This window comes from Haemaphysalis longicornis, unplaced genomic scaffold (assembly GCF_048455015.1).
Source record: "Haemaphysalis longicornis isolate Haplotype H1 unplaced genomic scaffold, Haemaphysalis longicornis Haplotype H1 scaffold_5, whole genome shotgun sequence".
NCBI lineage: Eukaryota > Metazoa > Arthropoda > Arachnida > Ixodida > Ixodidae > Haemaphysalis > Haemaphysalis longicornis.
The window spans coordinates 37,891,483-37,963,571 of record NW_027526385.1 but is presented as its reverse complement, the minus strand read 5'-3'; the positions used below and the strand labels follow the sequence as shown (position 1 = coordinate 37,963,571).

General features: G+C 46.1%; 1 protein-coding gene across 3 annotated transcripts; it reads right to left on the bottom strand.

The window, feature by feature from the left end:
* Positions 1-24,112: 24,112 nt before the first annotated feature.
* Positions 24,113-44,788, bottom strand: LOC144138064 (uncharacterized). 3 transcript variants are annotated; one of them, XM_077670139.1, is made up of 5 exons: positions 44,572-44,786; positions 30,303-31,017; positions 28,431-30,221; positions 26,957-27,432; positions 24,113-24,251 (listed from the first exon to the last, which is right to left on the bottom strand). In XM_077670139.1, the coding sequence occupies exons 1-4, from the start codon at positions 44,653-44,655 to the stop codon at positions 26,960-26,962; spliced, it is 3,063 nt and encodes a 1,020-aa protein (XP_077526265.1). In that variant the 5' UTR covers positions 44,656-44,786; the 3' UTR covers positions 24,113-24,251; positions 26,957-26,959. The 3 variants fall into 3 exon arrangements, with proteins under 3 accessions (XP_077526265.1, XP_077526266.1, XP_077526264.1); XM_077670140.1 differs by having other exon boundaries at positions 26,957-27,153; positions 28,431-31,017; positions 44,572-44,788; XM_077670138.1 differs by having other exon boundaries at positions 28,431-31,017; positions 44,572-44,787.
* Positions 44,789-72,089: the final 27,301 nt, after the last annotated feature.

Sequence of the window (72,089 nt, the reverse complement as noted above, 5' to 3'; positions counted from 1 at the left end):
CGTGCGACCACAGCAACGACATCTAGTTACAATTAACACAACCAAGCGCCCACAGTGAGCGGGCGCTCCACTAGAGGGCGCCACTACACCACAGTTTGTGTGGCAAAGGTCAAGGCTGAGTTTAAAATGGTCCAAGCGCAGAGAGCCATACAAAACCTAATTGCTTCTTATAGAGGTCGAATCTACGCAGAAGTGAAGGACCACCGACAAGATATGTAATAATACGTAGCAAAAAAGAATACTTCAGACGCGAATCAGGGTAACGCAGCAGTGAAAGACACGAACGAAAGGGGAGTTGCAAGGTGTAACGCTAACCGAAACCGGCCATTTTGTGTCTATTCGTGAAGAGACTGAATACGACGAGGAGGCAACTAATAATAAAGTATCAAATCAAACGGCACTAATGCCTACCATGGTTGTACTAGCGCAAGCAAACAAGATAATTCATGACTCGACGATAGACAGCCTGACATCCCATGTAGCACCCAAGAAACCATGTATTCCTAGAGCACCTGAAGTGACCAACGAAGAAAACTGCAAGAGTGGAGAGCCTGAGATGTTTTTGAAAGATTCTTTGGTCGAAGACGAAAAAAGATGTTTGTTACGGCGCGCCATACTTCGTCCTCCAGAGTTGATACGTATGGTCCAAGGGAAGAAGCAGTGCAATCGAAGCAAAGTGACAACTGCTGATAGGGAACGTACAAAGACGGAGGAGCTTCTCTACGCAAGCAGGAGCTTCTCTACGCAATCTTCTCTACGCAAGCAGATGAATGCGTATCGGTGGGCTCGATCGTAATTTACTACCACTCCCAAAGAATCGGCGACGCAAGCTAAAGGTTGTGGAAAGGAAAATTTGTTGCACCGGCAGTTTTCAGCGAAATGGCATACAGTCCACTGCGAGCCAAGGCACAGAGCTGATTTAGCCCCCAGGGTACGTATGATGTGCTGTTAAAACAAGCCTCGACTAAGAAAAATAACTAGAGGCGCAAACAGTAGGTAAAACATGCAACCAAGACAGGGAAAGGCGCTCAACTAGTCCCCTCACAAGGCTGCTCTAGAAGCCGAAGCAGCTCGTTTCATGAGTCCACCAACGCCAAGACATCTTTACAATCGGTGGAGGTTGAAGGTGCATGGTGCCAAACGCTTTTGCCTCACATGGACATCAAAGGAACTCTTCATGGACTCAACAATTATTTCACCACGGACCATGCTCGTTCATTGTCTCGCGGGAGAGGACGTCGTAAAAGAAGTAGCTCTGACCCTTTCGTGCCCCACAATTGTTATCACGAGTTCATTGGATTAAAGGAAGCATCGGGAGGGGTCTCGGCGGCCCGTCCCTTGTCAACAGTCATTTTCGTCGTCATTGTCATCACTATCATCTACCGTTATATCATTATCATCATCAGATTCACTATTGCGAAAAATATCCCAAAACCCTCTAGCGCCCGCCCACAAATCCGCCCCGCTTGTGTACCAACTGCTTCATTAGTTCAGAGCATGAAACGAAGTTCTGTCCCGCCTTGCCATTCAGACCGCAGTCGAACGTCACGTGCGGTTTGACAGAAAGGCAAAAAAGAGGTGCGTACCTTAATAAAAATCAAGACAACAACGAACAAGGTATCTTATTTTAAATACAGGTCAAGGTCGTCCAATTGGCCGAAGATGCCGCCCGTGCCCAAGGGCTGCAGGCTGCCATCTGAGAGGGAGGAATTCAGGAAGGCTCCCACTTCCCGTTCCTCCTTTCACCCAGTTTTAGGCGAAATAAAGTCATGATCATCATCGTCATCACATCCCGAAATTCAGGGAAGCTTGTACTCACGCGGAAGACTTGAAAGGCGAAGCTTTTGTAAGGGAACATCCCCGGACACATAGTTAAGTTTCAGTATCATTGTTCATTTCCATAATTGCGGGGCTAATAATCGTAGCCATATGCATCGAATGGGTCGTCGTCTTTGTGACGAGTGGTGGATGCAAAATCATCTTCAGCATTATATACTCCACCAACTGGCGAGGCTTGCAGCTCAACTGGCAAGGCTTGCACTAAGTCACGCAAGGCTCGAACCATAGCGAAGCTGCAGGCGTTTTTTTATGCATGAACACTGTAGGACCCATCATCACGCATTTTTCCAAGTTTTAAATTGTGGATTTACATGTTCCGTCGTTGCTTTCCACTGTGCTAGTAGTAGTCATCGTCATATCAATTGATATTGCCGTGGTCCTCATGACAAGCATTAGATACGCGGTACTGCTTGACGACAGCGCTGGTGTTTTTTTTTTTTTTTTTGCTAAAACCACAGTGTGATCCGGGGAATCAGCCCTCGCCGCGAGGCATGCGCTCACGAGCGCTGGGCATTTTTAGATGCGACGCATCTCTTTCACTCGCCTTGTCCCTGCGGCGTCGTCCGGCGTAGTCCGCATCCCTCCCCCATTCTCCTCGCCGCGCCAGCTGTGCGTGGGTGCGCGTTAGCGCGCAGCTTGCGTTCGGTTAACACATGCGCATGCGCTGCTATGCGCTGCTCTCTCTCATTCCGCTGCAAGTAAACGCGGTAACTGCGCCGCTCCGCTCAGTCGTTCCGCCGCCGCTCCGCCGATGACATCCTCCGATGACCACCGTTGATTTGAATGGAGACTAACAGGCCTGCTATCGCGATGGTCGGCGCAACCGTAACAAGCACCGGCCACCCCGATAAAAATTTACACCATCTTCCCGCGAGGGGAACCATGGGGTAGATGCGACGCATCGGGGGTGAACATGATGCGTAAAATATGGACACACAACAACAATGGACATGCTAACATAACGGAAACGCAAGGGAAACCCCCGATGCGTCGCATCTACCCCATATTTCCCCTCGCGGAAGATGGTGTACATTTTTCGCTCCTCGTGGTTTGTCCCCGTTTTTTTCTTGTTGCTAAAGCCACGGCGCGTGCCGGGAATGTTCGGCCGTCACGGCGAGGCACGCGGTCACTAGCGCTCTGGCAACAAGGAACTTACGGCTTGGCCAACAGCTCCGCGGTTAAAAACTTCCGGCTACGTTCCAATCACCGGCTTTCCATATGCTGGCACCTTCTATTTAACTGCACAAATCAGCACGATCAATTTAACTCCTAAGAGCCTATTGCACATCCCCAATCTTCTCTACGCAAGCAGATGAATGCGTATCGGTGGTCAGGAGCCGGCTGTCGACGACCCCAGGAAGCAGAGTACCTATCAGAAGTCACAGACCAGGTCTGTGGCCGCATGGTTGGCTAAGACCATAGATCCAAAGCCCCAGCGAGCGGATGAAACGTAACACGTCTTAACAGTTCTGCGGCGACCATCAAATCCCTGGGTAAAAACCTGCATTGCCATATCGCAGCTCTTCAATGTACTTTGGTAATGGCTTTCTAGCTGGAAGAACTTGGTTGGCACATGATATCAATCTATAACAAAACCACATTAATCGGACTCGCTTTAGGGTGTAAAATGATTTCGACTCTTCCGCCAAACGAAGAACAATAAGACCTAGGCAGGAAGATAGCGTGAAATTACTACTTCGTTCTTGGGAAACTTTTAAAGTCTAAAATATCAAGTAAGGCAGCGATATGCAACAAAACTGAATCATTTTTTTGTATTAATTCACCAGCTAAGGGATCGTTCGCATATTGCACGGTAACGAATAAAATCTTTGAGAAAACCGCCCAATACCGTCACGGTCCTCTGCTCTTACAAGGCGCTGTTGTCGCTGCGCTTTTTTGTCGCGTGCTGTTCAGACGTTTCGCTATTTTTACGTTCTGCTCTGTATTCGCTGTAAGTTTTTGTCATGTGCTGTGTTGTCGCATGTTCTTTTGCCGCCATGCTGTATTATCAGACGCTTTTGTCGCGTTTTCTTCCATCGCGTGCTGGTTGGTTACGGTACCCGGCCGTAGAACGCGCTTCGTCCCGTTTTTCAACAACTGAACAAGCTTCGGGGGGACTCGCGTAGTCGCCTTCGGTGTAGCTGGCACAATTGCCTTGCCTGTAACGAAACTTATCTCCAGAGCGAATCCCCCCTCCAAGAGCGTAAAAGAGAAATAAGAGTTTAGTCAATGCGCATATACAGATACGGCGTTCGTGTGTATAATACGAATAGTGGCGACACCAGAGGCCGGAATGTCTACGCGAACCTTTCCGACGACAAAGTGGCGGCAACCTGAACTCGCAACGGTTGATCCACATTCACCTGTTTCTTCTTGCCTTGTTGCGTTTTCCTTTCGCGGCTCTTGTGCTTTCCTCCGGTGCTGGAGGTTTACCGAGGACCGAGCGATAGCTGGCGGAGACAAGCTACCTTCCCCCAAGCCGCGTCTCCGCTGGCTGTGACCTCGCCACGTTCGGGTCGCGCAATCAGCGCAAACGACGCCGCCGCCGAAAGCAATCGTCTTGCCTGCTTACCTCGGTGTGCGGATGCGACACTGCATGAATAAGGGCAGCGGTTCGGTACGGGGCATCTACGGAGTGCCCGCCATTGTTATGTTGCCGCAGACCTAGCTAAAAAAAATAATTTGATAACTGATGATGTCATGCCCACAGGCACACAAAAAACAAACGTAGGTCGTCACTATCATCGTCATCATCATCACTAGCCTGTTAATGTCCAACACAAGATGAAGGAATCTTGCATTGACTCCCAACTGCTCATATCCTTCGATGTTCGAATTCATTTTTGCCATGAAACTTCTTTATCGCATCCCTATATCCCTACATAACCAAGAAGGCCTATGCCTGGGATTACGAGAAAAATGACAAAGTTCCTGTCCAGAAAATCAAAAACGCAGAGCCAAACCGCCCAAAGACGCGAAGCCAAGGGCAACTTCAGAGGTAATTGAAAGACATGTCAATGACTCAACTGTAGGCTCCGCCGGTTCACTCACTGCGAGGATCACACCGTCTTGCTCAAACATAAAAACTGTATTAATGAAAAACAGCTAAGGCTACTGAACGTAAGTGCATGCAGTGTCATTAATAAGATAGATTCACGGGAAATTCAATTATTGCAACATGATCCGCACATAGCCGTAATAACTGAAACTTTGTCACGAGGTGAAATTGGGGAAGATGAAGTTTTCTAGGCCCATTACGACGTGTTTCGCAAAGACAGGGCCTTTCCGGGGGGGTGGGGGGGGGGGGGTATAACCGTTCGAGCAAGCCCTCCATTAGACACTAAGATTCGAGCCAATATAAGGAAGCTTGAATGCTTATGCCTACAGATTACGTGTTGGGGCCATAGCTTTCTTTTGTACGCGTGCTACAGGCCTCCGGATTCGGCTCCAGATTATCTAATCACGTTGCAAGAACATATGTTCTTGTTTCTTAATGAAGAAAATATTTTTATAGGTGATTTAAATTTGCCCAGGATCGACTGGGAACGGTTGCAAACTTGTACGCAGCCAGCAAAAATGAGAATACTATTTTCAACGTCATGCTCACACACGGCCTAATTCAACTAGTTAAACAGCCTACCCGTGTACAAAGACAGTCGAGCTCTATTTTAGACTTGGTGTTTCTGAATCGCGACTTCCCTGCGCATAGTGTATTGGTAGACTAAATGTTATCTGATCACAGTCTTGTTAGCCTTTCTATTCCGCTCGTGAAATCCGTTTGTTTTAAACAACCATCCGTTCACACTTTTGAAGATTATTTTGAGCAAACGATGCTGCCTGGATTTAACATATAGAACGGCCTTAGTTCATTTCAGCGATGATGTTAATGACGCATGCGCTCTTTGGGTTCGTTTTTTTTTTTCGAAATATGCCGCTACTTTATCACCAACTTTGTACCGAACAAACGTTAAAAAAACGAACAAACGCACACCTTGGATGACGCGCACTATCGTTCATCTAAAGCGGAAAATTCAACCATTGAAAATGAGGCGCGCCCAGCGAAATGTTATCGAAAGCTAAAAAAAGCTTTTCAAGTTAAGTGCAACAATACGAATTGATTGATTTGATTGATTGTAGGGTTTAACGCGCCGACGCAACGCAGGCGATGAGGTGCGCTGTAGTGGAGGGCTCCGGATTAATTTTGACCACCTGTTGATCTTTAACGTGCGCCGAAATCTCGTACACACGGGCGTTTTTGCTTTTCGCCTCCATCAGAAAAGCGGCCGCCGCGGCCTGGAATCGAACCCGCGACCTCGTGCTCAGCAGCGCAACGCCTTAGCCACTGAGCCACCGCGGCGGGTCCAACAATACGAAGACTATTACTTGGAAACATTAATGCCAAACTTTATTAAAAGGGACCCAACAAAGTTCTGGAGTTATCTATCCGATAACAAAAAGCCAGTGGTGTCAATTTCTGCCAAAGGACACACGGTTACAAATCGCAGTGACATCGCAAATCACTTCAACATTTATTTTCAGAGCGTGTTTGCAAATTCAACAATATGTGTGCCTGGAACTTTTTTGTTTTAACCGTGTGAAGCACATCTCATTTCTTATTCTGGTTTTGTCTCAATGCTTTTAAACGTGAAAGGAAAAAAATGCTGCGGCCCTGATGACCTTCTCAATGTGTTTCTTCGTCGTTATGCCGAATGCATTGCCAAATTTCTTGTCGTATTCCAAGCGTCTTTGTTAACTGCAACAACCACGTGATTGGAGGATAGGTGGAGTCATTTCAATCGTCAAAAAAGGGGATCGATTTAATTCCGCATAACTACCGTCCTATATCATTAACTTCAACATGCTGCAAATAATTGAACATATTATAGCCAACAGTACTATAGAATTCCTTGAAAGATACTCGATCCTAAGAAGCTTTCAACATGGTTTTAGGAAAGTCTATTCAACTGTGACTCCACTGGTCACTGTCACACACGCGTTTGCGGAGGTACTTGACAATAATTCAGGTAGACACATTTTTTCTTGATCTTAGCAAAGCATTTGATAAATTTCCTTATGAAAATTAATTCAAAAATTGTGTGTCTGTGTTAAGTTGTCAATATTCCCCTCTCTGCCCTGTCTCCTATAAATATGTCACCTCTATCTTCTGTCTTTCCTCTCTATGAATCGTCATCCTCTGCCCCAACCCCCACACCAGCAGGCGTTCCGGTGTCCACCCCTAGGTGTGACAATTTACGCCTGCTGGTAGACTTTCATTTCCTTTTTTTTTTTGACAATAAATTCATTCATTCATTAAAAATATAAATCTTTTATAACGATTAGTAGCATGGGTGTCTCGGTACTTGATGAATAGAGAGCAGTATCTTTTCATTTATAATCATGCCTCGAGCTGTCCTCCCGTCACATCCGGAGTGCCCAAGGTAGTGTTCTCAGGCCGTTGCTATTTATTGTACGCATCCATGATACCGTCACTGTAGTTACACCAACCACTCATATGAGGCCCCTTGCAGATGACTGTATTTTATTCCGTGAAATCTCAAGCATCTAAGATTAAATAGAACTTAACACAAACCTGGACAATATATACAGTTGGTGCAAGGAATGCGGCATTGTTGTCAACGCAGGGAAAACGGTTTCCCTCCGAATAACGCGTAAAAAATCTCCATTCGAATTTCAGTACCCACTGGAATCGTGTGCTGTGAACTAGATCAACAGATTCAAATATATAGGTGTAACGTTTACTAATATTCTGTCCTTGAACTTACGCATTAACAACATCTGCTCCTCCGATTTTCGAAAACTGTGCTTCTTGATACACAAACTTCTTAACTCGCCTACAAGTGTTAAACGTCTTTGCTACCATTCATACGTTAGACCAGAACTTGAGTATGGTGCTGTAGTACGGGACCCGTACACCAAAAATAACTTAGATCAATCGGAAAAGATTCAGAGGAAAGCTGCAAGGTTCATTTTATCCAATTTCGTCGCACGGACTCCCCCTCTGAATTAATGATTGTCAATAACATTCCCAAGCTTCAGTTAGGAAGACAGAAACTTCGTCTCGGATTCTTCTGCTCAATTACTAACCATGAATTGGCTATCAACCCCCCCCCCCCCTCCATATATTCGCCCTGACTACAAGGCACACGCCGCGCCACCACCTTCGATCGCTAACACCATACCATGCGCATACTGATACAAGTTTTCATTTTCCCCACGTACCGTGGCTTACTGGGATTCCATTCCTGAGCCATACTCGTTAGATTCTGTGTAACTGTGTTTTTTGTTTTTGTTGTTACTGTTTGTGTCTTGGTATTGGCAATTTCAATGCAATTTCCGCCGTTTCATTTTTTGCCACTTTTGCTTTTTTGCCATATTGTGATATTCAAGTGCTCGTCCTGCCTGGACCACAACTATGCTCAGAAGTATGTATTAAATCAACAAATAAAAATTATCGGACTTTGTTCATGACCGATAATTCGTCTTTCGGTTGCCACTACGTTTTACTGGCGACCCACCGCTTCTCAGCTCTACCAGAGTCCTTCAATGCTTTTGAAGGACTCGGGTTCTACATACGACATGCACTGCGCAACTCACCCTCTTTCATATTAAGCTGGGCTGCTTTCAACATGAGTTTGCTCCCCTAATCTAAGAAGCTTGATTCCTATCCATACATGCTACTCTGATAATTCCTCGCGTGGATCGTTGGTCCGACTGAAGTTTTCTTTCCTGGTTGTTGGTAAGTCCTCAAGTTTTGCGGTATATTTCATCACCGGAATTGCGCATCGGATGCATGCTTTTTTTTTAACACACCGCTAGCCTGCGGCTGAATTTTGTGTATGTTTTTGCCACTGTTACATCCAGCCTGTTCTCATTCCCGCCTTATTTTGTTCTCGGAATTTGAATCAGCAGTCACAACTTCCCGGAATAGTTACATTGATGGGCCTCTTCTATTGTTTCGTCTGATTTCAATTTACTTGAATTTATTTTCATCATTGCAATATAGTAGGGCCGGGCAAGAAAGTGAGCTACGTGACTTGAGAAAATCACATACAGCCTTGTACACGGTATGTAATGTTGCCAAACAGTACTTCCTAAATACACAGCCAACAAAATTTGCAGGAGCTTACGGTGTTCTACGTATCCATCATATATCAGAGGAAATGCATCAGCAACTATTTGGAGCTAACCTCTGAGGACACGGTAGAATATTGATAATAATAACTCAGTTAAATGTGGTTAAGCGAACAAACGCCTCTCATTTGGTCGGTTTTGTATTTAGGCAATGCAAAAATGAAGTCTAGTTCGTGGGAACCAAAATTTTGGACCATTGCTTAAACGGAACCGATAACGCACTTGAAGCTTTAGGTATACTGTAGGAAAACAGTCGTGAGACTGGGGTGATATTTTACTGAATCTTAAACAGAACCGATAATGCGCGCGAAACTTTGCTATGTAAGAAAATTTTCCTTAGCTGGAATTGAAACGTAAGGTCACCGCTTCCAATCAGAGCTTATAATGCATTCGAAACTTAAGGAAATGTAAGAAAAGTTTCGTTTGTCGCTACTAACCTGCTCGACCACCGCTGAACGGCACTACAAGCGCACTCAAAACCACCACTACGGTCGACACACAGACAGAAAGACAGAGTAATCACTTCATTGTTGAGACACTGCGTTCAGATTGCGAGGCGGAGTGGCCTCAACCCATATGCCCCGACTGATCTGCAGAGCCGGTGGCGTCAGGCACAGGCTTAACGAAGCAGTGTGAGCGGTAACCAGATACCACGGTGACTGGTCGTTTCCAGTTTACTCTCGCAATCCGAGCACTGCACAGACGTGCTTGCAGATGTGTTCACACAGGCCTACACCATGGAGGCTTCGTTAGGTGTTGCATGCGAACTTTCGCCGCGATTCCAGCATCCGATGGTAGCGCAGAAATAACCGCACAGAGCCTTGAGTTGCAAAAGAAGCTCGATATCATCAAGCAGTTCAGTGTGGTCGCTATACAAAACGGCGCTTGTGATGAAGTAGTCCGTCCCCCCAAAAAATCGTGATGGTTTCAGCGCAACCTGTCCAGTTAGGGCGGCCCCTATTAAAAGACGGCAGCGAGAGGTAAAAAACGCAAGCATAAAGTCACTTTCGATTTGTCAGTAAATACCGGTTCCCACTGCATCGTACAATCAAAACAGTAGAATGTTGATATTGTTTTCAAAATTCCAGTAGCCCATAAAAACCATTTACTCCTTGCTTGTGTTGTACAGATTCGGCCCTTAGTGTAAGGTTCTCCTTCTCTAGAGAAAAAGAACCTCACAATAATGAGAACCTCGCTCGATGCAGAACCTTGATAAGTTTTGCAGCGCGCCATGCTGAACAAAATCTCTCGATAGTCGAAATTCCTGATGAACGGAACATATCTTTTCGCTCTCTTGAGGTTCCAATTAACCAGACTGTATTGCATTTAAAACCCATTACGTCATATTATACGTAAGTTTGTGTACAGATTACAGCAGTTGTATATACCAGTCAGTAAACCCATTTTATCAGATACTTGAACTACAAAACAAACGTATGCACGTATGGGAATTACAACTTTGCAGCAAAATGCACAATGTATTACTGTCACGTATACCCACACCATGTAGGTACAGCTATACCAAAAAGTAAACGGAGCATTGGTTGGAGATTTTCAGGGGATTTCTTCGCATTGTGCCCAGGCAGCAACCTGTAAGTGACGTTTCAAGAAAGTAATTTTAAAATTCAATCGGGCAGCACATATTCTATTTATGCTGGCAGCCGCATCAAATAGACATTATTCTAATTTCACGAAGGTGTGCTCCGTTTACTTTTTGGGGCACCTCTACATCCTTCGGTCAGTTTATTCAGGCTTATACATAATCTTCCGCGTTGTTCGCAGTAACGTAGAAACATCTATAAATATGACATCAGATAGTTGAAAAAACATTGGCGGGATGTGTGTATTGAGTAAAAATGTCGGTCTCTCAACACCGAAATAACTCGTTTCTATGGCTGTTTGTAATCTTAACATACTTAGGATATGCGGGTCAGAAAACCTAGCATTTGCGACGATACCTGGTTTGCTGCTGTTGTTGTCGTGAGTAAACAGGTCGACCTAGCCTTGAAGGGTATGCTCGTCGTTTCTATATGCGTGGGAAATTTCTGTTTCACACGGGGTTGTGTGCTCGAAAAGTGGGAGGACTAGGCACTGAATGTCTCTACTTGTTAGGGAATATGACGACGGCCAAAGACGGAAGCACGGCGGCTCTTTCGAAAAATTCAAGACGATAATAGCCTTCCTCGCGCTACTTGAACCCGCAAATTTTAATGTGTTTATTTGTTTGTCTCTTGATTCAGCTGCACGGCCATTTGGTAAAAGAACTCCTGGACAAGTTGTTTGTATAGAAAAAACATTTTCAAACTACAATATCTGCTGGCAATGTTCATACTTGTAAAAAATTTTGCGTTTATTTTATTTGCCGACTCTCAAGGCGATTAAGGCGTTACAGAGAGGACGGAGTACACAAGTAGAAAAAGAAACAATATTAAGCAAGTAATGGGAGAAAATGGCGAACAGACTCAATAATGCCAATAAGGGCGGTTCGGAATGTAGAATGATCTCGGATTGAAGAAACAGGGGCAGGAAGGTGGTTCCTGTTCCTGCTAGTTCTGGGCAAAAAGGAATCATTAAAAACGTTGATTCTGCGTTGGGATGTGCCCGCTTTCAAATCACTATCCACGAGAGATGACAGGAAGCTTGGACGAAAGAAAACAGTTTCCATTAGGCTTAGATTTCTATAAAAAATTTATGAAAGAGCGATAGACGAGAGTTTTGTCGACGGGCCAAGAGATTGGCCACTTGTGTGAGACTAATAAAACGTTAATAACTTGAAAGTACAAGTCGTGCTGCGCGATTCTTGAGGGATTAGACAGTGGAAATGAGGGTTTTAATTGGTGTATCCCAAGCGATGAGGTGTATTCAAGTTTTGACCGCACAAGCGTTTTTTAAATCTAGTGACGTAGGCGCAAGACAAACGTTTTCGCTAAGGAAGCTATGCATCCGGTTAGGATCGTTCCTTATTTGCATAATGGCAGTAAGCCAATCAAGTTTATTAGTATTGTAGACGCAAAGGTATTTATAACTTTCGACGGGAAATAATGGTAAGTCATTCAGAAAATACGCAGGGTCTTGGGGATTAGTCCTCCGTAAAATTTTCATTGGTTTACACTTGTAATCAGTTTTGAGCGGTCGATCAAACTCTGGCTAAAATAAAACGTCGGTTCCGCACGTGGTCCAGACGACGTGTCTGGAGGGAATGTAGCTAACAAGCCAGCTAAGATTCTGGTCATTGCAACGCAGAAGACGCCGCGGCAAATGCCGTCACAACCATCCACTTATTTAGTAAACCTCCATTCTGAAAGGAAATTCTGCCGGTACAACAGTCCGCGTTTGTTCCACAATCCCGGAGAAAATCAGTGCCGATGATGACTTTATGTGTCGTTATCGCAAGCACAGTTTAATCGTTCCGAAATATTTTTCCCCTAAATTAAACTGTCACTTCGCTAAGTTCAAAGATAGGAGACCAAAAGAAGAGACAGGCACGAAGATACGACAAGGCCTGTGCTCAACTTCAAACTAGTTAACTTGTGATTGAAGCACAATGTATACGTGCCGTCCAGACAGAGGCACTCTTTGACGCATGCGTAGAAACCACAGTTCTTTTTCTGAGACTTTTTCTTACACACGCGCCCCCAATTGGGGATGTGTGCGTAATAAATTTTGCGAAATAAATTTGGACTTTTGACTCACAAGTTAGACGTGTTTTGCATGAAGTACTTTCCAAGCCCGGCAACAGTCTTTGCAGTTCAAACAATGGCTCACCAAGAAACCTCCTATATGATTTCCCTCCAGCATATTTTTCACGTTTTTGACGTGCTCCATCAAGCTCTCGTTAACGCATGTCCCAGTTTCGCCTATGTACACTTTTCCACAACTTTGGGAAATTTGACGAGCCACTTTTTCTCGCAATCAGCAAAACATCGCCGATGCTTTAAGCCGTAGCCCCTTTGCTTGGTTGCCTCCGTGACGGTCATTCTAAAGACCTTACAAAGCTTGTGTGGGCAAAGAGCACAACTTCAACATCATACCCCGGGCCACTTTCACAACTATCACCACCGTTTCTGCCTATACTCGGTGTGCAGGCTTCACACGTGCGCACCAATCTCAAGCGTCTAACGCACTCCCATAGCGTAGGCACAAGGCAGCAATGACGTCGAAACATTAACCTCAGTTTTTACAGTGAACCTGTATATGTGTCGGTTTCTCCATACAGCGCGGGCAAATCTACTTTCAACGAACATTTTCGTGTACGGAGTATGGTGCACAAAACAGCTGCAACTCTCTTTTTATGTATTTATTCAAACTATCATGAAATAAATACAGTGAAATCTTGTTAATTCGAACTTTAATCATTCTTTTTTTATGGGTAATTCGAATTGTACGGCTTGGTCCGGCGATGTCTCCATAGAGGTGTATGTATACAGAAGCTCGTTAATTCGAACACGAGTAGGTCCCGATGCGGACAATTCGAACTACACACCACCGCGACTGCCAGTTTGCTCCTGACGAATAGACAGAGAAACGCTCTGGCTGCCCACACACGAGCCTTCGGCGCCTCCTAAACGGAGAAAGAAGGTGGTCAAATTGTGTTTAAAGCCACCGTCAATCCCCTTGCGTATGTTCTGAATGAGGTACTCTTTGCGGGTTACGTCAGTAGGGACGCGGGTGCAGTGGTGTAAGGTGCATTGACAGATTAGGACATAATTTCTCAGGATTCCGTGAAGAACTTGTCGCTGCCAGGGAGGACGACGGGGAGAATCACGAAGCACCGGTGTGGTCGTCGTCTGGCAAATGAAGGGTGGGTTGAATGCCACCCGTTTGCTCCTCATATTTGCAGAAGAGAAGGCGGAGGCGTTCCGCTCCATTCGCTCGTAGACTGAACAGTGCCGGCTGACGTCTTCACCCTGCAATTGCAGACGTCTTCAAGCACGAAACTGTTTCCCTAATGCACCCCAATCGCAGTGCGCGGTTGGTACCCTGCGCTTTCGTTATTTCGAAGTTTTATTCATTCGAACTGAGACGACGTCCGCTTGCGGTTCGAATTAACGAAATTTTACTCGATATGAAAATCGCCCGCTAAGACAATGTCGTTACACGGAGCTTCATATACTTGTAATAATTAAGTGGACACAGTAAAGATTTAAATATTCCTGAACTATGTTTGTTATTAATACATGGGCAGGACGCAAGCGGACAGGCCCATGTTCCTCCGCAAGAATAAAACTATAGCCTTTATGAGTTTCATCCCGCTTATTATCTGTTTGTATGCTCAGCAGTAAGTTACTAACAAACGCGTAATATTTTGTCTACTCATTTAAACAGCGGCCAGCTTCACTGATCACCCATCCTGACATAATGAACGAGCAGTGAATTTTTCATGGATAATAGTAATCTGGAAATTTTGCAACGGATGTTTTTATTGGACGCGGTTTCCTAGACACTTTTCACCTCCATTTGAAAGAACTGTAGTGGGGCTGTAAAACTCCGTAAAGCATTCTTAGCATTTCTAAGTCCCTTTCTTAAGACCAGAAAAGATTAAATAAAGCTGTCTCCCGTTAAAAACATCCTATCAGCGATGTTTTCGTTCCCGTAATCTTCAAAAGGACGTAGAATTGGGCTAGTTGGTGGGTCTTCATGTTTAATTGCGCTAATTATACAGACGAAAGGACACTAAAGGCATGGGACGAGGCGCAAACTTGCAACTGTATATTTAAAAATTTTTATTTTATTTAGCCTTCGGTTCGTATTTCCGGCGTCCGCTTACAACAATCGCCTGTTTTGAAAACATCACGTACGGGAGGCACTGCTATGGTTGCCTCACCAACCACGGAGCGTCAGGGAGCCGTGCTAGGCACAAGGAGGCTTCACTCAATCTGCGGACAGTCAAACAAAGCATCTCGACGACGGAAAAGGAGCAGAATTGACGTTTTCAGTTTGAACTTCCATGTTGCAGCGTTTAAATTTATCGATTTGGCAAAACCCTCAACTATGTTATAGAATTTTGACATTACCTGTGATATTATATGATTATATCTGCTATTATAAGGTTTGGCGAAGCTCTGAAAACCGGCCACCGCATTCCGTGTTTCTGTGCCGTTTACCGCCTTTTTGTTTCAACGCGCAAGCCGCGAAATTATCGCGCGCATTTCGCATGCCAGTCACGCGCGCGTCCCGCTAACTTTAATACCTTGTTGATCCGGAACTTTATTGTCACCTCCTTTCTCTTTTGTTTTGCAGTCGTTCGTTAGTTTGATTGCGATAACGCTTTTCCATGTCGTGTAGTCGAGGCATCTTTGTCCCTCGACGATAAGGCGGTGGTCCTTATCCGGGGTTCCTCTCTTCTAACGCGGGCACGTCCCGAAAATAAGAGGGAAAGTGAGAAGCCCAGAGCGTCTGTCGTGGCCTTTATAAGACGCCGCACCGTGGAGTCCGCTTTTCAGCCCAGGTAACTTCGCTGTCAGAGACCGGCAGTGCACACTGCTTAGCAACTTGTGGTTAACACTGCAGGTCTGGCTTAGCGACTTCGGTTTAACTTTGCACGACGAAGTGCGTAACACGTAGAATGCACGTAGCATATACGTTTTTGTGCTAATAGTCTAACAAAGTACCTGTGTAAGCACGACGTTTTTTTTTTTTTCATTCAAGTGAGGTGTCAAGATTAGATGAAACTACTTTGAAAGCGAAGCTTTATGGTCCTCACTGATGCCGCTATGCGATAATACGCCCTGTAGGAAAGCCAACTTTCTCTGACGACCATGATGAATGATAGTGGGTGAAGTGAAAGCAAAAAACGCTTTAGAGTAGCTGGAACCAAACCTGAGTTATCCGCGTTATGAAGCCGGCGTATATCAGATTGCTACATTTCTACAAGGTCGAAGCGAACGCCAAGCAGCAGGCACCGATTCGTGCCGTACAATCCAAACCCAAACGTTGGGCCTACGGAGTGCGCACCCGGGAGTTGCTGTGGGTGTTCTACAAAAGTGGTGCGTACCTCCGGAGTTGCACATACTCGAAGTGTGGGATTGGCCAACCAAAGAATCCGTCAGGAGATAGCTTCGCGTTCAACCTTCGTCGTCGTTAGACGGAGGAGTGGAGGAGGAGGAAAAAAACGTTTATTGCCCCTATTTAACGGGAAGAAAGGAGCGCGGGATGGTTGTCGGTCATCCATGGTGGGTGGCGTCCCAATTCCGGGATGCCATGGCCAGCTGCAGCTCGAATGGCCCTGGTCACCAGGTCACGCTGGTGTTCCAGGACATCGCTACTCAGCAGGACCTCCCACTGCTCCTGTGTCGGTGCGATGACCTCAGGTAGTTCGGTGACGCCTTTACACTCCCACACCATGTGGTACAGGGTGTTGGGCGTCCCAGAGCAGAAGTTTCAGTCGTAGCTGAAGAGCGTGGGGTCTATTTTGGACAGCTGTGTGGCGTGCGGAAATGAATTTGTCTGCAGTCTCCGGAATTGTGTGGCTTCTTTGGTTAGCTTCGGGTGGGGTGGCGGGTATCGTCTTCTTGATAACCTGTAGTGCTCTAATATGCCTCTGCTGCGCTTGGGGATGGACGGGTGGTTGTCGGCAGAGTGGTGAGTGCCTATGAGGGTTGAAGCCCGGTGTGAGTGGCCTCGGGCTGCGGAATCTGCCGCTTCATACCCACGCTTTTGATGCCTTGAGACGTTTCTGCGTTGTAAGTTTTCCTTAACAGTGTAGCACTTTGTCAGAGATTTAGGTTTTCATTACTTGAGGAAGGGCATAACGTACAGAGCACACGAAGCATATATAGTCCTCTGCGAGTAATTTAACGTCTGCACTAGAGGAGTGAGTGAAAGTCTTTTATTCACACAAGGAGGGCCCAGGGGCCGGAAGGGGGAGAAGGGGGGTAGCGGAGGGGAGAGGTGGTCACGAGGTGAGGTTCATTTGAAGATCCTGGAGAGGAACAGTCAGTTCCTGAATACGCACATAGGGGTGGTAGACCCCGGCTAAACTACTTTTGCGAGGCCACTCTCGAGGGCGAAGCGCCCAAGGGCAGCATAGAAATCGGGGTCACTGAGTGTCGTGGGGGGGTATCTCGTTTGGATTGGGTAGGGCATTCAACAGGATCGGGCGGAAGGATTGGTACGCAGAGCAGTGCCAAATAAGCTGGGTCAGGTTTGCTATTGTAGCTGTGTTGCAATATGGGCAGTACGGCGGAGGATCGCCGGTCGGGTGATGACATTTGCGTGGGATAGAGGAGAGACTATTTTTGGTGGTGTAAGTTTGATGGTGTAAGTGCTGGCTGACTCTGGCATTGTTAAAGCTATGGATGAGTGCGTATTTCCTATATCAACAGACAACGTACAAATTAAAAATCGTATCCTTCTTTCAAAATGAAACTTCACTAACCTAAAAAGAAAGGAGTACGTGTTCTCTACTAAACGTTTACAGGTTGGATGAGAAGTTTGTCTGTTTCAACATTTGGGGGTTGCCTACAACACTTTTACCCTGATGACAATGCAGATGTTACCCAGTAGAAGTAATGGTTCTGCGAGGAGTGCCGTACTAGCCTGTTTTATTTCGCGCGTTCCACTCGCGCGTTCCAGGCGGAATTTAATCACATGAAAAGTAGCCGCAGATTATTTTAAGAAAGCCATTGCAGGGTTATGCACATTTCTGTTTGTTCCTTGTTTTATATTTTCCTTTAGAGCAATTCGCGATAGCTTAAGACCTTAACTATATTAAACAGTAAGAACGGGTTAGCATTCCAAATTGTCGACTGTAAGTTACCATGTTACAGCCGTGTCACGTTTGAGTCGAGACTTCTGCACTTGCAAGAAATTGGCCACGTATCTGCTCCTTTCCTTCCAAATGTCGTCAAAAGACGATAGCCTTTGTAGAAATTTGCCAACGAAATGCCCGTCTTTGATTTCCCGCTCACCTCTCATGCTGTTCCTGTACCGTCACGCTCATCCCAAGGTAAACACACTAAAGGTTTGCTCAAGGCGATTTAAATTTACCGGGTTCCACTGCTACAGGCCTGGTTCCTCGATGGCAGCGCTGCAGTACGGCGGAGACGCGCGTGAGTCAAGGCGGCCGGCTTGAAGGTTTATGGAACTGCGTGGCCGTTGCTCCACTTGCGTTCGAAGCAGAACGTGAGCCTTGCTAGTGAAACCTTTCGTTGCTGTTGCCCCGTGATTTTTCATATGCCGCCAGGAGGCGGCGCGGGCAACAGCAGGCGGCGGTTTTCTGCAGTTGATGTAGAATATCATTTGCTATCGAAAACCCCAGCATCCATGATTTTTTTAATAAGGGAACACTGTATATATGCCTTATGTAATATTTCCTGTTATATATTTGCGTAATGTCTTGTTCTTCTTCAATAAAGTTGACAAGTATGAACATATAAACCGGGCTTAGACGTTTGCATTTGTCTGTGAGTATATAAAACTACTGCGCAATATATATTTTACTTTGGCCGGGTAGCTGAATCGAGTCACAGACAGACAGACAGACAGACAGACCAAAATTTCTGTGTTTAAGTAGCCCAAGAAAGACTATCGTCTTTAAAAATGTGATACTTAGCCAGTACCAGTACATACAGAGTGCCTTGCTTAAGTGTTGGTATATACCACTGCCCTCTTAACATACATATATCTGCTGCTAGGGCACTGCCAAGAATCGCATAGGAAAGGGCGAACATAAGAGGCGGTGTTACGGAGCAGGAGCTTTCAAACCTGCTTCGATTGGGGCGTCTTAGACTGACCGATCATTTTGCAATGTTTTTAGGGGCGAAGCTCCTTAAGTCATGGGTCTGTCCATCCCTTGTTTCTCGTGGTACGTGACCGCCGCATGCTTTCGGAGATGTCGCAAAGTGGGCCGTGTTGCACGCGCTAGAACCGGCTGCAACCGGCAGCGCAAACTCGGCACCGGGAGCGCGAGCTTGTCTGTGTTCGCCAACGGAGGCGCGAGCGCACGTGCACTGCGAGGGGGAGATCACGCAAGAGCTCACGCCACGAACGCAGGCAGTCGTTCTCGGATATCGAACGAGACGCAAGGACCTTTGCTCGTTTCCTCTCGTCTTGTTCGGGCACAAGTTCGCCCTAAATAAAAGTTCTTTCTTTACCGTTGTGTCCCATCCTACGTGACAAATTGTGGTGGAGGTGCGGGGTAGTCCTCGATGGCGCGGGGTCTTTCACCAGGTCTGGGCCTGGGAGCATTGACTCCGAAAATAAAAGTTGATTTGTACAATGTACGCACACAGTCTTACGTCTTTCTTAATGATGTAATGGGCGAACTTTCACGGGAGAGTTACGGTTACCGATGATCTCCCCCTATCGAGCTTCGCCCCACTTATCATCATTCATTCCGTGGATATGGCGTGATTTTTTTTGTACTATTTTACGAGTGTTTGGCTCAATTAGGTTAGTAGCATATACTTCCTTGAGATTTTTACATCCCTCTCAAGGGCATCATGCTTTCGTGTTTTCTAAAATACTGTTGCATTTGTGCCCTGTAATACGACAAATTAACAAGGAACTGTCCAATCTCTTGCATGTGAGATCTCATATTATCGAAAGAGAGAGAGAGAGAGAATAAACATTTAATAGAGCAAACGGTGGTGGCTGAGTCGTCACTCGGTGGAGTGGGTTCGCCTCAGTCCAGGTAGCCGTAGGCCTTGGCTGCAGCCCTGGCGCGGGTGACCAGAAATATGTGGTCAGCGTGACGGGAGCTGGTCAAAAGGCCCTCCCACCGCTCTATTATTGCCATTACACTCCGTGAAGAGAGAGAGAGAGAGAGAGTAAACGTGTTTATTGCGAAAAGCAATGGGGAGGAGTCCTCAGTCCAAGACCCCTTGAGCTTTCCCGGCCTCAACAGCCCTCAACACCAGCAGGCGCTGGTCATTGAGGTCAGAGCTGGTCAGAGCTGTCTCCCAAAGCTCGCAAGAAGGAATTGAGGGATTTCGCGAATGTAGTGGGGCGTGCGCAAATGAACACTGGAGCTGGTTATTGGTTATTGGTTGGCCAAAAAACTGCCGCTAAAGCTACACGTCCGCCGCGGGGAAGCGTTGAGCGGTGCTGTAGCCGCACATACGTCTTGCATTTTCCGCCTTGCGTTGTTCGGGTCCGAATGACCGTCGCACTTACGCTTTTCGATCGCGGCCGGATCGTCTTCGGTGGTCCCATTCCGCGGTGTTCGCGTTCTTTCTTTCTGATTAGGCTTCACTGTGCAACACACAATGTCGGCGAGCCAGATGACGAACACCCAGCTTACACCGATCCCCTCAAAGCTCACTTCGCTTTCACTCCCAAATGCATAACTTGAAAGACGTCTTTCAAAAGTCAATGTATGCACCTTATGTCAAAACATGAAGCACGGAAGCCGGAAAGTGGCTGAAGGAGAGGGTGGGCATATCTCGAGAGGACACGTGCGCCGAACAACGGCACGTGCAGAGAACTGCCGTCAGGAGCTACGAGAACGAGCGGCTGAGCCTATAGAAATACCCTCATTTATGCCAAAGAGAACGTGTTCGCGTTAGAAATGTAATCTAGTAAGAGATGTGCCATTTCGAATAGTGCAAGTGCAAGTATGGCCATATGTGTCCCTTATGTTGGCGTTTTTTGTTTTCTCTGATTATTCTTCATTTACCAGCGCCAAAAAACTCAAATTGCGCGTTGCCCTTCCTCCCTTCAACCATAATCGGAAATTAGCAAGGCTGGCATTATTTAACAGCTTCCACTACTCATTATTGCACAACTGTATGCTTACGCCAACATACCATGCATCAAGAGGTCGCAAAAACGTGCTACAGGTTTCCCACCCTCTCACACGCACCAATACATTTGCCGAATCATTTTTTTTTTCTTCGCACTGCCAACGAATGGAACAATCTTACAAACCACGTGGTACTGGACAAGGACCTGGACGTGCTGAAATCATTGCTCACGGTGGCCGAAATTATATGATGGGAGTATGCCGCCTCTCTTTTCTTCTTTTTTAAGTTTCTCGTTTTTCCCTGGGTCACTTTTGCTCTACTTATTTTGTCTGCTTCATTTTGTAACTGTTTTCCCGTCTTTCTTGCTCTCTGTGCAGCCTGAGAACTCGTGTGTTCCATACCCTTATTATCTCGGCATTACTTCATGTGCCGAATGTTCAGCTTCGTTGATCTTCGCCATTGTATGCATATCAATTGTACGTATAACTGTACCACTATACTACTGTGATGTACATTACAACAAGCACTTTCAGCACTCGTTAGGTCGCAATGTAAAGCCTGTTCTGCTATGTAATATTGCTTTCTAATCTTTATCAATTATTGATCCCTGTACAGGGCTTATATTTAGTTAAAAAAATTGAACCCCCCCCCCCCCCCCCCATCGTTTCTTGTACTAGTTTTCCACTTGTACCACTCGTCATGTAATGCCTTTACCCCTGAGTCATTTCAGGTATGAAAATAAATAAGAGATGCATAGCGTGAATTGCTGTGCACCCCTTATACGATGGTCATAATATGAATCCAGACAGCAAGCCCGCCGGGAAGCCTATAAAACCGTGGTTAGCTGACAAAAAATGGCAAACACTATCAAGCTATGAGTCATGTTTGGGGAGGTCGCGCCCTGAGACATCGGTCTGCTACAACTTTTACTATTCCTAGAAGGGAGGTATTAGTAGCGGGAGCCAGAGAGGGTGGAGTTCCAGTACCTACTTCCTCACACTTCCAATTACGATCGGCTTTACAGACAGCGCCCTGCCCATGCTCGCCAATTCCGGGTGCCTAATTCATTATTGCTTGTTTGGCTCTTTTTAGGTCTTTCCGAAGTCAGTGCATGGGCTTGCGCTGCATTTGATCCTCAGCTATACTCTGTATATGCGTTTGGTCGGGCTGCCGTCGTTGTTGTTTTCTTTTTCTCGATTCGTTGTGCTCATTCAGTACCGATTCACCATCGGTGAAGCTCACACGTTCTGTGGGCTGGACAGCGTACTGCAATAAGAGCTTTTTAACGCGAAACCTTAAGTTGGCTATGATGGCAACAGCACAGCCCCCGCCTGGAGTACACTGAACACGCACTCATTTGAATATCATCCGAAAATGAAAACATCCACCGCTGCTATTCCTTTGCTAACGCGTTTTATAACGTGCCACATGTTTCACAGCGCGCGTACATCAGGAATAATAAAACAAACATTCAGCGCATTTTGTTTCACAGAATGGAGCCGAAACAATGCCCATGAAGAAGCGCATGGCGCATACATTTTCGAATGGTACACTGAAAAAAAAAGCTGGAAGAAGAACTAGGCGCAGGGCAATTCCCGTTGGTTTACAACGCGTTTATAGCACGAGTATAACAAAAAAAGTGAACTTGCATCGAAAATTTCGCCTGCAGTGATAGTGGGGTTTCATCTTCTGTAGAGGCAGTGTTGCTGCAGCATGGATAGTGTTTCTGGAAAAAGTAGGGGCAGTGAGTCTGATGTCGAGGTTGTAAGCAACAGCCGACATGGGACGAAAGCTCGACGACAAACCCTAGCCAAAAGAAACCCTTTTGCGATAGAATATTCTGAAAGATCTGCGGAGCTTTCCTGCATCGTACTTACACGGAACACATCGTACGTGGTGGTACTTGTTCCTTTCAGCTGGGCAAGACGTGAAGCCGCATGAAAAAGGCATTTTCTTTTCACCAAGTTTCCATCGCCTCATACGGGAGCAGTGGCTCCGCATTATACTGAAGATAACTGCGTTTCTCGTCGCAGGCATTGACTGGGGACGGCTGTCAGACCAAACTTTGTCATTATTGGTCTTGTACGAAACCCCCAGAGAGCTCCTCCAAGCTTCGCACCAGTTATGGTCAAAACTCCGCGTCCGCTGAAGAGGTGGCAGTCTATTAGGGCTCTCTTCTCTGGAAGAAAACATTGTGTTTAGGCGCAAGAATGATGGCGCTTGCACGCAAAGAATGACCATATTGGATCGGCTTTAAACAAATTCAAGCCTTCCCAGTGAACTTTTTCTGCGAGCATAGCGAGAGTTACGTAAAAATAAAGCTTCTCGACGTAACGCCAAGCTCAATAAAGCTTCGGAATTTTTAAATGCAAGGAATACTCGAAATTGCAGAATAGTCGAAAAGAGATGGCAGTTGTATGGTTTAATTTTGTACGCTGAAGTTTGTAGGGCCAATAAGCGGGTCTGAAATGAGCAGTGAACGATAGGTGTTGGCAGGTATTATAGGTACTGATCGGTACAATGGGTATTGATTGGTACTACCGCTACATTTTTTCCGAGCAGTTGCAGAACTTGTTGCGAGAGAAGTGAAGCAGGCGAGGTTGGGTATTAAACTTAGCACCACCTTGCAGAGAGCGCCGTCCCTGCACGGCAATTTTTCGGCACGTTGGCTGCCATTATCGCCTTCTGCTATGGGCAGGTGGCTATCTATAAATCCGGTTTTTCTTCGGATGAGAGCCTGCGCGACAATGGGCGTAAAAATGGACGCAAACAAAGACGTATATACAACGCCGCGGAAAAAGAAAACATAATGCTTAATTTACTGATTATGAACTCATTCATTGTTCTAGTTTATCATCCCTCAATTCGTTTTGCTAATTCACGAAGCATGGTTTCAATTAGCACCCACGTCCACTTATTGGAAACAACTGCCATCCGCTGACGGTATGCGTGATTGTTCCCCGTATACATGTGCCCTCTGCCTAAAGAAAATAGTACCACTTACTTCTTGGCTCTTTTGATAGCATTCAATTACATTTGTGGCGCAAGAAAGGTATTCCTACTCCATTCCCAGCTCAACAACAGTATAGTATGCTGAGTTACGAGTAAACTGCTGTTGAGATATAGTGTGACCTCTTGCAAATGGAAGGTAGCGAAGTTTTGCAATTTCGTGCCGTTTACGTTTGTATTTAGAGCAGTGTGAAAAGTAAAGACTGAAAGTGCAATCTCTATCGCGGTTGGCACGAAGCGAAGGTCGCGTGCATAAGCCATCGCTGTGCACGTGGAGTGAGGAGATGCACCTAGGGATAGCGAAATCTGTCTCGCATTTATTCTCTCCGACAATCTCGCGGTTCGCTCGGCTCCCCCGTGCGGATGACTGGAAGAGGGAGACACTAGCGGCTTCGTCCCGTTCGCCCGTGATCCGCTTTGAGTAGAAAGCGGAGAGAGGGAGAGGAGAAAAACACGTGCAGAACGCTGGAATAAATAGAAGATCGCGCGTCTCGGCTGCTGGGATTCCTTGACGTCTACTAGACCCGGACAACGGTGAGGTGGGACGGTGGACTTGTCCATGAGCTCCTGCGGAAAAAGCAGATGAGAATCAGGAGATGCATGGTAGCTGTCAGTCTCTTCTGGCCTAGAGCAAGCATGCCAAAAGAGATAGAGGCAGAGAATCAATAGATAAACAGGCAAATTTCGAACATTAACTCCCCGGAAACAAAGCCAAGAGGCTACGATGCATGGAGGCCTTGTTTTAAATGACGCCAAGACGGCATGCTTCGTGCGAATTTCAATCACCACCAATTTGTCTTTTAGTACGTGCTGTGTACTCTACCATTGGGATGAAATGTTAGGAACGGCATTTGGATTCATACAGTCAGTTCAATAAAAGTACTCTAGTAACGTTCATCTGATTCATTGTGTGGTTGTTCTGCCTCTTGTGCCCTAATTTAATAATGGGGCAAATGCGGAATTCTGCCCGTGCTAAAAAGATCTGTATATGTGGAACCGCATGGGGGGATTGGACCAATTCTTAATCCTCATCATCAGCATCACCAGCCTATCTACGCCCACTGCAGGGCAAATGCGTCTCCCATTTTTCTCCAATTATCCCTATCCTGTGCTAACTGCGGCCAATTTATTCCCTCACACTTCTTGATCTCGTCTGCCCATCTAACTTTTTGCCGCCCCCTGCCACGCTTGCCTTCTCTAGAGATCCACTCTGACCCTTAATGACCAACATGTCCTTAACACGCGTTTGCTCCCTGACCCACTCCGCTCTCTTCTTCTGCCTTAATGTTACACCTATCATCTTCTGTTCCGTTGCTGGCTCAGTAATCCTCAGTTTAAGTTGAACCCTCTTAGTGAGCCTCCAAGTTTCTGCCCCGTAGGTGAGTGCCGGTAAGATGCAGCTGTCATACACTTTCTTTTTCTGGGACAATGGTAGGCTGTCATTAGTTATCTAAGAATGCCTGCCGAATGCACTCCACACAATTCTTATCCTTCTAAATATCTCTGCGTCCTTGTTGGAATCCGGGGTCACAACTTGGCTCAAGTAGATATATTCGCTTACCACTTCCACGGCCTCGCCACCTATCTCAAATCGACCCACGACAAATTAGCATGACATGCTGCAAGGACATCAGTTAGAGCGGCTACCGAGTATCGTGACTTCCACAGCGACGTTAGTGTGCTAGCCAATTTTCTAAGCCACCTCGTGTGCGGCGTGTATTCTCTCTAGCATGATCTATTTTGATAAGCTCACGCGTCAGCACAATGTACTTATTACTCGTTTATCCCGCGGGCCTTTTACAAGTAGCCTGCACAGTGATAAGAGTCGTCGCAACAAAAAGGCAGCCGGCCCTACCACAGCCCACCTGGTGCACGCGTAAGGAACCCTCAGGTCTCGCGGCAGCGTTTAACAAACACTTCGCCGCCACCCTCGAAGCTCACCGAATGTGCTTTGATTAAGTGTTCAATCAGACTCCGGAATAGTGGAGGGAAGCAGCAGACGCTAAGTATATATCGCGTATAGAAAAAATAGAAAGTAATGAAACTGACCACTTCCGTCTGATATGTATCGCGACCAAGGTCCCGGAACCTCCGTCATCGTTCTATGCGAAACCTGTGGCTGTTAAAGAGGCTCTGATGACTGTAACCGGAATCACTTTTGAGTTCGGGGCAGGCATCTTAATTCTCACCGATGTCGTTCAAGCAGTCCGCTTACTGCAGCTACTTAATCGTAGCCCTATGCTGCCACAGAATGTTCACCAACTTGAGGCATAATTGCTCACAAGATTCCGCTTGAATGGGTTCTACGTGACCTACTGATAGCCCACTCAAAAGCAGACGTAGCAGCCCGGCTAGCAGCCTCCATTCTATTACCGACATCCCCGTTAGAGCTGGATGATGCTACTCTCTTGTTGACGAGAAAGGAACACCTCCGGCGCCGCACACGGACTCTCATCACACCATCTGCTGCCACCCTCTCCCCGTGTCTTACCCGCGCCGAGTAGGTTGCGCTTAGGAGTATTCGGGTGGGGGTGGCCTTAATTCCCGCCATGACCCACCAATGGCCTCACTTCCGAGATTCTTTTCCAAACACGGTTGCCCAGTTTGCCACCGCAGTGATGCAATTTCCTACCTCCACCACTTGCTGTGGTCCTGCCTGGCCTCGCGCCCAACGAGGATGCGACATCTTGCGGCGACGGGCCTCCGCGTAGACGACGCATCCCCATACAGCGCATGGACACATGGGCTTCATAATCGTTACCTTCTAAACTTCATCCGCGAAGCCAACATTTTTATATTCATGTAATCAACTTTCACTACCATTACTTATACCCTCCCCCCCACCTGTGGCAAAACAAAAGATCTTCAAAAGTATTCAACGCACAATTGCACCTAACAAAACGCTTACCTTTTTTTACGTAACCATCGTTTACCAATGATCTTACTCCGCATGGACTCGGAAACAGCGTTGTCTGTCCGATTCCTACTACTTTATGTGGTCCACTGTTCTATTCTAAAATTGGCACTTTGTTTCACCATCCGGGCAGCTGCACCACTCCAGTACCTTCTTTGACACAGTGAAACGTTTTTTGGCAGCTATAATACTTCGCGCCATAACTGTGAGCCCCGGGACGAATCTTCGGGGTTAATGTTGACTTCGCGGACCGGCTACCCCTTGCAGCCATATGCTCCATATAGGAAGCTAAACAATCTCTTCTCCATCCGAAACAACGGTTGCAAACATTGAAGAAATAGGGCCTCACTCCACTTACCCTCTACTTCTTCTTCTTGAGAGTCTGAAGCGGCTGGACACTTGGGTCGACGGTGTACTTGATGGTGGTCGTCGGGCCGTAAGTGATGTACCGCTGCGCGTAGTGCTGAACGGCTTCCGGAATCGCGTGCGAGGTCACCACAGCCGGGGCCGCATGGTGCACCAGGGTGGCTGCACCGGGGGCAGCCACCACAGCACCTGGAACGGCATGGCTGTAGCGCACTCCACCGAGACCATACCCGTAGCCATAGGTGATGAGCTGCCTCAGCTCGGCGGCAGTGGGCACGTGGTGCACAACAGCGGCCTGCCCGGCCACGCCGGTGAGGCCGAGCGCGGCCGAACCTGGGAGGACATTTGTGACCGCCACGTGGGCGGGGTCCTGGTGGAGGAGCACAGCGCCCTGGAGGGCGCCCTGAACGGCAGCGTCGAGGCCGCCGGCATAACGCAGTCCACCGATTCCGTACATGATCGTCTGGCCTGCAGCGGGTACACACAAAGTGTGGTGGAAAAATTTGGTAAGGGGTGGGGGGAATTTTTGGGATGCCACCGGCAGAGTAGCGCCGTGGACGAATGAAATCTGGGCTTGAAGATACATGCAGGTGTTGAGGGTTTGGCCGGTTCGTAGAGCATGCATGGTGCGAAGGAGAATGGCAAAACGGTTGCGGCTTTGGCCAGGTGGTACAGCATGCGGGATAGTGAGGAAAACTGCTGACTTATGATGAGGAAAATAAAGAATGTAAAACGCAGAGAGATACGTGCTGTACTCGTGATTGGATGTTTGCGAATAATATTTGTGCTGTTTACGCGTTAATATATGCATTCGTAAGCACAATCTCGATTAATCATGACAATCCATTTGATTCGTTTGTTTTGACAGTCTTTACACTAAGATATTCGTCTAGGTTTATTTAAATTTGTCTCAAATGTTGTCACCATGTCTGTTTAATTTTTGCATGCTTAGAATACACTTAAGATGGTTTGAAGGCCAACTTTCCCCAGGAGCATATTTTTGTATTAGCAGAGGTAAACCAGTAAGGTTTAGTAAACGAAATGAGTCATCTCATTGGGGGGCTCCACGAACTGTCCACTGGAGTACCTAACGTTCAGTCTTTTGAACTTTAGTAAAGGTATTTCGTCTTGATTGTAGTTCAATTTTCCTTAAATAACGAATACTATCTAAACGTTGATGAGCACCCTTCTGGTCAAAACTGGGCGGGTAGGGCAGTAGATATCAAGACGTTATCCACTAGTTGCATTCACTGTGTTGTGGATGTATAGTTTACCCTACATAGTGTGAAGTACTTTGCGCACAACTCTAGCGGCATTGGGTGACCATGAGCATTCACTTATCCAGCTGTTCGCCGTTTCGCCAATGAGGCTTAAACTTGCAAAGCCAACGAGTGCCCTCTGGACGCAACGATAGTAATATCTTTAGCGGTAGGTGCCTAAAGCTACAGGGCTGCATTCATGCTCACCTGGGGTGACGGCTACACCACCGGCCGGATGGCCAACGACAGCGTGATAGGCTGGGCCATGCACGACAGCTCCAGGAATCTGGTGCACGACTGCCGATCCTGGGGCGGTAACCGTAGAGGTCTTGTATGTAGTAACGGCAGCTCCAGTCACTGGAGCGACGTAAACACCAGGCTGCTGGACGAATGTCGCTCCCTGGCCGCCAGCAACAAAACCGCCAGTGGCGACGCCGGGCTGTTGAACAACACGCACGGAAGGTTGCTGGAAGGTAGTGGTTTTGTAGGTGGTCACGCCTGGAACCTGCTGGACAACTGCAGAACCAGGAGTGGTGAAGGTCTTGACGCCAGTCAGGGTGTAACCCGGCTGCTGGAGCAGAGCGGCAGCACCAGGGGCATTGAGAGTTGCAGTTCTGTACGTGGTGACAGTACCGCCAGCTACTCCGGGCTGCTGGAGGACCTGGACGCCAGGCTGCTGCACGGCAGCAGTCCTGTATGTGGTGGTCACACCTGGCTGCTGCACAACGGTGGCAGTTGGTGCAGTGAGGGTGGCGGTCCTGTAAGTGGTCACAACTCCAGGGCGCTGGACGACAGTGGCCGTGGGTGGGCCAGTGAGGGTTGTGGTCCTGTAGGTTGTCACACCGGGAACCTGCTGGACAACAGCGGATCCTGGGGTAGTGACTGTCTTGACGCCGGTGAGGGCGAGACCGGGTTGCTGGACAAGGGTCGCACCAGGTGCGGTGAGAGTAGCGGTCCTGTAGGTGGTGACCGCTTGTCCAGGAATGGCGTGCACGACAGCACTGCCTGGAGTGGAGACAGTCTTGTAAGTGGTAACAGCGGCGCCAGGTGTAGCCAGAGCAACTCCAGGAGCGTGATGAATGACCGTGCCATCATGGCCATGCAGGAAGCCAAGATCACCATGAAGTACGGCACCGGGATGGTACAGGGCGCCGTAGCGAATGCCACCCAAGCCATAGCCATAGCCAAAGTTAATGGGCCTAGTGTGGTACTGGACATGAGGCACACCAATAGTACGGACGCCGTATCCGAGCCCGTAGATGTATCCCGGAGTATGATGCACAAGCGCAGCCCCTGGCTGGTGAAGGGTGGCTTGGCCGTAAGTCAGGCCGTAGCCAAGGCCATAGCCTAGGGATCCTGGGTGGACGGTGGTGACAGCGGAGCCTGGCTGGTAGGCAACTGTGTTGACACCGTACGTCGTTCCTGGCTTGTAGGTGGTGACAGCAGAGCCTGGCTGGTAGGTGACAGTGTTGACGTTGTAAGCCGTTCCTGGCTTGTAGCTGGTAACAGCAGAGCCTGGCTGGTAGGTGACAGTGTTGACGTTGTAAGCTGTTCCTGGCTTGTAGCTGGTGACGGTAGATCCGGGCTGGTAAGTGACAGTGCCGACTCCGTAGGCTGTACCAGGCCTAACAGCGGTGACAGCCGAGCCTGGCTGGTAGGTGAGGGTGTTGACGTTGTAGGCAGTGCCTGGGCGGTAGCTGGTCACAGTAGAGCCTGGCTGGTAGGTGACAGTGCCGACTCCGTAGGCTTGTCCTGGCTTGACAGTGGTGACGGCGGACCCCGGCTGGTAGGTCACAGAGTGCAGGCCGTAGGCCGCTCCAGGCTTGTAGGTAGTCACAGCAGATCCGGGCTGGTAGGTGACGGCTCCGTAGCCGTAAGCAGCTCCGGGCCGCACAGTGGTGACAGCGCCACCCGGCTGGTAAGCCAGGGCCCCGTAGCCGTAAGCGGCTCCAGGGTGCACCGTGGTCACGGCGTGGCCTGGCTGGTGGACGAGCAGGCCTGCGCCATAATGCGCACCGCCAAGTCCGTAACCGAAGCCATAGACTCCGCCCGGCCGGACAAGCGTGACGCCATAAGTACCTCCGAGCCCGTAGGCGCCCTGGGTGGTGTAGACTGCTCCAGGGATGTGGCTGACGGCCACGCTTCCGGGCTGCACCACGCGATGCTGGGTGACAGCGATGCCGGGCACCTGGCTAACCGTGATGCCGGGCTGGACCACGCGCTGCTGGGTCACCGTGACGGCAGGCTGCTGCTGTGTCACGGTTACAGCAGGCTGGACGACGCGCTGCTGAGTGATGGCGATTCCAGGCTGCTGCTGAGTCACGGCCACAACAGGCTGGACAACCCGCTGCTGAGTAACGGTCACGGCGGGCCGCTGCTGCGTGATCGTGACACCCGGCTGCACGAAACGCTGCTGAGTAACGGTCACGGCAGGCCGCTGCTGCGTGATCGTGACACCCGGCTGCACGAAACGCTGCTGAGTAACGGTCACGGCGGGCCGCTGCTGCGTGATCGCGACACCCGGCTGCACCACGCGCTGCTGCGTCACAGTGATGGCGGGCTGGGAGACGCTGACGCCGTGGGTGTCGGTTATTGGAGGTCCACTCACGGTGTTTCCGTGGATACCACGAGCCACGGTCGGCACACCGGCGGGGATCACCCCACCGCTCTGGTGGTACTGGATGGCTCCGGGTCCACGGGCCACGTAGCCCACGTTGCCGACTTTCGCGATGTCCAGGTGGTGGAGGCCATCTCCCAGCGCGTAAGACGCCAGGCCCAAAAACACGGTGACTACCTGTGAGGGAAAGAGGGAAAGAAGGTTTTGCACTGACGTCTTTCAAAACATAAATACGAATTAAAAAGGTAGCCCTTGGAACATTTGTAAGGTCCCCGCGAGTTGTTTCTTTAACAAGGGCAATTTGTTATGCAACCGAAACAAAAATGCGCGAAACCTAACTTCTGAATGAAGCAGCAGTTGCAAATTACGAGAAAATAAGGCATGTGTGAATGGGGAGGGTTTTAATTGGGAGGATACGGAAGGAGAATAGTACAGCTTGCCCTGAACTCACCAAAACAGGTAAACGGGAATCATTTACAAAAACTGTTGGTGCAGATTGAAAGGAAGCATGATTTACATACGTGAGCAGTGAGGGATGGAAAATGTTAATTAAAAAACGACATCGGCGTCTTTGATATGATCAAGACAAGACAGTCAGCAGAAAAAAGCTACACAGCCTATTCAACATGACGTAAGCGTTAGGGAAGTCAAAGAAGAAATAACATAATAATAGCAACTAGCCTCAGACGAAGTAACATAAATGGTTATTTATGTTATTAACATCAAACTATTGGTTAACATAAATGGTTTTTGTCACAGCGCACTAATGTAGTTGTTCTAAAGCTTTGAAGACACGGCCTTGAGTTTCGCGTGCGGCCACACACCTAACCGGTTGCATTGGTTACTATTATTCTTGCAAGAAAACACATGTCACGGATGCTGTACCTCAGGCGCTAAATCCCCTGAACATCGAAACACTCTATTCCAAATACTTTTTGCATAAAGGATGATGTGCCCGGGGGAAACAAAAGAGCAACACGGTGCACCGACGATTAAGTTTGAGCTACTCATTCTGTTCATTCATAAACATAGAAGTATTAGTGACGATTAGACGCGTATTCAAATCATTAGGGGGGGGGGGTTCTACCTTGCCGAAATCTCTGGCCTAAGGCCTAACCACGTTTTACGCGGGAACGAGCGGTTACCGAGAAGCAACATTTGGTTTCCTCAACGGTACAGAACTGGCCCTTCATGCAAGCGCCACCAACACTATTTCGTCCCAATGCCACAAAGATCTCGCGTTCCGCCTCTGTGGCTTTGAAGTGGAGTCAATGGTTTCATTTGCAACGGGCTGGCTACGAGTCCAGCCCTTTTAAACGATTTGTAAGGCGATAGTTTAATATAGAACTGTTGTAAATGAATTATTCAACACTTTTCTTAAATAGCAGTGGTCCCCTATGCTTCATGTTGCTTTAGGTGCAGTGGGCCTCTTGTCCCCGTATTTAATTTATTCATCTCATTTTTCAGCATGGTTATGTACTGAAGAGGAATCGGGATGTCACTACCGGGCATACCAAGGCCGACGCCGCTGACGTCTACTGGCCGAAAGTATTACAGTGAAACCTCGTTATTCGAACTTCAACAATTCCAATTTATGGATAATTTGCCCTGTATTATTCGGTACGGACAGGTCTACGTAGAAGCCTCTGTGTTAATTCGAACGTGGCGTGCCTCCGCCATGGATAATACGAACTACACTCCACCTCGCCGGCAACTTGAGGTATCTCGCAAGGCCGTAGTAACAGGCGGCTACCTATACCCGAGGCTGGCTTGCCGCCAGAAAGGAGAGAAAAACGGAGAGAGGAGTTCAATCGGGTAAAAGCAATCTCAAACCCCATAGCGGACGTTTTGGAAGAGTGGTTTGCGGACTGCGTAGATGTGGGCACGACTTCAGAGTGTGGGGGCGCACTGACTGGTGCAATTATATCTGAGGTCAGAATCGTAGAACCTGTCGCTGACAGAGACCACAAGAAGGTGGCGGACTAAGCACAAGTGTGGCCATCGCTCGGAAGTATTTCGGGTAAGGTCCCATTTTAGGGACCTTAATTTCAGGTATGCAGTGCTGCCCCCTTCGTAAGTTTTGGAGTGCGCGAAAAGAAGGTCTTCCGCTACCATAGCTCGTTAGAAAAATAAGCTCTAGATTTCTTCTTAAAGCGCAGTAGGCAGGTTTCAATGGTGGCCTTTTTCAAGCACTAAAGTGTTTACATTCTCTACTGCTACGCAATCGCATTGCACGGCTTTTGTGCTTCACTTTCGTTAGTTCAAACTTTCATCAATTGGAACTGAGGTGGCGTACCGTAGGAGTTTCGAATTAACGAGTTTTTACTGTATTTCTAAAACAACACGCGCCCCAAGTACTGCCATGAATTTGGAAGTAAACATCGGCGATTACCGTATAAGTAATGACTCCAGGCAAGATGTCACGGACGTGTGAAGGCCGTTACTCTTGCTACCGCTGGTCGCGTTAAAACGGGACTGCAGTGAAGGACATACACTGGAGGCTAACAGATTAAAAAAGCAGATGCTGCCCTTGAGGCTGCCTGAAACATTGCCAGCAGACGCGGAGGGAAAAACCCGTGAAATCTGTTCATCGTTGCAGCGGGCGACACACTTTCAAATGTAGCTTCGAAAGTGTGACCTAGTGGCACCATCTCGCGACGCCTAGAGGTACTTCAAGTTGCATTTAGCTTTCAGGTGATGGCGCTACCAACGTTTGCGGCAATACAGTTGTGGCGTGACTGCGCATGGGCTCGTAGCTGCGCTGTAACGCCTAGCTCGAAAGCGGGTGAGTGCTTCAGTGTCCCACCTTAGAATGAGAGGGCATATCAAGCTGACAGTACGATCGCAATCTGTCGCACCGTTTAGTCATTGGTGGGTAGACGAAGCATTAAAAACAGGCACAAAAATTTAGTTAGAAAGGGGGCGGGTAGGTCTGTGGCAATGGCTGTTGCGTCTCAGGCAGTAAGGCGTTACATCAGTGGTTTATCCAGAATTTCGATATATATATATATATATATATATATATATATATATATATATATATATATATATATATATATATATATATATATACATATATATTTGGGGGGGGGGGTAAGAGGGGTTTTGGGGGATGTGTACGGAGTTTGGGACATGAGCACCAGGTCGCGGGTGCGGTCCCGGCCATGGCAGCTGGGCTTCTGATGCAGGCGAAAATATAAAGAGCCGTGTTTACAGGTTTTGGCGCAGATTAAAAATATCACCAGGTGGTAGAAATTATTCCTGAGCCCTCCTCGGTCGCGCGCCTGATAGCCAGTGTGTAGCTTCACTACATTAAATGACCCAACTTTAAAGTTTTGACTTGTGTTGCTATAGAATTATGACAGACAACCTATATACTACAATATTTAACGCGGCAAAGATAATGACTGAGCCCAGTAGAAAGCAAGATGGGAGTAGACACTGAATAGTTAGCATATTATTATAACAACATTAAAAGATCAATACGATCACAATATCTGGGGCAGCAAATGCCGCCGTTTTAGCGCGGTAGGTAGAAAAAAATAGAATGTTTATCTAGCACGCTTACTCCCAGCGCTGAATATAAGAAATGCGTATTACCCCGCTACAGAAAGCTCTATGTCCCCGGTACCGCGGAGTTAAAACGCAAACTTTTGTTTATAGTATCAGCACCATTAGAGCGCTAGAGCGCAGCTGGCGAGCCATTATTGAAATCTTGTGACGTTATTCTAACATGAAGCATTCCTTCTTGTAATATATATATATATATATATATATATATATATATATATATCGTGGGTTCGGATCCCACCTGGCGGGCCTTTTTTCTCCACTTTCTTTCTTTCTTTCCAAATTCTTCATCTGTTTCAATGACCTACCACATCCTCCCCTTTGCTTTCCGAGGTCTTCTTGATCGCCAACTCTTATTTCTGCGTTATTTTCAATGAGCCCCTCGTTTCCTATTCTGATTCGCTACATGCATAGCGAGAGCCTCTGTTCTGGCAGTCTTGGTGCCATAGGAAGCTTAAGAGGCTTCAACGCTGGTCGACCACTCTTGACATGCCGTAGACGCTCGAGTCAGGGCCCGGGGGTTAAAAAGAAGGTCCCCTTCACCCCGAGTAGTCCGAGTGGCGCGGGCTACCACCCCCAAGCACAGGAAACAAAAATTCCTAAAACATAAATACCCCAGAAAGTGGAGCGGAAAATCGCCCCGCCGGTAGCGTAGTGGTTATCACACCAGACCGGTATTCTGGAGGTCGTGGGTTCGGATCCCACCTGGCGGGCATTTTTTCTCCACTTTCTTACTTTCCAAATTCTTTATCTGTTTCAATGACCTACCACATCCTCCCCTTTGCTTTCCGAGGTCTTCTTGACTGCCGACTCTTATTTCTGCGTATATATATATATATATATATATATATATATATATATATATATATATATATATATATATATATATATATATATATATATATATATATATATATATATATATATATATCAGAATAGGAAATGAGGGGATCGTTGAAATAAGACAGAAATAAGAATTGGCAGTCAAGACAACCTCGGAAAGCAAAGGGGAGGATGTAGTACGTCAAGATAAAGAATTTGGAAAATAAGAAAGTGGACTTGACGTACTACATCCTCCCCTTTGCTTTCCGAGGTTGTCTTGACTGCGAATTCTTATTTCTGTCCTATATATATATATATATATATATATATATATATATATATATATATATATATATAGAGAGAGAGAGAGAGAGAGAGAGAGACAGACAGAGAAAGTAAAAGTTGTACACAACCAATAAATAAAGGCATCGTTTTATATACTGGGGTAACTGCAAGGCATTTATAAAAAAAACTGGCGGAAACCATTTTAATTCTGAACCTAAATTTCTGAAGTTCGATGGCGTTACATTTCGTGTCAAAACTATTCCGTCAATTATACGCGATTCGAAAACAGCTTGATGGGATAGGAACGGTTAAACATTATTGCTGCTTTACCGGGGCACACGTTTTTAAACACCTCTTTATTTTAACGTGTAGTAAAAGTATGTTGCCGCACGGCGCACTGTCATGGTTGGCCGCATTCGTTTTGACGGGGCGCGTATGACTGGTAGATCTAAAAATTGCGATTTCGACAGTTCTAGGGCGCTTTCAGCAAAATCGTTTCGGGTTAAGATGTCTTAAATGATGCTCTTTCATTCGGGATCAATAAATCACACTCGAGAAAAATCGGTTGCCTGTCCCTTTAGGCGAAGCTGTACGTTAGGCGATAAGTTTTCGTGCCTTTTTTTCTGAGCGAGTGGAAAGGACCTCCGGCGAAGCCAACTTAAACGTGAGTCCAAAGCAGAAAATATCTAACTTTTCTTTCATAAAACCTACCTCAAAAATAATTATGTGGTCATCGACCGATAAGATGACTCAGTCGATATTCCGAGTTTCAATTAACTTGTCGTAATCAATTATTTAGCAATAAAGTTGCAAACGTTGAATATTTCTCGCCTGCTCTAACACATCGGCGTTTACGGGAGGTGTGTGGTGACACAAAACGGCTGTAACGCGTCTCTTGTAGAACTTTCATGACAAAAAGGTACGACAATTGCCTACCAAGACGACTCTACCAATCTACCCAATTTATGTACCTGCCTTAAGTAGTTAGTGCACAGAAAATGTGCCCCATACCTTGGTTCAAAATCCTATGTTACCTCTGTAACGTTTGCTAAATTTAAAAGTTCCGTTTGTCATCTAGCTTCACAGAGAGAAATGACTCAAAATCATTTTCCAAATATTCCTTCTCTCGTTCCTCAATATTCCCCATGTCATGGTTATAGCACCTTAAGAACAATACTTCAGCTATAACTGCGGTGGTAGTGTGCTTACAGCAGTGTTTTTGTTGTCGTTGCTCTGCTGCAGGGGTCACCATCCGGCAGCATTGTGCTGCCCCCGGCACGACGTCATAAGTTTCTTCCTCTCTTTATCCCCTCGTACCATAAGACCGACATGGCAGTTTTGATCTCAATTGTGGCTAGACAGGGACAAAGAAAGATCGCTTCTAATTACCCATGATTTCTATTCGAGTTTCGTATATTACTGTCAATTGCCTTTTTTTTTTCTCTCGTTGCCTCCAAAGAGCACCCCCCCCCCCTTATATTTGCCGTCTGTCCCTTTTCGACTCCGTGAAACTCGGCCCTCCTCTATTTCGCCAGATTTTGAGGTGCATACTTCATCAGAGGGTGAACACATACACATTATCAGCCTATTTTATAATGACTGTTCTTTGGCTGCCCTCTCACGAAGACTTTTCTGCATTTAGCTCTCTTTTTAACGCCTTGCTCAAGAAGTTATAAAGGGAATTTATGTTTTACTTCGTCCATCCTTGCCACATACTAAATTCTTTTTTAGAGTAAACATACATAACGTTAGACTCTGTTAGTCTATGCTAAAATATACCTGCTTCTCTATAGCGCCAATCACCGTGTAACGTTTTCCTTTGACCGATCATTGTCTGTGCAATCAGGCAGCAGTTCGTAGCCGTTGCATTTGGCTATTGGCGTTGGCTGAAGCTTCGACCAATGTGTTTTCAAATATTTTCCCTTTTACATTCAAGTTTGGCAACTGGAACAAATGAAAAATATAAAATGCGGTAAAGGATACATTGAACAGCGCTTCAGGTTGATATCTCACATTGATGCAAAACTCATTTATTGTTCATACCGTGTTTTGGAAGAATTGTGAATTTTGCGCGTATACAATCATGGTCACTGACCAAATCAGAAGGAAAAAATTTGACGTTTCGGAGCCCATACGGGTTCCTTGTTCACAAAGGAGCGGGCAAGAGGCCGTTGTCAATTTATATGCAAGATATGGCGCAATGACTTCATGTAGATTGCAGGCATGTTGCCATCAGTCCGCGGTTGACAGTATGGGGTGTGGTTTGGATGATGAGTGACTCGAGGAAAAGACGGGAGACCGAATTCCTTTCTTTCGCGAATTTCGCGATCTGTGAATTTTGTAAACAAATCACTGGTTTCGCAAGATTATTTTCAGTTAAAAGGTTTTTACAGACTTTCGCCGCGAATAGACGCATATTCAATATTCCCCGCTTTTCTATTTCCCAATATTTTAAATTTATGAGCAACTTTACCACATCTCATGCCTGTAGTGCACTTGACAAGAATTCCCCGCGCTTTCGATTCCTTAACACCGCACACTCGGCACGGAATGCTCCACTAAAACTTCCGCTGTTATAAAGTTACGGTATCATTTCATAATACCAGTAACACTGCCACAGTAAATGGGTTTTACGGCAGTGCTGGTGCAGCTTTAATCCCTTTTTGTCGCAACGGTAAGATCGATGTTGTTTGAATGGGGGGGTTGGGGAGGGAGGGTTAAACGCAAAACAAGGAAACCTGTTACATGCTGCATGGACCACGGTGCGTTGAGAGCGCTAAAAAGTAGTAATGCTGCTGTATGTGGATGTTATAGATTCTGAATGCACTTAGATGGAAAAGACTAGTTCATTGTAAACACTACTTAAGGAGAGCCTCACGCCGTCCACCACCATACGTTACTTCAAGCTTTGGTCCACCTTAACCCTCCAATGGTTATGATCGTCGCACACAATGGCCCAACTTCAAGCTTCAAGAACTAAAGGTTCGGCTTTATAAGGTCAATGTCAATGCTCAAGCTCGGTATTGAAAAAGATCTTCTCGTGGCTACTATATATGGAATTTGTAGCTGGCCAAATGTACTGATTTTTTAAAAATCGGCTAACTTCCCAATTGAGACGCGAAAACCGACGAAACACAGGAGCTGGTGGTCTTCACTGGCTTTATTTTGTGGTTTCTTGGGTTCGCCCCTTTCTTAAGAAAAACACGGTTAAAAAACGAAGCTTTCTCTATGAAAATTGATTTACATCAGTCCTCAATCCACCCTCTAAAGTCCAAACTCCGAACTTCCAAAGCCTGAAGCCAACTTCAACTTTGCCAAAGTCCAAAGCGAACGCGTGTGCAACGAACCTTACTGAGCACCCCGATTGCAATGATGAAGCAATCTGATAGACGCCGGTTTTACAGCGCAAGGAACCCAGGTTCTATTCCGACAGCGGGAAGCGTTTTTAAGCCAAAGCTTTACTACTTTCGTCCAGTGGTTACGTGCAGGATGCGCAAATGACCTTTTGACCGGAGACACACCCCCGGCGACACACCCCTCGAAGCGCATCGTGTGATTCGCCGGGCCCGCTGTTGGCGCATGCGGGCGCCGATAGCGGTCGCCACCGCCGATGCGGCCGAGGCAGCCTCGCATGCATGCAGCGATGGGTCGGTTCGGGCAACGTGACTCGTCTCGCGCCCGGTGAAGAGGAACGGTGCGGCAATACAGCTAAATAAAAGGTTTAACTAAGCGAAACCAAGACTCAACCAGACTAAGCCAAGCTTTTGCTTTTCATGTCCAAGGTTAGCGGAGCTAAGCCGAATCCATTTTTATTCTTGAGGAGTGCACTCCCAGCACCTGCTAGAGGGCTCCTTGCCTCCTCGCCACTTTCACTCGCACTCCTTGGCCTAGAATTTCCCCCTCTCCACTTCGCCCAAAGGAATTTCCTGCTAATGATCCGCACTGAAAGAATGACGCTTAAATAGCTCCGCTGTTATAAAGTGGGGTAAGTTTTGTCCCGTAATTGTGATTTGCGCTACGTAGCGCGATTTCACCGTTTCAGTTACTGGTATTAGGCTATTATTGATTTGCTATAACCCGCAAAAGGAAACCCTCGAGACATCTTCGGCGGTTCACCTGACCACCTACTACGTTGCGGGGATGATTAGCGTCCTTTCGTGTTATCTAACCGCACAATATTTAAATTTGGATAGATTTTGTCGCCAGGATTCCCTTTGTTTTGGCTGTGGCACAATTCATACCCGATAAAGGAGTCCGAATAGTAAAATAAAAATGGCAGTATGTTTCGTGAAACAAGACCGCCTAAAGCCTATAATAGGTGTTGCGATTGCTACACATTGAATTTTTAGATGCTGCCATAAAGGCATGTAATATTGCTCGAAATGTGGCGATAACGTTGAAGGTTGGTCGCGGTGTCGTCGAATGCTGATTGGTTAGCTACATCGCCGCCTGATCACGTCGACACAGTTGTTGAGTTTCGTGAGTGAGAATTTTGAGTTCGCATTTACAAACCATGCAAGCGGTTTGTTTGCTTGTGGTAAGCATACACTACACGACTACCTCGGCCGTCCAACAATGTCCGCTTAGAAGCCCTTTGAAACCCCGTCCTGGTGGCATAAAAACATGTTCGACATGTCGATAAGGTAATCGTCATAGACACCATCTCAAACTTCAAGGTAAGCGCTCGTCAGTAGGCTGGCTGTTTTCAACGCATTGGACAATAAGAAGACGCGTGTGCCTTCTAGCCGAATTTTGTACTGGCGAAATAACTCCGCAAAAATAAAAGCGCAACCTATAACTGTCGTAGTTTGCATAGCTGTAGAGCTAGAAGTAAGCATAGGGAAGGAAGCTGTTGTTGGGAATTATTGGCTTGTTTCGGGGTACCTAGAGCTCGTGAGCTACTGCGAAGATTGTTCCCTTTGAAATTTTTGCAGGCGTTCTAAAACGGCAACTCTAATGTTGAGCCGCTGTCACTGGTAGGCAATCTTCGCCCCACAATTAGATCATGATGGGGACAGCGCAAAACAGAACTCGTACAAGAACGACCACGGGGCGAAGCGCTACTGAAACGTTTGATCCTAAAAACACATACAAATATATGCACACAATCAAAGCCACTGTCATCGCAACTTGTACAATACAATCTACCAGCTTGCAAGTGTGCCGTGACGTTTTTCTAGGTTAGTACACGTGCGGTCTGATCGTATGCAGTGCATTGATAGTTGTTCCCCCGGATTGTGCAAGCTGGTAGATTGTACAGTACAAGTTGTGATGATTGTGGCTTTGATTGTATGTGTATATTTGTATGCGTTTTTGCGATTAAACGTTTCAGTTGCTAGTAACGCTTCGTCACGTGGTCTTTCATGTCCAAGTTTTGTTGTGCGCCGTCCCCATCATGGACGTATACTAACAAGCCCAACTAGCAGTTCTTTCCGCAATTGGAACTGCATTGGAAGTTTTCGAGGTATTGTGCACCAATTTTATTTTAAGGAACCTGTGCTATTTTAAATTGAAGTTCTTAACACATGTCTTCTTGCTTTTTAAAGTGTTAGTTAGCTAAAACGTAAGGTTAGTTCATTAGGTAAAAATAATGACTAAAGATTTGGGCTTTGTTATGTTGATTGTGCACAAACGTTGTAGATGATATTACGCGCCTTTTCCTATCTCTTCCTGGTACAGGTCTAGACTCAAAAGCTATGTCTTGGATTTGGAAGATGTGGGCTTCCTGGTTGTAGAAGCTGGCCCTAATTTATCCGGATCACGATGTTCACTGAAAACAGTAGTATGGACTAGAACATCAAGTCACAAGTTTTTTCTTGGTCCCGTTGTTTGTACATACTTGCTTTCTCAAAGCATTTACTTACCTGATTGCGAGCATTTCCAGCAAAATATTTTACGTGCTACTATCTTAGCTTCCCTCCACAAACGTCCTGTATGGCAAACGCTTATCTTTTCCGAACGCGTTTCTTTATCAAGGCGGGAATGACGCTTATCATGAATGATTGGTACGCCACCCGATCGCCACTCCACACGACCAATTCGCTGCAGCTTGCCAAGCACACTTGAACAGAGGAGGGCATTATATTACCATGATGATTATAATTGTTTTGTGTGGCCAAGGCAGACTAAGGGCAAACAGCGCCAAAAAACACGGTATTTGTAGAAAAAACACGGCAACAAACACGGTTTTTGTTACCACCTTCTCGAACCAGTCCAGGGGTTTTACGGAGTACCAGTATTGAACTGCTTAGCATTGAACTCACGACCCTACATAGCTTAGTGCTGCGGTGAAGTTAACCACCTATGCGACAAAATCAGCAAAATTTTGAGAGCCGGTCGCGTACATGTCTGCCCTGCCTGCAAATGAAAATCTTGGAATTGGAGTTTAGAGCCAAGCAAAAAAAAAAAAAAATCTCCCGCCAACGTTTTTACCCGACTGCATGAAAACGATAGAAAACTGCCATTTGGGAAAACAGGAATCCACAAAAGCTTATGTTCTTCTAAGTGGATTACCGCAGGCGCCCCGTCGTCGGCAAGCGCCTCGACGCCTTATCTTTGAGTGTCATCATCGCCCCAGCTAGGACGTAGCCGCTCATATGGGTAGACGTAGTGGGGTCGCTGCAGCCTTACGCAAGGTTCTCGGCTCGCGATCATGAATTACGGTTATCTGGCCCCGTGTGATCTCCGGATCATGACCTGCCGCTCCCCGCAGTGTTTCGTTTTTTTCCCCGCCGAGGATCAGACTCGTGGACACAAGCGCTATTGCTGGAAGGCGAATGAATGCTTTCGCTTTCCTTCCTCCTCCTAATACATGGAGATAGAGAGAAGTTCACGAAACCCACTACGCGCAATACACGCTCCGAACAATATCTGTTATATCACGTTCTCTAACACTGCTTCTTTTTTCATTGCAGACATAGTGCCGGTGCGCTACAACCTAGTGCCGGTGCGCTACAACCTGATGGCATAATTTTTTAATGTTAGACTGATGGCATCGAGTGTTGCACCAGCCGAACTGTGACCACTCCTAAAGGGCTTCTATTCCGGCAGACTGCAGAAATACCGTATTTACTCGATTCTAAGCAGCCCCTTTTTTCCACGATCGGGGTGCCCAAAGTTAGGGAGGGGGGGCTTAGATTCGACAAAGCTAAATTACCCCCCCCCCCTCCCGCTCACACTTTTTCTTCGCGCCCGTATCTCGACGAGACGGGCACGAGGATCATGTTTGATTTGACAAACATTAGGCACATACAATGAACCCACCGCTTGTATCTGGTATTCAATCGCCCTGTCTACTATTCGAGTCCGCTGCACAGCTTCGGCCACAACTCTCAGTATTTCCCTGCAGATTGTCTTCTGTTCCCTTGAATCGGCTTTCAAATGAAAGCTCCATTAATTACTCGGCCATAACGTCAACTCGGTCCGCTTCCACGCGTATAATCTATCTGGCGATGGTTACTTAGATATGGGGGTGCTTAGGTTCGCATACAAACTATTTTTGGAATTTTTTTCCCCGAAATTAGGGGAGGGTGCTTGCAATCGGGGGGTGCTTATATCGTAAAAATGCGGTAGTACGTAAAACGGCTCGAACACACAAGGACCGAGGAAAATAGAGGACACACCTTCTACCCATTTCCTGGTGAATAAGCAGGTCGTTCATTGCAAATGGACGCATTGTGCCTAATTCATGCTATCCAGGGGCACACAATACAGTGCTTGCGTAAAGTGCGGAAACTTGGTATTTTTAAAAAGGACATTGGAACAACTGCTAAATACACCATAAATACCATACATCCAAATAATGTCAATGTTCCGTTTCAAGTAAGCGTCGTGTATCGTGAATTTTAGAGCCAGCAACAGCGCAGGAAACTTTGTTCAAATAAAAAAGGAACCCGATTATTCACGGCATGTAATTCTAAAAATGGAACACAGATAAACAAAGCAACAAACAGCGAGGCTACCATTCGGTGGAACGTGAAGAAGAACCAGACAAGAAACTGGGCATAACGAATTTACGAAATAGGCTTAAATGAAATCAAAAGGAAAGTCACTGGCACACAATGAAACAAATCGGAGGTGCGTATAGGCAAGATCTCTCTCCAGACATGGGCTTAACTCAGCCGTTGATGATCGCGATGGCGTAGCAGTACTGTCTTTATAAATACCTATTTGAAAACAATAAAATTGTCCAGTAGCCACACTGAACTATCCAGCATATAAAATGCGTTTTTAGCAGAAATGTGTGGCATACATGCGAACTCCTGGAGAAACAATCTTCCCATAGGCTGGGGTATAAGCGTGCCCACACCATGGGTACCGTAATCTGAGTCCTACGTCTTTTTTCATACTTTTCCTCGAAGTAAGGTGGGGCTTGTAGAGATATCTAAATTCTGAAGGTACCGATTTAAGCAGCAGTACTCAGCAGCTCACAGAGAATTATCGCTAATGCTAGGGCAAATTTTTGGGTAAGCTTTGGTACTTGTGCAACTAGTGTTCCGAGTGAGGCTAACTCCATGGATACTACCGTATGATCCGATAAAAAAAAAAACCAGTAGCACAGAAACAACGAAAATAATTATATCTCTAATGACTCAACTCTCTCTTCCTCTATAAACATGATAAATTGAAAGTATGAGTCCCAGCTACCAACAAACAAAGCCTACGGTGGTCCTATAGGCATGAAAAGCACAAGGTTCGGTTACTGAAAAAGTCTTCAGAAGTCTTCCAGCTGCCCGATTCCTCACACTGCTGCATAAAACTTCCAAGAAAAAGTTCGTATTCGGCTCCGAAACTGGCTCACGGGGGTTTAAGTCCTTCAGTCAGACATGGCAGCCCTAAAAAGAATGACAAATTAATGGCGTGTAAGTTTATCGGCCCTGGTTGCGGTCGGACGGCTCTTCTGCACACAATATCCATTCTTGTAGACGACGTAGGTGGCTTAGGCGTCGACGGGGATCAGCACACAAAAGAATAATACCCGCAGAATAGCGACAATACCGGTAGCAAGTAACTAAAGTCGGTCAACGGGAGGATACAGACTGGCTTTGTACTCACAAGGATTCTCATGGTTGCGCCCCCCTTGCGATGCAGCGAGACGGCCGTGCCGTCACGGGCGAACCATCTTTTTATACCGAGCATGAGTTGCAGCCTATATCCTCTCCCATTCCTCGCGCCACCAGACTGCGGGAGGAGGGAAAGGGAAGGAACGGAGAAAGGGGTTGTCCAGTCGGCGAGTTATATAAGAAGTGCTGCCCGAAGCACCAGCCGGCGGCGCGGAGTGGACGAACACTAGTGACACGTTTCGTGTCTGCGCAGACAAAACCGTGCTGTACGATCTCGTCCTCACCCCGCAAGGGCGGAGAAAGGAGAGGGAGAAAGTGTTAGCAAGCAGCGTCACCTATTGCGTTCATTCCTTTCTTTCACTCGAGCATCTCTGAACCCTCCCCTGCCTTGTTCTCGACACTTATACAGCACCTAGTCTCGTCTCAGCTTAGCTAGGCTAGGGTCACCGAACTGGCTGCCTGAAGACCATACACCTCACCAATGCTAGTCCAACACGATGTGTTCTCACCTGAGAGTATAGTCTACTAGCCGATGAAGGCTTACGCTCTTACTACCTTACCCTTTTCGCCAAGTGTGGGATCTGGCCATGTTGTGCGGACAGGATTTCCCGGCAAACGCGCAAATACCTCAAGCAGATCAGAGAGAAAGATACGCTATGGCCGTTACTTCGTCCTCCCCCTCACTCTCATTCTAGCAGTAAAAATGCTTCTCAGCTAAGCTAGTGTCGGCTGGAAGGCCTTTCTCCTGGAAGGTTACCGGACACGTCCGCGTGGCTAAGTATCGCTCATCCTCGCAGTGGTCGGCGGAAAGCGGGAAAGGTCACCTCTTTCTTTCGGGCACGTACGCGGATGCCCCGCACTCGTTCCTCTTGTTCTCTTTACCTTTTTTCACTGCCAATCCTGATTTTCATTTTCCTCCTCTAAGGTGGAGGATGCTCGGCGATCGTCCAGTGCGGATGTTTTAAAATTAATGCCGCAGAACACACAATGAGACGGCGCACCACACGGCGATCTCGTATGCCAGCAGGGCCCAGCTAAGGGGTATTCACTGAGCGAGAGTTAAGGGGGAGGGAAAACAGGAGATGAGCTGTTCGCTGGCTCCGCTGCGCGAAAATTGTATGAAAAACGGAGATAAGCCACCCTGGAGCGGTGAGTCGACGAGCAAGCACGGAATCGGAATAAGGTCACTCGGACGAGTTGTAGAGACAGTGCTGCTGCGCTGGCGAGTGCCATCGTTGTCGCCGCTGGACGTGCGTGCGTGCAGCCAGCGGGCATGCTCTTCGACTTCTTTGCGGGTGCCGCCGTTTTCTTGATGCATTGGGCAGCTTGAAATGCAAGGCTCGCCCCGCAACTGGCTGGCTGTGGCGGTGGATGTCCCTGACTGCCGATGCTGGTTGCTCGATTCCCAGCCGAACGTGTTCGGTCGATACTGTGTGTCCTCGCTTCGCGGCCGGACGTTCCGGCCAGTTGAAGATTATCGACGTTTTCTTTGTTTCCTGGGTATTTTCCAGCTTCACTCTCCCCTATGGTGTCTGTTTACGGCGTAAATTCGATAACTGCGATTTGAATGCCGTAAACTTAGGTTTACGAAACACGGTCGACAAGCTAGTTCTAGGCGATGGTACGTGACGTGCTGATAATCACTTTTAGAGAAGAAGCGGGCATGGCTTCGGAACTCTTGCGCAGAATCCAGATTTAAAGGTTCCAGGTGTGTCGTTTTCTTCTATCGCTACTTGTCGGGATGGCCCATGCTAGCACAAAACTAGTTATATTCATTTGAACTGGAGCCATACTAGAATTATTCACGCGAATTCAAGTAGTTTAACTGTCTAGTAAGAAAAACTAATAAATATGGACAAATCGCCAGTTAATTACCAGCCCTTCCCCTGTGAAGCCACGAAGACTAGATTGCGAGATTTTCGGTAGAGAATTATCTGATCCTATACTTGTGCCTCTAGTTCCCTTTTATCAGCCGGTTCAAACACTAGCACGCAGTCAGCCCACCTATTACTCTGTTTTGGTACTTTACGATGGTGTCGCTGCTGACGTGGTGTGCCGGGAAGCTCAAAACTTTCTGGGTGACTTTTTCTGTAGAAACCAACTTTCCTGAGCGCGGAAGGGGAATTTAGGAGTTTGAGTAGGCACTTTTGCACATGCACAAATGAATTTAAGATCCATAACGTCAAACACCAGAGTGGGGTTAGACCACAACCTCCGCATACACCACACAGAAAGAAAGCTTTCTTCACCAAAACTTCAAGCGAGCTTCGCTGGCTGTAACTTTTCTTCCCACAGATAATAACAATAAACCAGAAGTACGGTTCTCAAACCGTAAGAAGCGGTGTCATGCCACGGATTCGTGCCCGCGACTTCCATTCGTTTTTGAAGTTGACAAATATTCGAGAAGAGAACAAGACAAAAAGCACAACACAGCTAGCTTGGAAGAGCAGAATCTAAGAGAACTCTCAACCTTACTGTCAGTTGTGTTATGTTTTGTCTTGTTTCTGCCAAAATGCCCACCGAATACCCCAATACAATTCGTGTGGTCGTTAGATTATAAATGAATTTTCTTTCCGCACACTCAGAAATTTCCTGCCTTTATGAAGGACGAGGATCTCCAGAGAATTGGGCTTTTGAAGCTTTCTTTCTCCTGCCGGAGATAACAACTGAAATGGTATCGATACTTTTTTGTTAATTCTGGGGCACAGACTTTTCGGAACTGACGCCGACTGCAGCAAAACTAAAAAAACTAGTGGTTAATGGTCAACTCCTTATTATTGTAACACGTTTGCTTCACTAAGCTGAACCTCTGTCTTTATGGAGGTTCCCTAAAAATGATGCAGAATTATGCTTTCGAATTAAGTAGGTTTCTGCTCTCATACGCAAACGCAGTGAAGTGAATGCGTACATCTAATGCAAGCAAAATAACAAACGTCGCACGCAAGTAATCGACCATAAATGGATCAGAAATTAGAGCTTCGCTATTCGTATTCTAGGGGCCTGCGCCTTTGATCTTCTCGATACAGCTATAACATGCACATATATTATACCACTTTTCCCCTAGCTTCGAATAATGTTAGGATATCACCAAATAATCCTGAACGTCCTCCTTCGAGTTATTTAGTGCTGTATCAGAGATCTAACCTCGAGCCATTCCTAATTTCGAAATACATTGTCATATCCTCGATCACGCATCTTACATCGTTCCTCTGGCACGAATACATTCCAGCGACGCCCATCCATTATGAGCGGACTGCCGATGGACGTGCTCGCAATACTGCATCTCCAACTACGTTTGTTTTGCAGAGCATCTCACTGCGCATACAGTTTTCACATCGCGTAGTTGGCACTGCCTGCGCGGTCGCCTTCACCAACAGTTCTTACACCTGAAGTCGCCTTTTACTGCTCCGGCCTGCGGGAAAAACCAATTTTTGCTTCTCTCCTTACGTAGCGCGACCAGCGGGGAGCCTCAGTGCTTCGTATAATAACACACGAGGCCTATTTTTTCTATCTTGTGTTCAGTCTATTCCTTTGGTCATTGCGTTACATTGGGCCGCTTCCAAATTTCCTTGTGTTTGAAAATACAGTCACGAGTGTTCAATTTTTTCCTGTCTTGAACAGTTTCCTATTCTCAGTTTAACTTATTTCTTTCAACTGACGAACGAGCAAAACGTAGATATAAGTGTCGCCTACTGTGCAGTAATCGGGGCTAAATTGCTGCAGGCTACTGAATACGAGAGTTAGGGACATTGGAATTTATTTGTTTCCCCATCGTGCTTCACTTTCGCTTCCTTTTGTTAACCAGGAATCGGCTAAAAGAAACCAGATTGAGTGACTGAAGCCGTGACCACAGGCATGATAGTAAAATTTCAAAGCTCCGTCAGGAAGCTTGGTGGCCATTGCTAGGAACTTAGCGCCAAATAATACAAGTCTATCTGACGAAAATGCTTCAGGTTGTGTCCATGACTCTTTTCTGGCTACTTTTACCCTACAATTTGGCGCGGGCACTTGGCTTTCATACTGGTCGCTCAGTGCAGACACGGCAACACGTCGTCATGAACACATTTCAACATTTCTGAACTCTTTTTTGTGGTGCTTCAACGCTTGCACACAGAGGGCAATCTTATATGTTTGTGTGAGAGTTACTAACGTTTACACCCGAGTATATCGAAGCCAACTACGTGCTGCTTGAGCAACAAGTGCTCTAATGTGCCAGCAGTTAGGTTTTCAGCCTTTTTCTTAGCCTGATCGGACTATTTCATGGCAGGTTTTAGCACTTCGCTACACTGGGAAGTGTTTTGCGACACCATTGAATTCCACAGACAAGCACGGGACTTCCGCCCGTGAACTTCCTCGGGACCTGCAGAGGAATCGCGAAAGTCATAAGTACCCAGTACAGTTTTTTTAGCCATCCTCATGAGGGCAGTGACGACTTGGTCCTGTCAACTCTTCCTGTAACCGCTTCAAACTAGTGGCGTCAGAGTGAGGCGATGCAATTCTTCTCTAGTGAAACACTAAATTCGACAAAACTACAACTTTTCACAGCAGCGGCTGCCAGTTCCCTTATCGTCCCTTCAAAGGCTGAGTACCATAATTTTGAAGCAAGGAGATAAGCAAGAAAGTGGCATGATACATAGATGCTAATGCTTCTTTTTTATTTAGGGATCCGTCATCCAGCTGGAATGACGAACCTTGCAATTCGAGAGAGGGTTAAGCGAGCTTGACCCGTTAGCTGGAGCTTCAAGCCCCCAGTGCGTTCCTACAAGGACACGACTGCCCAATGTCCAGTCGTGTCCTTACAGGCGTCCTACGTCCTCCTGGCAAAAGTCGCTTAGAATATCTTTACTCTTTCCCTTTCAAATGCAGATTCCGAGCGGGGTTTAACTCCTGTAAATTTGGTTAATAGAGGTGACCATACGAAAGAAAACTGAACTTTTCCTAATCTTCTTATTCATCCACACTGCCGTCTGACCTCGACAATGTATTCAATTGAGGCGTGACTTGACGAATCGGCTTAGCATTAATAAATGTTAAATGATTAGAATTCTGCAATGTTTTAATCTTACTGAAACAACCTGAAAGTATACGGTAGCCAAGATTCGAAACATTAAATAACAGCTACATTGAAATGACTGGGAGTAGAGATAACCAATAACTTATCATAGCGGTCATACGTAAATTATCATTAGCTATGCACCGAGACTCTGGGATTCCTGTGGCATAATTTCTGTGGGACATTCCCGCTAATATAATTCTTTATAAAAATTTTTTTTTCAGATGTGGAGCACTTCTGTGTATAGTGGAACCCAGGACATGGTTACCTTCTTAACTCATAACTATCCGTACATAGCAGGATTGCATGCTTTATCCCAACTGCTTTCACAAGGTTTGTGCCACTGCAAAGAAACGAACACAAAACCAGCGCAACACGTCTCTGCTCAGAAACCTGTCCCTACTAAACCTATTCCACAAAATGTATCACTTCAATCTGCGGCTCCTTTCTTTTCCGTAGTGCTTACATCGCCCATAGGTCACCATTTTCTAATCTGTGTTCTGTCTACCCAAACCTTACACGAATGACACCCAATATCAACTTCAATAGATTACGGATGCGCCCAATATGCCTTGAGCAACAAAACGGTACTTACTTGTTTAGTGTAATAACCCTTGCTTTTTGTGCGTATTTTTATTTATCCGTCTGCATATCGTTGGTTGCCATTGAACCCCTACTTTCTGTAGCCCAAGACGTCGTTTTTGTAATTTACCAGTTCAGGTTTTTTGTGTCCCCGCCGTTTCTAATCCTATTCCTTCGTTTCAGTGTATTTGCATATTTTGTTACGCTTTTAGTTAATTCCAATTATGTTTAGCCTTTTGCTGTAGCACCCTAGGAATTGAGTGTGCTGAAATAAATAAAATATTATTTACATACATTGTAGAGCCATTTAATTAAAATAATTATTTTTGTTAATAATTGTGTAGTGGCGTCAATGACGTGTTGGCTGCGGCTGGAAGAAACAACGACCAAAACCTTTATCCTGTTCATCATGCTTTTAGGGAACATGAGTGAGACGTATTCTGGAACTAACATTGTCTGCTCCAGGTAATATTACGTGAGCTTGAACTGTCTTAGCTTAATATTTTTGAGTGTCTGTAAATATATAGTGCTGCCTAACTGGAGGGTTTGAATATCCAGGTCTAGCACCTATGTTTCCCTCTCTATCAAACGTTTATAGCCGACTAATTTAGTTTACGCTATCAGTTATGTGTCGTCGTATCTAAACATTTGGCGCTAGAGTACTGCTTGGCTAGTTTTGGCTTATTTTGTCTTGTCCTCTGGCTTGTTTTACCAACTTTCCTACGGCAACCATGCCTGCAAGTGCCCCTACAAACTAGTTCTGGCAGTCGGGTTGACCTTTCAGGAGGGAAGTGGTGGACACCATGTGTGGCCTCCGGAGCGGGCGTTCTGGCATGAATGGCTGCCAAGAAGCCTCTTTATTGATGTCTTTTTTCATCGACAGTGGCATAAGCAATGGCGCCATGGGTACAGAAACGCAACAATGAATCGGGAAGCAAGAAGAATGTGACAGAATGAAAAACCCTTTTGATAATTCAGTGTCCTGCGCCAATAGAGGAAATGCTTGCGGCACGCGCTTTTGTCCTTGGATAGCACAACAAAATAAATTCTCTTTCTTTTTCGGTATCCATCGGCGTTGACAGGGAAGATGGGGAATTGGCACATGGCGTGATATATTGAAGAGGGCCGCCGGGCATTTAAGATCGATACTTTAGAACGCGGGCCGTCTAAGGCTATGGGGTCTTGTGTATGTATGAATGACCGCGGCGGTATAGATTGCCCTTACGAGAGTTTTCTGGCAAGCCATTGACAAGCCAAGTCAAGCTAAGTCATGGCTCTTCCCGAGGCGAAGAACACCGCCAACACCTTTGGTACTTTGCAGCCATTATCGCACTATATTTACCCATTCCTCCTTGCACCTCCTCGTACACATTTTGGATACTACGCTTCGTTACGAACAAAATTTTCTACTACAATTCATTACTATTGTATTCTGGTCTGGCTACTATAAATATGTGTTGCAGAAAAAAATATTGGCTAAAGCAGAATATCTTATGAAGTAACTGCAAACGTTCCAATGAAGCGACAAACTCTTGAAATTCTACGAACATTCTTGGGCTCTCCACCTAGTAGTTTGTGTGTTTTTACTGTGTGTAAGCATCTTGTTCAGTAGCTGTCTACCTACTCGTGTTTCCGTGGCAGGGCTCAGTTTAAATGTAAATTGGAACCATCCAAGCAAAATTAACTAGAAATGCTATGTTCGTGCAACAGAAGTGTACGCCCTACGACTTTTCTCGCAAAACGTTCACGATACCTGGACATTATTTGCTGCTAGGACAGTTTTTCAGATGTAAAAAAAAAATTCCCATTTTTGCGCAGATTCATTTCTATACATTTTTCCTGTCTGGTTTCTACTGCGACCCCATGACATCTAAAGCGAGGTCACGCAGCATAGCAAATTTTAAAACAGCACAGCAATAACAGCCCGAGCCTTGCATGCACATCAGGCATAAATCAATGCTAAGTGTGCGCTCAATTACATTCTCATTGAGTTTCTGTTATTTTATGTATGTCACGTAAGACCGCCTTGCACACGGTGCAAGTGGTGTCCGGGTACGGAACAAATTTGTTACGCCAGCCGATATCCTTCTTATGGCCGAAGTTTGCAGCTGCAGTATTTTGCCCTCGGCAACAACATATCCCGTGTGGTAGTACCGAACTTGTAGTTCGTTCATCATCGACCACGCCACCGTTTTTTCGTAACAGAAACTCAAACGGACGAGACACTCGAGCACAGAGCCCTTCCAATGACCTTCGTTGAGCCAAAACGTGGTCTTTTACAGGAGCCCCTTCGTTCTTTCATGTACTAGCATACTCGGTTCATTTGTATTCCACCCTACAGAGTTTTTCTGCAAAATCGGGTGTTGCAATTCACGGAGTGAAGCATTAGTTGCGGTGTTCATATTGATCATGCAGCGAAAAGTCTTCCTAAATTTTTTTTTACCATTTAGTTGCAGGTCTAACACTTAATAACAGGGCGTTTCACGCAAATTCATAGCCTCTGCGGCGTCCTTTAGCGTAGGAGTTACACCCGCTGAAATTAATGTAAAGCCACGCTCGTCGCACGGCATAGCAACTGATCCCGCAGTTTAATGATAGCCAAGTGAAGAGGCAAGTCGTAACATTAGACAGCTCCCCCAGTATCAGCTAAATATAGCAGTAAATGTATTGCTAAATTTTTTTGTATTTTTTAGTGTTTCAGCCACTAAAAAACGTGTGATGCTATTTAACACAAATGATAAACGAGTCACCTATATCGCTTAATAGTCAATTTGAGCATCAGCCCCGCTGGCGTAGAGGGCTGTATAAGCAGGCAGATCTCGAGGCGTCTCGAACTGGAAACTCCTCTCATGGCTTTTAGCAATACAGATGATAAATATATATCTTTGTCTCTACTTTCAGTGTTTGACGTATAACATAGCCACTCGTTTCAAGATGTAATGACACAGACGTGTGGTGCCTGAGATTTTGCTTTGTGCTGAACCTTTGTTCATTTCTAGAGGGATTCAGGTTGCATACACCGTATTTGACGTAAACGGCACCTCCATGCCGGCGGCTGCAAGATCCGGGGTCGGTCCTATTGCTGTGTGTCGTATCTTCCCAGGGCCGGGTTGGCATATTAACTTCAGCAATTTCATTTCTGGCACTTTTTATACTATTACCTATTAAAAACACGAACCGGTTCAATGCTCAGGATCCAGTTCGTGTACAATTATGCTAATTTGCTTGGTGTAGCAGGGGCTAAACCGCAACACTATGAAGCGAAGCGAACCCGAAACAAACTGCCATTTTTTTCGATCGACGCCCAGATTAAAATCTGTTGTATATTTCCTCCTCCTCTAATAGATTATATAGAGCGCGCGTGATCTTCCGTCTACCTATAAGCACAAGCCTTGAGTATTTCAGTGGCACGTTGTTTGCAATTCATCACAATGGCTTTAGAATCAAGTCCAAGGAGGAGAAGAGGCGAAATGGGAAGAAGAACGAAAAGTAAATCAGAATAAGAATGCGAATAAGCTTACGAAAAAGAATAAGAATGACAAAAAGTATCACAATAACAATGACACAATAATAAAAATACCAATAAACCACGGAACACGATCAAAGAAGCAAGAAGAAGAAAAGGAGGAGGACAAAACGGAAGGTCACAGAGAGAGAGAAGGTAATGCAGTGAATCTGCCAGCTCACGTCCGACATTTTGTTGTTTGTCAGATTTATGCAACCTGTTAAATATTGTGCAATCTGACTAAACTAATCTAGTTTGACTTCTCTAAAAAAGAAACAAGACACACACAAAAAAAACAATTTCATCAATGTTCAAAATGCGCAGAAAATTTTAACAAGACGAACAATTGATATGATCCGTAACCCACCATAACACGAGGATAGTTGTATCCGAATGAATACGAAATCTTCTGCCTGTAACTTACGTTGAGCTACTCTTGAATTTTTTTTTCTCTGGTCAAGGTATACTCAATGGCTTACGATTCCTATAGACAATCTTGCCAGTTCAGTTTCCACTGCACGTAGCACTTAAGTGGTGGCGGCCACTATCTGTTGAATATGCAACACAGCCAGGTTCTAATTATTGAATTGAACAACATTCCTCGCCTACAACGTTCTTTGTTTTTTCTTCGTCCTGGAAATATTAGCGAACATGCGGGCAGTACAGACGACACATCCCCCCAAAAAGGTTTTCTGGCATTTTCCATAGCTGAAAAATCCTGAAACGTATCTGTCGAAATTAAACAACCATCTTGCTATTTTAAGTGAGAAGACGTGTTAGAAGTGAAGTGAAAGCTACGCAACTGAAATCTGTAGCTTAGCTTCAGTTCTTTATTTTATTGAAAAGTATGCGTCGGCGAAAATAACTTTTTGGATACATCATTGCGCTCACAACGTTTGTGCGAATCCGGTTGATCGGTTGCTGGCTCTCATGAAGGTCAGAATGATAATGTAATTGGTCGCAAATGATGCAGAAGGCAGAGGACGATTATGGCGACCACTATACGCTAAACGTTGTGTACATGCATCACTACCGTTCGTTCGTACCCACACACGTATATACGTACAGACACATTTTTATTTATCGAAGGAAGACGTGTCATGTTTCGATAAAAATTTTAAATCTGAAAACTGGAACTCTAGTGTGAAACATCAGCATTGAAGTGGGAATATATGGTTCGCTCAATTCCGCGTGATACTCAAACACGCTTAGGACGGGATTTTGGTCCCTAGAAAGGTAGCCCAGACAGGTTTAGAAGTGGCGCAATGCAGAAACCTGCCGCAACGTCGACTACCTACGCCTTGTCACTTCCCTCCGTTCACTTGTTGCTTGACATTGTGACGCATCACGCAAGATCCTTGTTTCTGCTAACTGGCTCTGCCAGGGGAATCACCTGAACAACAATTTAGAAACAACTTCGTATCTAGGGAAAGGCAGTGGTAAAATTTTACTTTTCTCTATAACGTGTTTTTTCTTGTTGCTGGTAATAAACATGTGTAAAATCCTGCATCAAAATCAGGACGAAATCAATTTCGCGGTAAATCCCCCCCCCCCCCCTGCCATTTTAAAGTTCACTCTCCACAACACACCTCGGGCATTCCGGGTTTGAAAGCACGCACGCAATGCCAGTTTGGATTACGAGGGACCCGGATCGAGGGGTGGACATAGTACGGGAGCAATAACGCAATGTTTTCGGAAAGCGCACTTAGTGCATGCCTCAAAGTTGATTTATGGGCATCCGTATTCCGTGCTCATATCCGGGTGCAAGAGCACAACTTTCTCCATCGTACGGGGAATCTACAGCACCTTCATGTTCCACAGACATTCAGTTCGTGCAAGTATCAGGCGTTCCCTAGGGCAAGGTTTTGGGTCCACCTCTGTTCAAAGGGGTTACCGGGGCTAAGAATGCTCTCTATCCGCCTCTTCAGTATACATTAGCTCATACAGGAGATGCGTACGTGGCTCGACGCCAGCTAGTGTAGGTCTGGTATTCCATCAGATCTCCTTTGGTTTCTCGCAACCTTATTACAAATGCACTTCGACGTGCGTGCATGTCCTGTGGCTTTATTTTCAACTATTTAGCATGCCTAAGAAGGAAGCACCTTCGATGGGCAATTCGAACAAACGCAGAAAAGGCTGCATAACCACATTCTGCACCGAAACATTATTGTAAAGTATTTGGGTTGTATTGTATTCTGAAGGATATAAATCGACCTATCCAAACACGGATATCAGCTAATTCCCGTTGCGGCATGCGTTGTTAAAAGCATTTCAGGCGCAACGAAAATGCAGTATGTTGGTTTCTCGCCTTTGTAATATGGTCATATGCGCCGGATAAAACATTTACAAATCTGAAATATGTTAGGCATACGGTCCACTGAACATATGTGAACAGCAAGAATGAATTCAATTACGGATACATGTCCGATTGTTTTTGCCTGTGCGCCATTGAAGCGTCTCCTATGCCGTAAGAAACAATATTCACGCACATTTGATCAGTGTGTTTTTGGTAACATAAAAAGCTCATATTTTAATCTATTATAGCCTTGATTTATGACGGATACATAGCAAAAGACGTACTCGTAGTTCTGTTGGCATTTTCGTTATGGAATGAAATTGCTGCGAAGGTTTCAATGACATCACTGCCAGTAGCCCTAAGCACAAGTCATTAAATAGTAGTAGCAGTAGTAGTAGCAGGATACGCAATAATAATATTTATAATAATAATATAGTAGTAGCAGTAGTACCAGTAGTAGAGGGGGAGGAGTAGTAATTATGGTTATATTGTATTTGATTGCTTGTAGGGTTTAACGCGCCGACGCAACGCAGGTGATAAGGCGCGCCGTAGTGGAAAGATCCGAAATAAATTTGACCACCGGGGGACCTTTAACGTGCGCTGAAATCTCGTACACACGGGCGTTTTTGCTTTTCGCCTCCATCAGAAAAGCGGCCGCCGCGTCCGGGAATCGAACCCGCGGCTTCGTGGTCAGAAGCGCAACGCCTTAGTCACTGAGCCACCGCGGCGGGTCATGGTTATATGGTAAGGAACGGCAGTCAACAAAAACAAAGTTGTCGCAGTTATAGCTTTGATAGGGTTTAGAGCTTCGAGTTAATTACCCTGCGGTTTCAATTCGAACAAATGTGGCAACACATGAGCGGTAGTAGTAGTGGTGTTATTAGAAACAGTACTACTTCTAGAGGTGGTTGGGAACAAGGCTAGGGTTAGTGGTCGAAGGGGTTGATGTACTTCTATGCTTATATGCCTGAGGCCAGAGAGGCAGGCGGAACACCTTTACAGCAGGTAGAAACATTACACGCAATTCATCATCAACATCATCATCATCACCATCAGCCTATCTACGCTCACTGCAGGGCAAAGGTCTCTCCCATTAATCTCCAATTATCTTGGTCCCGTGCTAACTGCGACCAAGTTACCCCAACAAACTTTTGATCTCATCTGCCCATCTAACTTTCTGCCGTCCTTTTCCATGCTTGCCTTCTCAGGGGATCCACTCTGTTACCCTTAATGACCAACGGTTATCTTGCCTTCGCATTACATGCCCTACCCACGCCCATTTCTTCTTCTTAATTTCTACTAATTTGTCCTTCACGGGCGTTTGTTTCCTTACCCACTCCGCGCTGTTCTTGTCCCTTCACGTTACACCTACCACCTTGCGTTCCATTGCTTGCTGAGTCGTCCTCAATTTAAGTTGACCCTCTTAGTGAGCCTCCAAGTTTATGCGCCGTAGGTAAGTTCCGGTAAGATGCAGCTGTCATACACTTTCTTCTTCAGGGACAATGGTTCATTAGCTGAGAATGGTTGCCGAATACACTCTATCCCCGTCTTATCCTTCTAGTCATCCCTGCCTCATGGTTGGGAAGGGGGGTCACAACTTGGCCTAAGTAGACCTATTCTCTTAACACTTCCACTGTCTCACCATCTATATCAAATCGCTGTGCTGTCCCGATGTTATTGATCAATGCTTTAGTTTTCTGCATATTAATTTTCAGACCAACGGCTCTACTTTGTCCAGTGCGCTAAGCATGCTTTGCAATTCGTCCTCCTATTACAGTACACGCAATTAGTCCATCTCAAATGAAGATCTGGTGCAACACAAAATTTCAGCAGCCATTTCAGGCTCAGAGTAGTTCAGTACTTTAAACGAATTTATTATCTTCAGCATGAACAAACAAACGGGAATAGACTAAATAAGCTCATGCTATCAGAAGCGTTTGTTTTATGAACTCCTTAAGATTCTATCGCTGTATGTGTGTCCTGTCGTGTATCTCCTGATGTGTTGTCTGTCACTGTGGCCCTTGTACGAGTAATCGCTAGTAAGCGGAATTGGGGTGCCCGGATGTATCCCTTTTCCAGCCTCTAAACAGCCCTCAGAATTAATCGACACAGTATTCGAAACTCGAACGAAATGCCAACAGCTTGCATGAGAAGCCTATTAAATATCTCTCTGGAAGAAATTAGTTTTCATCTGATGCATTACGTCTAACTGCTGCACTGCTTACTCCTTTCATGGCGGGATTTGGAATGTGCTTGGACCTTTTGCATTTAAATTGCGTGTCGAGCCCAGTATACGTGGGTTACCAGTGTTTTTTATTAACGATGAGTAACGTGCCACTAGTTTATCTGCTGGTGAGGCAATGTTTTATGCTTATTTCTTCAGTGTGTTTCAAATTCTGTTTTATAAACGGGTTGCAGAATTATCTTCGTGAACTCTTGTCGGAAATCTGGCGAAATTCATCATCACCACCCTAGTTCGTGCAAAATGAGGCGATTCTAAGAAAGATGATGGTACAGATGGCATTTCTAAACCTTGTTTGTTGTCCTCAAAATTGGCAATGAATCCCGCCAACTTGTTTTTCCATCCTCATACCTACACTTCTTTCTATCTTTCATAATCGGATGTCATGCAAGGAGAAGGAAGCAACAGTGCAGGAAAGGTAGGTAGGTTAACCAAGGAACTGTCCAGTGTACGACCCCACGCCACTGAAGAAGAGTCATTCTCAAGGATTTTGTAACAGGGAAGCGAGATGTGTGCTTCCCCACGAACTTAAACGTCCATTCGAACACTTATTCCTATAGTTATTAGTTCCTACGCATCGCATTAAGGCAACCGTGAAAATGACTGGTGTATTTTTAATTATTTGTGGACTGCCTGGTGCGTACAGATCCTGTAAACACTCGCTTCTATTCTGGTCTATGCATAGACGCGATCTATTCTCTATGGACGATAGAACTTCGACGTACTTCCCACGCCCTACTTCATTTAATTGTAACGGTTTTCCCGCACTGGTTTCGAGCTTCGTCCCACGTGTCTGCCGGTGTGGCCACGCAGGTCTTAGTGCAAGCGTTCGGAGAGGCACGGTGTCAGGAATGTCTAGGACGTTCCACTTTAGTTACAAAAAAGTATTTCTCTCGGTGTATTAGTAGTGCCTCGAAACGGCCCTGACTGGCTACCGCTTTGTTTTATATCGATAGTGATGGGGCTACTGTAATCGTCGTCCTTAATAATGAATCGCTAGTGCCTCTAGCTAACAAAATTACGCTCATGTGTTCCATCTCCGCCATAAAAGACATGCCGCCCACGCAGAACAAAAGCGTTGAAGACCGCTACGCCAGTTTGTACATGTTTTATTGTGAGTCACTGCCGCCATCTAGTGTGTGATGATGCAAGAGAGTAGCGAGTGCGTTGCCACGTGGTATTGTGTAGGTGATCACGGGACCCGAAGCTATAAAAAGACTGTTGCGAGGTGACGGTTGGCGCTTTGCGCGGTGCAGTGCATCTATCTGACCTGTGTCGCTGGATTCCCGGCTTTGGCAGCTAGGCCAACTACGAGGCTTGATTCGTACAACACCCTACCACGACATGGCGGCTTTGCGTCGGTTCTGGTGCCATATTTTGTAAACTCTGCAAGTACAGTTAAGTGTACGTTTACATCGGCTTCCGAGTGGGTGAGTTGCAGTCTGGGGCTGAAAAAGTGCTTGCGAGGATCATAGCTTCTCGATGGGCCCTAATGAGCGCACCTGGAAAGCTCACTACGTACCTTACGGCGCGAAATCGTCCTGCCAGCTACGATTATTACCGCGCTGATTATCGTGTTCATACGACAGTCCACACATCTTGACTTCGCTGAATACAAGTCCTACCAGTACGTTGCAGATTATCATTGGGTGACAAGCATACTGCTTACCTGCATTAACATTGATTTATTGTATGGTTTAACGCACCAACGCAACGCAGCCGATTAGGCGCACCGTAGTGGAGGGCTAAGGATTAATTTTGACCACCTGGGGATCTTTAATATGCGCCAAAATCTCTTGCGCACGGGCGTTTTTGCTTTTTGCCTCCATAAGACCCTGCGGTAAAAGCCCCAAAGGTGAAGAAAAAATGACATTGATGACGGCAAAGATTGAAAGGTTGGAGAGAAGGGTCGACGCTGTCCATTGACTCAGGCCTTACCGCAATAGTGATTGTGCTCCATAAAAACAGCTAAAAATAGTGTGACTTCGGGGGCGAGACGTGGGGCAGAACAAACTGACCTAAATGCTCTCCTTAGTAAGCCTAAAAAATTGGGCCTGTTGGCGCATACTTCAAGGATCACGGCACAAAAAAGACAGGGAAAGATACAGGAGGACATGGTCTGCGCTGAACTTCTGCTTTTGTGGTCTTTCAGCGTCTTCTTCTACGCTGAGAAGGTTCCGATATTTTAATATGAAGGATACTGCAGAAGTATAGAAGGCGTGGTGGTCTCAGAGAATGTAATGTACCCCCTTTTAACATGCTGAGTTACCTCAGGCGTAATTTTGCTGAGGCACCATCTTCCATTAAACTACTGTTGTACAAAATGCTTTTTCGGTCTAAATTAAAATACGCCTCTTCTGTTTGGTATCCTTCCTTTAACAATCGCATAAATTCACTGGAAATTTAGTTGGAATTTACTGCACGTTTCATCTTGTCTAACTATAACCAAACCGCCAGTCTAACAACAATGAAATCTTCTCTTAACTTTCAGTCCCAGCAGTTCGACGTAAAATTTTTGGACTTTCGTTGTTCCGAAAAATATTTCACGTTGTTCCACAAAATATTTCATCACCAACACCTGCATGAAGAACTCATTTTGCTTCCGTTTCTTCTCGCTTGGATCATGCTCACAAAGTCGGCACAGCATCAAGTCGAACGAACGCTTCTTCTCAGTCGTTCATGCCCCTTACGTCATTAGAATGGAATCGCCTTCCTTCACCTATAGCAACCATTGTAAACGACACACTCTTCAAAAATGCCATAGCCAACATTGTGTAAATCATGCTTTGTTGTGTGCAGTTATGCTTGCTTGTTGCGTTTTTTATTGTTGTTTTGTCTAATTTTGTATAAAGATGTATGTTTGATATGTATTTCCTTCGCTGCTTTTTTTTCTTTTTGTTATACTTATGAATATAACCACTCCGCTCAATAACGCCATTGGACCTGAGGATATTTCTAATAAATTAATTAATGAACTAATGAATTAATTAGTGTCCCGGATGGCGCCAAAGTAAATTTGGTAGGCACACGCCAGATGTGTATTCCGCCTTCCCTTGCCGGTATACCATGTGCTGATCCTGCGACTGCGTGTAAAACTGTGAACCAAGCTCATGGACGGTGTTCAATTTTAAGATAAGTATGTTCGAGACGTGTGGGAATTGTATTTCGTTGTTTTACTGTGTGATAATTAAAAGGAGTGTATTTTCACGGCAACCATAAAAATTACCGTCAGAAAGTTCTCACGGCAGGTGCCTTTCATTGACTTAGAACGCTACCCGGAGATTCTACGGGATAAATATTCTGTAAACAGATGGATTTGCGGCTGCCCCTGTAGAGCTGTGGTGTAGTACTTGGTTTAAAACGAGAAGGTCCAGGTTCGAGTCCGAATTTGTTTTTTTTTAGCTTTCGGAATTTTTTGGCCATTGTGATTTTGATAATGCTTTTTAAATCTCGTTTTTACTATATCAAGAGATCGACTCACATGACTTTTAGAATGGGTTGAATTACGTTTAATATAGGTTGTGTTCTGCGTCATTGGGCTGGGTTAGATTAGGCTTGTTGCAGGTTGGCTGGATTTGGGTAGGTTATAACTCGTTCGGTTAGGTTACGTCAGGTTCGGCGAGGTTATGTTGCTTTAGGTTACGTTGGGACGTAATATTATTCAGCAAATTTTATTCCAGCCCGTTTTTATGGAAAGTGCTGTGAGAATATCTCGGAGGTAATTCTCACGGCTGTCGTGAGATTAGGCGCAACCATAATTAAATGCACTACAAACAGACTTTCCTTTGCTAAATCTTGTTAAAATTCACTCTATTTCAAAATACAAAGGGGTTTTACCTTGCAATACCTGGCAAGTCGTTGGCGCTAGCGATGTTTTGGAAATGAGCAGCCCCCGAGAAGGGATTGCGTGTTTTTGTGTTGGTTACGACGTAAGCTGAGCCTTCGAACGACTTTCAGAATAAAGTGGACATTTTCCTTTGTTTCAGCACCTGTTTAACTATGTCCCATTTGCTTTTCTTCTTGCGGCTGACAGGTTTATGTCTCGGGTAACTCCAGGAATGGCTTTATTTTACTTGACCACTGGGCCCAGGTACAGAATATACCCTGCCCACCTGCTCCAAGTGAAACCTACGCCATGATGCCTTGTTCTTATAAACAACGTTGTTATGATTCCTCATCATCAAAAGTATCACGTCCGCATCAATCGCACAGTTGTTGTTTATTGACATCGTGCAATACAATTCGCTGTTAAAATACTGACAGATTCACGGCAGTACTTGACACCGAATTTGGTGTGTTGGTGTACACCCGCATTTACGCGACCCTACGCACATCCAACTTCGCTCGCCTTGGTGCGACGAAATACTTACCGGAATAAAGATCTCCCCGTACATCTGCTCCTCTTGTTCCTAAAGTCCACTAATAAGTGGCCCTGCCCTTTGGCAAAATAAACGCTCTAAAAAAAGTGGCCCTTTTCCTCATGTGTAACTCGACCGTGGCGGGTTCCTGATTACATTTGAAAGCGTTTGTTTGTCTGGACAGGCGGGATAATGGCCAGCTCTTCTATTGAGGACCACGCAGAATGAAGGGTATTTGTCCAGAACACAAAAGAGCGTTGTTCTCTTCCTACAGCATCTGAAGGTTCCGGCATTCTGAGCGCATTCTAGCGCTCTGAAGACTTGCAAGCAGACTCAGGCTTTTGGGCCTATATTCCTCTTTTTCCTTTTTTACGCTTGCGTACATCTCTTTATGGGCTAAGATTTCCGGCAACGGGATCTGTTGTGTAGCGATATTTATTTGCATCGTGCTTACCGTACCTCTAGAGTGTGAAGACGGGCTAGTTGGTTCATACTAATGGCAGAAAAACTGCACCAAGGAACTGAACGGAAGGCCAGAAAGAGGCAAACACGCGCTCTGACTAACAACTGAATAAATTTTATTGCGAGCAGACAATATAAGGAAATCCAGAAAGAACACTAAAAGAAGATAGTTAAACTTGTAGAAATGCTATCTCCTTTGGAAACAAGTCGACTGACGGTTTTCTGACGCATCCGCCCGTGCATCATGCATCGAAAAAGCTTCAAAGATCTCGCTTGTACTCTGGTCACTATAGCGCTCAAGGACATGACATTGCTCAAACAATGGCTCGCATGAGGCCTCGTCCGCTCATGAAGCAACATGTGCGGCAAGGTTACTACCTGTAGCGGATTTGGTAGCATTAGCGGGCTCGCGAAGACGATCATTCACACATCATCCCGTTTGTCTTATATACGAGCCACCGCAGTACAGGGGGATCTCGTACACTGCTCTAGACGCGCACTCAATAAAACGCCTCGTGTGTCCCTTGTTGCAAACGTTGCGCCTTGGTTCCTACGAGATCACCACCTTGCAAAGGCCACCCAACTTCCTGGGAGCAGAAAACACAATTCGCACACCTGAACGTTCCAGAATCCTTTCAAAGTTGTGCGAGACACCCTGAACGTATAGGATGACCGTGTACACATCGCAATGTATATACGGGCCCTTATAGCTGCTCGCCCCCTCCTTTTTTCTGCTGGTCATGTCACTTTGTTCACCCCGTATCTGAATTAGCTAGCCCCTTTGAGAATGGAGCTGACCTCTTCCGTTTTTCCTCAAAACGCTCGCTCTCTCATCTCTCTCTTCTCTCTCTGGATGGGAAGGGGTGTCAGTTTTACTACAGTTGTCCAGGGTACGTGTACATACAAATTCTGCATCCACTCGACAACGGCACGGAAACCGCAGAACATTTTCTGAGCAATACAAGGACACCACCAACGAGTAAATGAGTACGATGCAGGCCAGCTGCTATGGAAGTGTCGGCACCGTCGTCGTCATCAGGATTCATTTTCCATTAATCCAGGAGCCAGGGCCCACTGTGAGAGTGACAGACTCAGGAACACGGTCGCAATCTTTCCTTGTGAGAAGCAATGCAAATGAGTGCGACGTTTAGGAGACTGGCTCGACATGGTTAAAAAAAGTAACCGTGGTTAAACTCATATACTTATTATCACGTGAAGGCGTTTGTTACTAAGCAGAAATAGAGCAAATATATTTCTCTTGCTTGATATTTAAAAGTTGCTTTATGAAAACAATTATTACAAGGCTATCGATTTCTTCACAACTCGTTTGTTTGGAGAAAGCTGGGCTTGAGGTATTTATTTTAATTTTCATGCCCTAAAAGTTTACAAAAATAGATAGAAAAATTTCAAAACATGCGCGTTTCGCGAATGAAGGAAATCAGAGGTGCATCCAGCCCTTGATTTCAATTGGCTATTTTAAATATCAGTGTAGCCTTATTACGCAGCTGAGCACTAACTGGTGGTATGGGCTGATAAAACACAGACAAAAGCTTGTCGTGTGATGAATAAAACTTTGTATAAATACCCTTTTGGGGGAATTGATGATAAAGCTGCTGGCAGAATTCGTTTGGGATGCTAGTAAAACGCTCTTTATGAATCCAGATGCTTTGAACTTGGCTAAAATTGAGCCAGTGCACTTGGTGAACATGATGACCAGCGCTGAGCGGGACCCCAGCAACTACTGTTCTTAAGGGCAGAGACCGCCACATCGTCGCTTAGGTATCCTTGATTGAGGAACCACACCCATTTTTCTGCAAAGCTCTCTAGAACTTCTGGCTCTCTAGAACTTCACTTAGAACGCTTGATATGCGATTACATATGGGTATTGCACAGGAAGATCCCTGACAGACGCTAAAACGCCGCGTAGAACACTGATTAAGTAGCCCACGAAAATGGCGTTTGAATGCGAAATGCTTTTTCTAGCAGATTCAGTATTGCTGTGCAATAGCCCTATAAAGTGCAGCGGTTTAGGGAGAGTGTCAAGTCGCGCCACTTCGACGGATTACCGCGCTCCCGGTTATCCAGTTGGCATCATGCCATGTCATCTATTTCTCACCTTGACACGTATGGTAATTGGCGATAAGGAGACTCGAAATATGCACCCGGAATTTCAGTATTGGTTTGCGTTCTTTTTCATTTAAAAGGAGCCTTCTCTTTCTAATATTGGCCTGACTCCAGGGAATCCGATTTAATGTTTTTCTGTCTACAGCGACAAGACGACAGAACCACAAAACACCCTCATGAAACTGACACAAAATCCCCTAAATAATAAGTAGGTATATGCTTAGATAAATACGAATACATACATATATACACACAAAGATAAACGCTTACATGCACAAATGCATACATACATGCATTTGTGAATAGTTTTTAGAACATGCGTTCTGTTCTTACGCCACACACAATTCACAATACAAACTTACATCTCCAGTGAGACTGAACCGTTTTATGCCAGGAAGCTTGTTAAGGGACCTGTTGTTCTGAATGTTATAAAATTCTCGGCCACACGTTAAGCCTTTGTTTTGAATTCTTTGCGGTCCAGAAATTTTGACAGACTGCCCATACATACATACATACATACATACATACATACATACATACATACATACATACATACATACATACATACATACATACATACATACATACATACATACACACATACATACATACATACATACATACATGCATACATACATACATGACTTCAAAGAACGCTTCCAGAACTGTGATCAGAAAGTTTAGTCCTATTATTAAAGCTAAAATGTAACTAAACTGACGACAACTTACACAGACATGCAGGAAGCCTCACCATGAGCTTAGGCAATGAAAAAATGCCAGGTGTAGATAATAAAAACGTTGGACACGTGACCACCAACCATGGAAACCACGAGAACTAAATAAGGCATACAATTATTATAGGCTCCTTTTACAGTAGGCTGCCTCTGTGGCGTTCGGACATTGATACCGGCAGCCGGCGGCGCACAGCGACACCCAGAAGACCCGACGCGGGCTCAACCCCGCGTTCGAGTAATGACCACCCTTGGGGGCAACCACATGCTTACCCCCGGCGCCCGGTGGAGTCGTCGCCTCTGCGCGCGGTGCACGGGTCGACCAACCAGCCTCCTGTTTCGCGTACCAGCACGCACCTATGCATACTTTCCACGCATCGGCGGGGGCATAATAAGGACCGCACACCCCTCGATCGCTCTCTTAACCCGCCGTCGTAGAAGATACCATAGGAAACATCCGAAACCGCTCCTGAAGCCAGGCAGACATCGTGACGACGACCATCCCTCGTACCCATCTACGCAGACCAGTGAGTCCGCAGCACTTTCAGTTCGCCCTCACGGCCACGAAGCATGCGTGGACATCGCCGTGCCCCTGAACGAGAGTTGTGACCTTCCCTGGCAAACAGAGCAAGCGCACCCCGTGCACCAAGGCTGCAGAGCCAGAGGCCCGATCTCCGAGGTCCAGCTCCAGCCGCCTTCCTCACCCGCTCCTACGAGTCACATCATCTCGCCGGGTGAACGCGCCGCCCCAGCCCAACTCCATTGCTAATTGAATTGTTTCTATAGTCAAGCATGTGTTGCCTTTTTTTTCGTGAACTCAGTGTGGACCATCCTTGTTGGTAGCGTGACGCTATCCCCTTATCGGGCACGTCACACCTTTATGTGAGTGCATACTCCTGGTGACGACAGTGATAACGCTGGATTCAGACAACTTCGAATACGACCAGTTAGAAGTCTATGGGATTCATCTCCAATACATGCAAAATAAGGCGATGATGACCATGATGATATATGAGTATGTACCCTCTTTGCGCACAAGATAGTCTTGCCCACTCATCAACAAATTCAACATCTCATCTTACTGGTACTATACAGTTGTTACATATTCATTAAGGCTCTATGGGACTGTCTAGAACGAAGGCTGCAGAAATCAACCTGAACGAGATGCTTCAATGATGCCTTTTCATTGCCATGATGAACCATCTTAATGGCGGCAAGGCTACTGCTTACTGACATTCATGCAACAACGCGTACATGTAGACGGCTCAACGTCGTCGTTATTGTCAACATTCTTCGCCAACGTTACTGCTGATGACGATGTAAACCGATGTTATGCTAGGTAAATGGGTGCACCTACAAATTGCTACAGAGGTCCAGGCGTATATATTCCCAGGATATAATCGCTTTATGCGGACAAGGACCCTATACAGAGTGGCGACCAGTGTGAATTTACCGCCCTTATGGAGTGTCAGCTGTGCATATTTTGGCCAACATCTCATTACTCACAAATACTTTAGGGGGTGGGATACATCTCTAAAGTAACTGCTTGTAACAATATGTCGAAGAAATGTGCAGACGATCAGCTAAAGGCTATACATCCTCAATCGTATCATAGCGTGTTGTACGCGTAGTTTTTTAACCCCCGTCTTGGTTCACCTTGGGGCAATGCTTCATTTTCCCCCACATGATAGCGCGTGTCTCTGTCCCGTTCGTCCCCCGTCTGAAATTTAGCGCTTGAAATTCGTACAATCGATATTTATAGTATGGTTCTTTTTGTCAGCATTATTCGCTGTGTGTTAACTGGAATGCTGGATGTAAATCCTAGGTCACCTGAATACGTGCCCTGACTAGTGAATACGAAAATACTGAAGTCGAATTCAGAGCCGCTGAGTCCTCTGTGATGTTTTGCGCCCGAAGGGTACGTGACAATCCATCGAACACCATTTCACCGAACGCCGTTTCATCGAAGGCATGACCGTTTCATTGAAACCGTTTCATCGAACGCTGTTCGGAATTTGCGCGCAGTTTGTTTTTTGAGATGCTGTTCGGAAGCTGCGGTCGTGATTTATTGCTTCTGTTCAAGTTCTCTTGTCATAAAGAGATGCATGAGGCACGAAAGGCTTTACTATTTTAGCGTCGCATAATTTTAAGCCTCAGTTTTCTATCCCAGGTAGTTGTCACTGCCACTTCCATGGCTATTACGGGCTACGTGCAATGTCTTGAAGTCACTCCGAGTGATGCTGCCTTTGTGTTGCCATTACTGAAGTTTGTTATCTCCTTTGTCATTTCCTGGAATTGTGCTTTTGTAATGTATTTGATGGCACTTCCATGAGGAACAAATTTTTAGGCCGCACTAAAATCCCATCAACTGATTGGCAGATACCTGAAAGAAGTTTATTTCGCAACGATATGAGCTGCATACAATGACACAAAAAAGTACGAAAAGGAATTCACTGTCATAATTGATGCGAAATCGCCCTATAAAAGTCATTTACTGGCAAACTGCCCGAAGTTCTCACTGACAATCCGGAAAAGTCCTTAACGACTAGGCTTGCTGGGTCAGTTGGGTCCGGAGAAAACTGTGAAGCTAGATCTCTATTAATAAGCGTTCTCAGCGTGTCACGGCATGGAATAGCTTGGAGTCGTTAAGCACGCAGGGAACCGGGCACTTGCTGCGTATTGGGAAAAAAATGTATGCGCCTAGAAGTCTAGCCCATGAAAGTCCTCCAGAACTATCGGCACTTGCCAGGGCAATCTGTACAGCAGAGCTAGTAGTGCGAGTAGCAATCCGTTTTGAAGCTTCACTCGCACGCAAGACCTCTTATTGAATGGTGAACACACGACTCGGCACTTTCAACACACTCTAAATTCGACCGTTTTGTTCAAGATGTAAGGGTAACCACCAAGACAGAGCGGCGGTTTCCCACTCGCGGTTGTTGTCACTTGCATTTTTTAGGCCGTTCTGAATATCTTTAGCTGAGGCACTTAGGTTAGGTTATGTTAGGTTAGGTTAGGTATCACGCCAGTATCAGCGAATCCATCAACGCTTATGCACGTGCCAAAGTTCGTGGACCCATGCTTGAATAAAACAAATCGCCAGTTTCTTCAGCACTAAAAGTGGTTTATTTGAAATATCAAAACAAACAAAATGAAATAACAGCGCTAAACATATCAATCCTACTTATTTCTGTTCATGCGCCCTGAAGACTGTTCTATTGGGTACGACCACTTTCGTTGAAATGCCCTCGATGAAAACGTCCTTCAACCAAAAGGCGTTCGAGGAAACGGTGTTCGATGAAAGGGATTTTATGAAGGGGCGTTCGATGTAACTACGTTCGATTAATTGTCTGCAACCAGCGCTCGTAGTAATGCTTTCAAGTGTAGCGAATAAAGTAGTGCGGGTTACTTTGAGTTAAGTCACACGTTGCCTGCAGATTGCAAAAATTTGCCCGATATTCAATCAAATTCGACCACCGCGAAGTCTACCCTGGCTTGGTGCGCCCTCGCTTCTCCGCATGGCTCCAGGCATTCCCAGGTGTTGCGCGGCGACACCGCCCTTTTCTTGTGTTTTTTAGGCAAAGCACGGGCTATGGAACGCATCACAGTCACGTGATTCAGGACACGGCTCCCTGCTTCTGACGCCGCCCCGCCATTTTGTTCAATGAGCCATGGGATGCACCGACATTAAAAAAGAAACCTCGTGGCCGATTTATTGAGGCTCCCGCTCACAAAGCGGAACTGTTTGAGTCTGTTCCCGGAGATTTCAAGCTGAAAAAAAAACATTTTTCAGAGCTGCGCTCAACGGCTCGTGCAATCTAATACCGGTTACGAAAATCCGAGGAGCTTCCGGCGATGAAAACAAGGTGGTCGCACACTGGTTCCCCGCGAAGCTCCGAGATGAAGTACCTTTTGTAACAACTACTGACAGCTGTATCTGTAAAAAAAGAGATTTCGCAAATGTCGTGTCGAGAACTGTGTCCGTTACAATGAATTGACCGCAGCTATTCTCGATTTTCTGCCTTCACCCGCATCTCGCCTTCGCCTTTTCAAAATCCCCCTACTCAACCTTGTAGCACAAATACAGTTCCCGAGAAGAATTCCTGGAAAAACCAGTAGATTGAAAAATTGTGAATTGCAGCTAGAACGCTTAAAGTTCAGAGAATGAAGAGGGGAGATGCGTGGAGAATACACCAGCATTTCAGTTTTCTCACTCTCCAACACGACTGCCATGTTTTTTTGTTTGTATGGAGATGCCACAAGAAGGACGATGGGGACAGCGCGACGTAACGTGGCCCTGAAACCCTCACATCAGGTCGATGCCAACAGAGCGTGTACGTTGCAAATGCGGGGCCTCTCAAGCCTCCAAGATGCCGCGTTTTTATCCCACGCGTCGCGTTCCGCAATCGCCATTCATTACAGGAAACCCCACACACACTGCGTAGATTAGAAGGCCATCGCAGCCCTGCACAGTGCGCTAAGCGTTCTGGCTTTCCCAATACGCCGCATGTTATGTGGGACTGTTCTGGTTTGGAACCATCAGTTTTGACCCATCTTAAATACCTTTCACCCCCTACCTCTTCTGTCTAAGACTCGTTCGCGCCACCGGAAGGAACGGACCCGGCTACCTCCTGACGAGCTTTCGTCGCTCGTCAAGTCATCCTGTCTGTACAGATAATAGAGATTGCAAACCGCGTCCTCAAGCGCAGTTTTCAAACATGTAGACCCAACTAGCCCAATTCATCACCTTACTGAGATAATAGAGAGTTTTAGCATAGCGGGTAGCGTCCGCTAAGGCTGTAGCAGTGTGTAGCGGGACTCGACTGGGCACTTGCGGATTCGTTCCGGTAAGGTGGATTAGTTCCGCGAGCCGGCCCTTGTCATGCCCGCGCATTCGCTCCGATGAGGGGCAACCTCCTGGCATTCTCCTTGCGCATGCGTAGTCTGGTCGCGGTAACCCGCCGCCGTATAGTTATAGCATAGCGGTTAGTGGAGGCTCATGCTATGATAAAGTGCCGGTACCTGCCGCCGTAGCATTAGCGGACGCTACCCGCTATGCTAAAACGCGCAGACCTTTGCCGCCCGGTACCTGGGTTTGACGGTTGCGGCGGCTCCGATATTCGCGTAACCGAGTTAGCGAACGAGGCAGGGAAGGCAGAAAGGAAACGGACAGGAGCTCCTGGAGAAAGTGTGAGGGTAAGCGGCACGCGTGGCTGTGGCGTCAACTCTCTCACTGCCTCCACCCTCACACCTTCGCTATGCGTCGCCGCAAAGAAGCGTCCCCCTCTCATACTTTTGCCAGGCGCGGCACAGTTCGCCGCTCATTCGAACCACCCGACATTTGCGCGGGAGGTTCAAACACGATTTGCAACAACGTACTCGGCGGCGGCGTCCCGCTGCGAGATAACACCAGAGCAGAGCACGCCGCCATGCGTTCGCTGATCACGTGATCACTTAATTAGACGCAGCTGATATGTGCCGTGACCCAGAAGACTGCAGTTCGCTCTCTCACAGTTTTCTCATTAGGGAGTTTAGTAATCGTCAGTAATTTTTTTTTCCTCCCAAACCCCCGGACGTTGCGGTATTTAAGTCAACAAAGTTTATCACCAACAACAACTCTCCTACACTCGGTGACAACTTAAGAACGGCACCGGAAGTTGCCGCCGAGCCTTATCACCATAGCCGGATGTCTCCCCGCGTGGCGCAAGTAGGGCATTACTGGGAATATTTTGAGCGCGGCGTGAGCCGTTCCCGTGATTTTTTGGACTTAATATGCTTATAAACGACTACAGTGACGACAAGCAAACTGCGAGAGACAAGGCAGACGATATCACGCATTCATAGCAAACCCCTTTCAAAACGCACACGTACTGACGTCATGGGTCCGGCGCTTTGGCGGAGTGATACACTACATAAGGTGGTGCCGTTCTTGAGTTGTAACCGAGTATAGCGCAGTGTATGTTGCGAGGGGATGCGGACGCACTTAGGCCTCAACCTGAAAACACCGATGCCCGCAAAGTACAAGGCGCAACTGCAGCTCAAGCAGGTGTTACATCGTATTTTCATTGCGTACTGAAAAACACGCAAGAGTAGCCCACAGTGCCTTTTTCTTTGTTTTTTAAATTGAACGCCAGAATGCTAGGCCTTCTTGGTTATTAAA

Bases quoted from the DNA above. Each gene is read 5' to 3' on its own strand.
- LOC144138064 (XM_077670138.1), bottom strand. From the start codon at position 44,655: ATGCTCGGTATAAAAAGATGGTTCGCCCGTGACGGCACGGCCGTCTCG. The intron at 31,018-44,571 runs GTGAGTACAAAG...TTTCCCTCACAG, and splicing joins GCGCAACCATGAGAATCCTT to GTAGTCACCGTGTTTTTGGG. The intron at 27,433-28,430 runs GTGAGCATGAAT...TACCCGCTGCAG, and splicing joins TGGTGTAGCCGTCACCCCAG to GCCAGACGATCATGTACGGA.